Raw genomic sequence first — 72,089 nt, 5'->3', positions numbered from 1 at the left:
CCATCTTCCAACGCGCCACCTGGTGGCACCTGAAATGATTTCTGTTTTCAACACTGAAATATGATGGCCAATATGAAGTCTCCAACAAGTCAGAAATAAGATGAAATTGACTCTATTGTGCCAGACCATATTTTGTTTGTGTTACAGTATCAGTTCATCAAACAATAAATCAAAATGTACTTTGAAAATGATGTTTTGACATGTCATACACTTGTGTCCAAATGAGACTAGACTGGCGTCCCCTTCCACTCAAAGCATACAAGATGGTGGTCCAGAGCAGTGGTTCCCAAACTTTTTGGTATGGAGACCTAAAAGCCCAAATCTTTAATAAAAATGATTATTATTTTTTTAAAAAAGAAGGAACAAAGGAAGCTGCCTTATATTAACTTGGACCATTGGTCCACCTGGCTTAGTATTGTTGAAACTGACTGGCAGAAGCTCTCCCAGGTCTCAGAGAAGGCTCTAGCCCTGGCCAGGGAAGGCAAGGTTTATCTCCTTGCAGCACTCTCCTTCAGGGTCTCACAAGAATCATCCCACATGGTCTCATGAGAGGGAGAAGGCCCTGGTCAGGAGGGTTCAGGGCCATTTTGCCCCATGAGCCTCATAAGCACCCCCCATCCTCAGTGTTAGAGCTACTTGGGTCACTGGTTGACAGGAAAGGACAGGGGTTTTTTCCTCCCAACCTCAGTTGGTTGGGAGGGTGTGGCATTTGCCCATTCCTTGTGATTTCGTTTGTACAGGGGGATGGAAATGGTTAATGTAGATTGAACAATGAGAAAGCTCAGAGGTGGAGCTTACCTGGTTTTGAGGCTCAGCCCAGGGGTTTTACCATTGGGAGATAGAGGAGTCAGAGTCAGACAGAGCCAGTAAGACGAACATAGCAGTTGTGACAGCTAGAGTGAGAGACAGGGATAGAACTGAGAGAGAAGAGTGTGACAGTGTGAGATAGTGCCACATCTAGTTAAGGGTGCGCATTTGAGAAACTATTCTGAATATATTTAAAACTTGCTTGTTCTTCAATAAACTTTAATCTTCGTTGTTGACTTTACAACCTGACTGAGACTCAGTATTTCACCAGAAGAAACCTGGTTGGTGGTAGCGGAAGAATAAAGCAGTGGTGTACAGGTCAATAGTCCGTGAAATGACCGGGAGCTCTGTACGATTGCCGCAGAGGGTTTTCAGCATTCCCTCAATGAATTGCTTCATTATGTTAGGCACTTGCAAAACAAATGTTGTCATAACTTTGTGTATAAATGGCATTGGGCAGAAACAGCATACTAACGGGGGTGGGCATAAGGGGCATGAGAGAGGGACTGGCTCAAGGTAAGCCTTAGGCTCAGGTAGGGTCCCTGCCTTCTTGGATTATCTCTCCCCAGTTGCACACTGGGATTCCAGATGCTTGGCTTGCACCATGTCAAGGTTCAACACTGGCTGACTCCCATGGTGGGACTTTGGGTGCTTCCCAACCCCAATGGAGTGTCATTCCATCAGCAAGGGCTGAATGGAATGAGGAATTGATCCTCTCCCTACTGCTATGTTTAATCTGTAAAGGTGTGGTCTAGGGTGTTCCTATTTTCAGCAGAGAAATGTTGGAGGGGACAGATTCACCCAACACTAGCGTCCTACCTGAGTTATTTGTGCCACACTCACAAGCCACGAATACTAATAGGCACCTGCCTGAGCAAAAACATATTCCTATAAGCAGGAGAGACCTCCAAGTGCAGTAACTCTCAAGAAACCCACAGCTGCAGAGCATTTTATTCAGAATACTTCTGAGGAAATTATGTGCTCTTCAGAAATGGCTCGAGGGAACTACCACATGGAAATTTATACATATTTGCTTGCTCCACTTCGGTGTTGTTTTGCTTCGAGCCAGAAAAAAATATGGAAGCTTTTCAATAGTATATTTGCTTATGACAAACTGATATTATTTATTTAAAATGCAACAATAAAACTGAGTGATTCATCTTATGGGCAAAGGGGTTGAAGGTCAACAGCAGTTTGCAGAACGTGCCCCCAGTCACCACGTAGCAGTACATTAATGTTAGCAAAATTGTACTGTATGCAGACAATAGATAACCTGTCTGCCTTTCAGTATGAACCCATATATGCCATAGGTCTTAGTCTTCTGTGTTTATAGACTAAGAAGCCCACTTCTGGTTAAATCCAAATAGAATCAGTATATTTATTAGGATATCCTAAAAATAGAAGTCACAAACAGAAAGCTACCTGTATATAGAATAGTTCTTTTATACAAAACAATCACAGATTGCAGTAAGGTGTGCAGTGGTAAAGAAACTACCCCGTGAGAATAAAAAACTAGCAATTCTTGTTTTGTTTTGTTCTTCCATGTGTCAATATGAGAGATTCCATTTTTTATATAACTGGTTGTGTAACTATGCTGTGAAAAAAAATATTATTACAGACATTACTCTTAATTAATGAATTTCAGTGACAGGTTACCATACTCACTGGTCAATTCTGACAAGCGGGCCATGGCAACTTGTCACATACACTGACTGCTGCAGTTTTCTCTCATACAAAATGTGTATTGGAAAAGCTCTGAGGTCTGAGGTCATTGTCATTATTAGCATGTACAATTTTATGGCAGTTACTGTTTTTTTGTAAAATAATTTATAACCTGTTGCCATGGAAATGACCACTCATGGTCATGTCACTAGGTTCTAAGCAGGTTTCTTTGCCTGCAAATTTCTATAATAATTCATTGTAAAAATAAGATGAAAGCAGTGGAACAGATTTGGCATTATAAGTCAAGCAGTGTGAGGGTTTATTTCTATTTTTAAAAAGAACCCTTGTGGTTTTTTAAAGAAAGAATGGATAAAAATTGCAGCAATGTTTTATTTTTTTTCTTCTAACAGTATAATGAGAACAAATATAACAGATTAATGAAAATATTCATTAAAGACCAGGTGCAGTCTCTTTATTTCAATTCTCAATAGCAGTTAAACCCTTTAATTATCATTGTAATGGAAACTCAGGTTGTGACTCCAGATATTTTTCATGTAGATTGTGGAAATGTTGTGGACCTATTTTATCTTTCTTTCAGCAAAGCATGTGACAAAGTCTCCCTTGATTCTATGAGTGTCTGTCCCTGGCATTGTCAATTTTCAGGAGGAATTTAAAAGCACACTGGTAGTAATGGACTGGCTGGTTGGAGAGAAGTGGTGGGAGGCACTAACTCCCAAAGAAAGAAGTTTGGAGGCATGGGATTGGTGGTGAGATGATGATGAGCGGTCAGAGGGAGAAGAGGAGTAGACTGGGAGGAGAAGGTGGTGTCAGAAGCTGAAGAGGTAACAGGGTCTAGGGAGCAGGAAGAGGCTGTGGCAGAGAGCAGTCCAGGATTAGAGGCAGAAGCAGAGGCTGGAGAGGAAGGGAGCCAGGAGGCAGAGATGAGGCAGACTGCTGAAAAAGCCAGAGAGTCTCCCCCTCTTGCTGTGACCAGCTCCCCTCCCCCTGGTCTCCCAGAACCCACAGAGGTATGAAGAGGGTAGAGCAAAAACAGGCAAGGTGGAGAAGTCTCAGGTTGCTTGGGAAAGAACCGGAGAAGGAGTTAGGGGGCTGTGGAAAGTACCTTCAGTACTTGCAACTGCCTCATTGGGGCAAGATTCCCCCCCCCCCATCATCGTGTTCGACTACCCAAGGAGGTTAAGGCAGATCTGTGGGTTTGGATCCAGTTCCTGGATTATTTTAATGGTGTCTCTCTTTGGCAGGAAACTCTGAACCTGCATGCTGACCTTCAGGTCCACTCTGATGTGGCGGGATCTTTAGGCTTTGGCATTTATTTCAGAGGCCAATGGTGCACTCAGCCTTGGCCAAAGGAATGGTCAGGCGGGCCCATTATCCGAGATTTGACATTTTTAGAATTTTTTCCCCATTGTAGCAACCATCCATATTTAGGTTGAGGAGTTTGCCAATCGCCGGGTTTGCTTTTGATCAGATAACATAGCTGTGGTTAATATTTTGTGCAGGTTGCCCTCACATTCTCACAGGGTTTCTTGTATTCTCTGCTCCTTTGTTCTGTGGTGCTTGAAATTCAATATTGTATTTTTGGCTAAATTTATTTCGGGGGTGTCTAATAATATTTCTGATGCGCTGTCTCACTTTCAGATGGACCGCTTCAGATATCTCGCTAAACAGGCACAGCTTCTCCCAGAGCCTTTTCCGGAGTACATGTGGAGCCTTGGAAGCATTTAATTTTACAGGGAGTAATCTATTCCTTTGCCCCATCCACCCTTAGATCATATTAAAAAGCATGGCATGGTTTTTTAGCGTTCAGGGTCCGCACCTTGGCTATCACCTCGGACCAGCCCCCTTCTACTGATCAGGTCATGCAATATCTTGCTCATCTTTTCCAATTAGGACGAGCAGCAAAAACTTTACAAATTCAGTCGGCTGCGATCTCATTTTTTAGTAAATCCTTTTTCTCATTTGATCCATGCACAGATTTTCTGTTATGTAAGGCCTTGGAGGGCTGGCATAGACTTAAGCCACCCTGCTGAGTGGGTAGGAGACCTGTTACCTTTGATATCCTCTGTAAGATTCATAGGAAGTTAAAATCAGTCTGCTGGTCCCAGTATGAAGCGAGGTTGTTTTTGGCAGCATATTCAATCTCATTTTTTTGGCACACTCCGTGTAGGAGAGGTCATATTTGAAACAGTCCCAGGGGAGCCTCCTCGGGGTCTGCTCCTTGAGGACGTGGCTCTGGGCATCGAAGAATTGATGGTACTTATCCAACGTTCTAAAACTGACCAAAGGGATTTGAGGGCCCACCTTAGATTGCCAGCAACATCGCAGAGGGGTCCCTGCCCTGTAAAAGACTCAAGGAGATATATTCAGGTTAGACACCCCCCCCCCGGCACGGGTCCGTTTCTCATTTACAAAGACAGTTCCCTGTTATCCAGACAGCAAATCACGAGGGTTATGAGGAAGGCCATCCAAGCATACAGATTGCCAGTATTGGAGTATGCGGCTCATTCTTTTAGGATCAGTGTGGCTATGACTGCCATCCATTGGGGGCTGTCAGTCGACAGAATCAAGAATTTAGGTTGTCGTAGGTCAAATGCATATAAGGGTTACATCAGACAGGGCTGTTAGGCCATCATTCCCCTCACTTACCTCTTGTTGTTTATTTTCAGTGCTGCCTGAACTGCAACTATGGATTGTTGGACATAGCATCGTCCACTGGGCCAGCGTGAGGGCAGTTGAATCGGGCTTGGGCCAGCAGGCCGGCAGGCCTATTCACATAAAAGTTTCATGGCTGGCCAGACGCGGGATGCGTTGGAATGAACTGTTACCTTTATTGTGGGCTCGTGCAGCCAGTAGGGGTCCGCCTTCGGCTTTGCTCCTGCAGCTGGGCGAAAATGATCTTCCTTTCATGAAGGGTTTGGAATTGCAGGAATGTATTTTAAATGATTTACAGGAGTTGGCCATTTTATTTCCACAGGCAACGATATTTTGGTCGCGTCTTCTGGCGCTGCACATATGGCGCAACTGTATAAGCCCAGCTGCCACTAATAATGCAGAAAAGATAATAGATCATAAGGTGGTAGAAAGGGTGTTGTCTATGGGCGGCAGGTTGATTCCCCATCCAGGTATTACCTTTGGGAAAGTGGCCCTGTTTAGGGCAGATTGCGTTCATCTTTCACCAGAGGGAAATGATGTGTGGTTGGCCGATGTAATTTGAATACTGAAGATATGGCTGCAGGGTGAGGGTATTGGTGGCGAGTGCTAGGCTCTTGTGGCAGTTAGGCATTGACTTTTGGGGGATGTGGGAGGGGAGGTGTGGCCATCACCTGCCCCTCCATGAAAAAGGGTATTCCGTTAAAGGAATCTGGGGGTCTTGGGTCTCGTCCGAAGTCCACTTGAGGGGCTAGAGCCATGCCAGGACCACGGGAACATCGGAGTGAGCTTCCATCGATCTGCATTGATGTAGCTCCCTTGTTGGGTTACCCTTCTAGACTCCCTGTGAGGCGGGCAGGAGTCAGTTATAGTTCGTCAATGACTAAGCCAAGACCACTCACTTTGTATAATTCAATAAAGTTGTGGCCTAAATTTTGCCCATCAACCTTAAACTTAAATATATGTCTATGTGAATTCATTTATGGGGGGCGGTTCTGGGGCCCTCGAGACACAACTGAAGAATTTCCAGTCATATTTCTTTTTAAAAATACATTGATAAAATGCCTCTTATGTATATTAGAAGAAGTATATAGAGGCTAGATTCTGAGCCAAAGCAGAAACATGTCGTGGAGAATAATCCTTTGAGATGTATTCTACAAAGATATTATTTATCCACACCCACACTAGGAGGCAAAATGGTGGTTTTTTAAAAAGTATTCTATGAAAATTAATGAATAGGCTGCTGTTGAATTAAGTAAAAGACTGTGTGAGTTTTGCTTAATTTGATTATAAAATATTAATTCACTTTCATAAAAGATTCTTTTTAAAAAATCTACCTTTTATTCAGGAAATGGCTAACTATCTAAGAAGAAAGCAGTTCTCGGAGGGGGCAAGAAATGGGTAGAATAAACAGTATGATAACTAGATTTGGAAGATTGACTTCTAATCCTACAGGGGAAATGTAAGCATATCTATGCTTTTCTTAGCTTTTCCCATTTAGTTTAACTTCCTATTTTAAATGAATTAATATGCAAGTAATGACTGAGGGACTATAAATATGAACAACCTTGAATAAGAAGATGCTGAGGGAGGTTAGACAGTGAAAAACATTAGAAAAGAGTAGTACTGGTTTAATTATACACTTGTCTCTCAAAAGTTATGTCCATATTTTCAAGCAGGGTGGGCCAGCCCTACCATGAGGCAAAGTGAGGTGACTGCCTCAGACAGCAGTTGCTGGGGGGAGGGGGAGGCAGAAGTGGCAGCCACCTGGCTGTTTGTCCCAAGCCCCCTGGCTGTACTCTGCTGTTGGAAGACAGACCTGTGTGTGCCATATGGCCTGTCCAAAACCCTTATAACTCAGGCAGCAAAATGTCTTGGGCTGACCCTGCTCCCACAGGGAGTGTACCCAGGATTGCAATAACCTTCTAGAGAATAGAGCAACAGCAGGGACCAGGAAGCTCACTGGGTGACTTCAGAGCCATGGGCTCATCTCTCAGCTTAATTTACCTCATAGGGCTGTGAGGATGAGCAAAAGGAAGAAATTTGCAAACTACTCCAAACTTCTTCGAAGAAAGGCAGGATAAGAATGGAATCAAAAATAAATCACAGCTCAAGGCTCTGGGAAGGTCTCTAGGGCCTGACATGCACATTCCATTTCTACCATTGCTAATGCAAGGAAGAGCTTTAACAAGAGCCCTGTTTGAAAACAATATGCCTAGGCAGCCCTTCACTTTAATTAGCAGGTTATCACAAGGGGATTATGAAGAGAGCAAAGAGACAGAGCTACTGTTTAAGGAACTAATACCAGAACATCTACAGTCTGTTTGTAAATGCCCCTTCTAAGAGAGTAAAACCCAAAGCCCTCTCTCCATTAAAAATGTCCTTGTCTGCCATAGACCCTTTCTTCCATCCAGCAAAGAGAGGAAGGTGCCTTTCACCCATATTCTCCAAAGCAATACAGTGGTACCTCAGGTTACATACGCTTCAGGTTAAAGACTCCGCTAACCCAGAAATAGTGCTTCAGGTTAAGAACTTTGCTTCAGGATGAGAACAGAAATTGGGCTCCGGCAGCATGGCAGCAGCAGGAGGCCCCATTAGCTAAAGTGGTGCTTCAGGTTAAGAACAGTTTCAGGTTAAGTACGGACCTCCTGAACGAATTAAGTACTTAACCTGAGGTACCACTGTAATCCTTTTACATCAGGGATCGCCACCATGCTGCCCTTGTGTGCTATGGTGTCCTTGAGGTTTCCCCCAGCACCTCTAAACCCTTGGAGCCCTCCCAGCCACTGCCCTTTGGTCATGATATGGTGTGGGTGGTTACCTTTTTCTCCCTTGAAAAGTACATAGCCCTGAAGGAGGAAGAGATACCGTTTCCCCCCACTTCCTCTTTCAGTTTGTTATACTTTTCAATGCTCAAATTAATACTACTGATTCCAACTTTTACCCACATCCCTTGGAAAAGTGGAGTGCACATGTTCATACTTTTGCTCCTTCTCTTGTGGGTGGAAGTCTATCTTGGGGAGGGAAAGAGAAGTTTCCATGGAGGTGGTACTTATGGCACTCACTCAGAGATCCAAAGGTTGGCAACCCCTGATGTACATAGTTTGCCTGAAGCCATGTAAAAGGAAGAGAGAAATAACTCCTCATTTTCTTCCATCAGCTAAGGGATGTGTCAGTGGTTGCCATCTTGCATACGTATAGGGCTTAGTTGGTATCGGATGGGATTGGATACAGTGGTACCTCAGGTTAAGTACTTAATTCGTTCCGGAGGTCTGTACTTAACCTGAAACTGTTCTTAACCTGAAGCACCACTTTAGCTAATGGGGCCTCCTGCTGCCGCCGCGCCACCAGAGCACGATTTCTGTTCTTATCCTGAAGCAAAGTTCTTAACCTGAAGCACTATTTCTGGGTTAGCGGAGTCTGTAACCTGAAGCGTATGTAACCTGAGGTACCACTGTACTGGCATTCCTCAACCCAACCTCCTTGCCCTCTTCCTGAAACCTAACAAAAAATGTATAGTTTTGAATAGGCTTTTGTCTCCGTTTACCTGCTGCTGGAGCTTTTCTCAGAAATGGGTTCCTCCCTTATCAATAGAGGCAATGCTATGTAAGTTTTGCAGCTAGGTTAGCCTTAAGCTACACAAACCACTCCACTTGCTTGCTCATAACTCTTTTGAATAAAATGTTTTAAAGAAGAAGCCAAAGGTTGACTGATTTAGCTCATAGCTCAAATCAAGCATGTCTTACTCCAGTACAGCCTGTGCACCAGGATGTCTTGATGATACATATTTTTTTAAATGATATGCATGCCCACATATCCAACTAATTTTCGAATTCCATACACATGCACACAATGAGCTTTTACTACACTTCATTTCAGACCTTGTTCACAGTATTCAAAAGCATAATAAGTAATTCAGAAAAAATTGCAGGAGCATTTCCTCATTATTCTCAAGAGAGAACGAAAGCTTCAAGAGCAGCTAGAGCAGAGAAAAAGCAGAGCTTTGATGCTCCTTTGCTAATGGCTGAGTGATGGAGTATGCTTCATCCACTGTGGAAAGAAATATCTTTAGTACTCAGCAAGCTGTTAAGAGGGATTTTTAAAAGAAATGTTTCCTGACTGGTGAGGAAAGGGTCTAGTTTACATCAGGTCACCTCATGTAAATGCCTTGACAATGATTTAATCTGGAGTGTTATTTCTCCATAGGATAGCCTGAATATAAGAAAGCTTAGGATTATATATGGAAAGAAGGAAATGGTTTTTCTCTAAATATGAATATAGGAGAAAAAAACCTTTAAAAGTGATGGCTATGTGGTATGAAATCTCAGTAATGCTATGTAAAATGAATAAATTGCACAGCTCACATTAATGGAAATGTCAAAAGGCTTCTGGAACATGTCTGTCACATGTGGTGGCTCTGCCTTCTTGTAAAAATGAAAAATAAAATAAGGATATTCTTGGAGTGAATCTTGAGCTGCTGCTGTTAATTAAATTTTTATCCAGAGATCACAGGGTGGTTCACAACATAAAAGCACAAAATAAATAATAAAACAAAAACAAGCCAATAACCATCTCCTCCCACAAACACCTTTAAAAGGCCATATATTGTTTAATTAGCCAGAGGTCAAGGAGAAAGGGAATGACTTTGCCTGGTGCCTAAATAGATGTAATGAAAGTGCCAGGCAAACCTACAGAAAAGTCCTGATCTCATGTTGCTGGCCTCCAGGCCTCTCATGTAGAGGGTACATGAAGAAAGGCCTCAGATGATGATTGCAGAGTCTGGGTTTGTTCATATGGGGAGAGGCAGTCCTTGAGGTATTGTGGTCCTGAGCTCTTTAAGGCTTTATAGGTCAAATTACAGTATAATTTGAGACTATTGTTTTTCAGAGGTGATGAAGAATGAACATTCAGAGTTGGCGTGCTATATGACTCAGAGAAAATTTAGATCTGAAAACCGTATATTAAAATCTGGAACCAGAAACATATATATTCAAGTTTGCAAAATTGTTTTAGATTATTGTAAGAATTTGATGTTTTCATTTGCTCTTTTTATTTTTATTTTTGCAAATATATTTATTTAAGATAGAATCTGTAAACTAGATAATTTATTTTTACAGTTCCTGGCAGATGAACTCTATCCAAATTCTGCACAAAATACACTTTTGTTATGTTGTAGTTACAGATTTTTCCATGTTGTAAACTGCCCTGAGCAAGTTCTGAACTGTGGAAAGGTGGCTTACAAATAAAATTATGTCTGTATATATGTATGTACTGTATGTGTGTAAGAAAGGTGGGATCTAAATGTAAGAAAACATTTATTTTTAATTAATTCTGTGACTACGCAATGGTCCCAATCAGAATTTCACCCCCAGCATTCACACTATTTATAATGGGAGGATATAGGAAGCATAGTAGGGACAGAGGTTACAGCTCTCTCCTGCAGCATGCTATAACCCGGATCCAGCTTAGGGCGCTGTCAGCCATTTAAAAAAAACCCAGAACATCTGGTCCATGAGAACAGAGATGTGAATTCGCCCAAGCACAAGACTCACTCCTTCAAAGACTCAAAGCACAATCATTAAGAAGCAGTAACTTTATTTTATTGATTCCTAGTCTATATTCAGGCGTGACTTCAGACAAAATCCTTATGACTGACCTCTTCACACGAATAAGGGCATGACAAACTTAGAATATTATTGATTTAGAACAAAATGTTATGAAGGGTTCACCACAAGCTTGGCTCTTTAGCTACTCAGAAAATCTATTGATGGCTCATTATCATCTTGCTACGCAAGAGCTGTATTCACAGTACAGGCATACTTTGGAGATATTGCAGGTTTAGTTTCAGACCACTGGATAAATCAGGTCCTCCCTTAAAGAGGGCACGTATTGTGGTGAGACCTGGAAAACCGACACCCTGTGTTGTGGGTGGGTATGATTGGTCAGCCACAACACCCAACTGGTAGGTCCCTCAAAGCTGGGTACAATCTAGCCAATGGGACATAGTCCAAATGGTTTGAGGGACCTACCAATTGGGTGCCCATGTACGTGACCCAGAGCTTCCTCTTCCAGCGCGTGCATTCAGAATACCCGCCCACCTCTCCCTACTTTTAGAGCTTTTCGCTTGACCTTGCTGTGCCGTCATGTGTTGTCTGTCCTTGGGAAAGGGGCATGGCAGGAATTTTCCCCACTTGGCTGATTGGCTGTTGCCATTTGGATTTCGCCTGCCGCGTTGCAAATCGTCACAACTTGTAAGGTTGCGGATAGGCTCTGGTTCAGGTGATAGGGATGGGAAAACGCTCTCGCCATCCCTATGTGAAGGGTATTCCGTTAAAGAAATCCAGGGACTCAATGGTTTGGTGGACCCCTGAGAGGGGGTTGTGCCCGTGCCTGAGTCCAAGGGAACATTTGGGTGGCGGAGTTAGCCTGTTCCCGGCTTTCTGCTTATCCAGGTGTTCACCCTTGGCTGACCTATGCTGGAACCCTGGGTCAGCGCTACCTGCATGGCAGGGAGCTAGTCGAACCAGAGCCTATGCAATCAGTCACTTTCTGTAATCAATAAAGTTGTGGCCTGAATTCTGCTAAAAACCAAACCAAAATTTCAAGTCAAGTGTGAATTTATTTCAGGGGGAGGTTTCTGGGTCTGAACACGCAAAGTGAAGATCGCAATAAAAGGAGTCACTCGTTTTTTGTGTTTCCCAGTGCATATAAAAGCTATGTTTACATTATATTGTAGTCTATTAAACCAGACCCCTGCCCCCCAGCTGCAGGGGCAGGAGTGGGGAAAACTGGCACCAGCTGTAACCAGCTCCACTCCCATGCAAAGAAGAGGGGCCGTGGCAGGAAGGGAAGCTGCCTGCAGCCACACCCTTATCCTCCTAAGGAGCAATATATGTGAAGCACAATAAAGTGATAAAATGAGGTGTGCCTTACAGTATTTTTCAAAAAAAAGATTAGTAAATAAAAATAAGCATTGATTGGGTAGGACTACATTTAATTACTTTAAAAAAAAAGTCTCTGCTATGCTAAGAAATAAATCCCTGCAAAAATCTCTGCAAAGAAAATATCCTTTAGGAGCCAAGTAAACTAAATGAGGCTCTGATGACGCAAATGGAAAAAAACCACACAAATATGCTTGGCGCTTTCTAGTGCATGGCATATATTTTTCTAAATGCCAGTCTATAAAAACTGGAGATCTAGATTCACGTCTCCTGAGTGATTAGTAAAAATACTCTAAAAATGATTCAGAAGGGAGAAAACCTGCACACGCAAACCCTGTGGTTCAGAAAAATGACAATAAAGGTCCCTAGAAGGCAAAGTATAAACAGTAACAAGACCCAGAATATAAGAAAAAAAATCAATTTCAACAGCTCAGCCTTTGTAAGTTCTTCTTCTTCTTTTTTTTCAACTGTCCTTGGAAGGAGTGATAACATCCAAACTCCTTCCAAGGGCAACTGGAAAAAAAATTGACGGAACTGAAAAAGATTGAGCTGTCCAGACAGATTTTTTTCTTCCAACTGGTATTCTGTCTTCTGGCTTGTATTTTCTCACAAACATTATTTGGCTTTGTTTTCACTGTATATTTATTGATGTAGCTTATGCCTTATACACTAAGTACAATACATTTCAGGTCTTGTTACTGTTCGTGCTTTGGCTTCTAGGAACACTTGTTGTTGTTCTTTATCCTAAGGATTTGGTTCTGTGGAAACATATGTTTACTTATAATGACAATGATAAGGAGAAAAAATTACAGGGAAGGTTTTTATCTGATGCTGTTGGAAAGTGTGTGAATGACATTAATTGGGAAAATTGGGAAAAGTTAAAGAAAAAAACAGATTCATGTGGATTTACATACTTCTATTCTTTCTTAATACTCTAAATCAGATAGAATCCCTATCTATCTAAGGGTTTTTTTTTAAAGTCCAGGTTTATCTACCCAGGAAATGGAATTTAAAAACAAATGAATAAATCTTCTATGAATTTAATGTTACTAATTGAATGTTCTAATATAGAAATAGAAAATTTAGATTAAACTATACAGAACTGCAAAGCTAGTTTAGAATTTAACAGTATACAACAGTCTAATCAATGCACCACAACACCAGTGCCAGCAGATTATGTAGACATAGAGTTCACTGGGTAGTAGTATTTAATGTTCTAGCCTTTATCTGATAAGCATAGAAACAGGTCAAATAATTTCAAAAATGCCTTAGATTTAATATTTTTGCAAGCCTCAGAATCTTCTGTGGTAACTTCCACTTAATCTATTTTCTGCAGTCTCAAACAAACAGGTTTTATTTCCCGAAGAGTTAAGTATATAAACAAGAGCAGTCATGGTCTCACTAAATAGTCATCAGTGGGTTGAAGTTATTCTTCTTCAGGTCTGACCACTAGCAATATAGGTCAGCTGCATTACACATGCTTAAATGCTTCCATGAATCACATACTATAATATCTACCCATTTGTCAAGAGGAACTGCTGTGCTTTGAGTAAATGTCAGAGAAATGGCATTTTCTCAACCAATAAAACCAATAAATTAAATAATTATGCTGCTGGCTTTCCACATAATATTCTCCTCTCTCTCTCTCTCTCTCAGAACTCACTGATAGATTTCTGTAGTTGGAGCTGAATCTAAAAGTATCTTGCCAAGTACAACTACATTCTTCTGAATTATTTTACTGGACATGATCCCACTTACTGAGACTTGGACTGATATGGCATTATCTAAGTAAATCCGCTACCACTTAGAATCATAGAATTGTAAAGTTGGAAGGGAACCCAAGTGTGACCTATTATTCCAACCCCCTACAATGCAGGAATCACAACTAGATCATACATGACAAGTGGCAATCCAATCTCTGCTTAAAAACCTCTAATGAAGCAGAGTCATGGAGTCTGTTCCACTGTCAAACAGCTCATACTGTCAGAAAGTTCTCCCTGATATTTAGTTGGAACTTCCTTTCTTGTAACTAGACGCATCAGAGTAAGACCATATGGAGGTTAGAAAGTGCAGCAGGGTGTGCTCTGGCATACCTAGGGCTCACTGCAGTTGCTGAAATGTAGTGCTGCTGTCAATGAGCAGCAAGTAAGAGGATAGGAAGAAGAGGAACTGATGGCAGCCACACTGAACAGCCAGTCTCCCTGACCCACTTCCTTGCCACCAAGTGACAACAACCATTAATGTCAATGGAACATAGGAGGCAGTCTATGTTCTACCTCAGTAGGATCCACACTGTCAGGGACATGCCCAGCAGAGAGGAATCGCCAGAGGAAGAGGAATTGGCTGCATCTGAGTCTCCACCGCCAGAGGAGAAGGAATTGGCTGCACCTGAGTTGCCAAGAAGTAGGAGGCGGAGCAAGCAATTAGAGCAGAGGCGGGCCAGCAGGAGGCGGGGAAGGACGTGGCGTATATCTGGCCTTGGGAGGGGTCAGAAGCCAGTCAAGTCAACTGACTCCAATGGTGAAGGATGAGTTGTGGAAGCTTGGACCGCTGTAAGCATGTTATTGAGAAATAAACTTCAGCTACTTAAACTGCCAGCGTTCCGTGTCTTGTGTGGGAGAAGCACTAAGCCTGACACACACTGACTGGCGGCAGCTCTCCAGTTTCAGAAAGGGGTATTCCTCACCCAAACCAGGATCTTCTGCATAAGAGACAGATGCTCTACCACGGAACTACAGGCCTTCCCACAAGCAATACCTTCTGTTCATCCAGAGACCCAAGATTCAATGGTGAAGTGGCCATTTTCCTAAAATCCTAGCTGGAATCTCAGAAGAAATTTTACTACAGTGGTACTTTGGTTCTCAAACTTAATCCGTTTCGGAGGTCTGTTCCAAAACCAAGGCACGCTTTCCCATAGAAAGTAATGCAAAATGGATTAATCTGTTCCAGACTTTTAAAAACAACCCCTAAAACAGCAATTTAACATGAATTTTACTATCTTATGAGACCATTGATCCAAAAAATGAAAGCAATAAACAATGTACTGTACTAGAAAATAAATAAAACAGTATTGTAGATGATAAAAATTAAAATATTTTTTTCTTACCTGCACTGATGACAGTCATTGTTTGGATGGGGGGCTTTTATTCATTTCCGCAGTCACACAATCAATCAATCAGTAGCTGAACTGGGATCCATACAGTCACAAAAGTAAATTAAATGGAAACGCCTCAAAACAAAAAATGCAAAATAAATAGCAAAAACAAAAGCACCAAATATAAGCTCCAAATATCACCTCAGAACACTGCAATCAGAAATGGAAGACTTGAATTACAATGGGGGGTACACAAATTAGCAGTGCAACAGGAAACACAGGGGGACTCAAAACAGAGCAGGTTCAGCTTCCAAAAAAAAGTTCAAAAAGCGGAAAACCTACTTCCAGTTTTGTAGCGTTCAGGTTCCAAGTTGTTCATGAACTAAACTGTTCGAAAACTGAGGTACCACTGTATAAGGAACAGGGTCTTATGCTTACATAACAACATAGAGCCCTGCTGGATCATGCCAAAGATTCATCTAGTTCAGCAATTTTCACAGTGGCCAATCAGAGACATGGGGAAGCCGATGGGCACAGAAGTGATTACCGTATTTTTCCATGTATTAGATGACTAATTTGTTTGACTAAAAAATTGTGTCAAAAAACTGAGGTCGTCCAATACATGGGTAGTGGCATGGGGGGAGAAGCGGCGTGCCCGCCAGCCGGCCAGTTGGAGAGAATGCAACTTCCCCCGATGCTGCAGCGAGCAGGAAACGATCTAGGGTGTGTTTCTTGCCCAAAGCTTCCTGGGGGGAGAAGCTCAACAGCTTTGGGCCATCTCCCCTCATTTTCTTAAAACTGAGTCCCCAAAAATAGGGGGGTCTGATACATGGGGGCGTCTTATAGACGGAAAAGTACGGTATACTCCTGTGGCAAATATGCCATTTCAGCCTGAGGAGGCTATGAAAAGGAACTGACACCAAATAGCCTTTCAGCCTTCTGTTATGCCCACTGTGAGCAGCCTCCGAGTGGCAGCTTCATCTGTACCACAAGCCCATACTCAGTACTTAGTCAATGTGTCATGACGCTTACTCACTTCCCCAAAGTGCTTTGAGAGCCATGAATGAAAAGGTCAATATAAAGTGCTACATGCTATTAATTACTGTTATTATATCTGGCAGTACACCTCTTTATTTTTGACAGTCTGTCATTGAAAAGTTTTGTATGAATGCTCCAGATTAGATTAGAATGGCATATTGTATTGTTTTCCTTAATGTCAAAATACTTTTAACAGCCTACACATTCCTTTGCTTTCTGCTAAAATGCCCAGAAAAATTGGCATGAATATGACAGCATTCATATTCATTTTAGTATTAGCAATAATAACATTAATAATTTGATTGTTCCAGTTTTGTTTTGTATTCTATTATTTATTTATTGTATGCTGTAAAGCCACTCTGGGAATCATAGTTGAAGTGTGGAGCGTAAAGAATTTGTTTTCAATCAGGACAGTATCAAAAGAACTGGAACAGTTTTGCTGCTCTGCATTTAAGCTATTATAACACAGACTTGTGTACACTGCAAATACTTCATGGTAGTAATCAACACATTTAAACAGAGCATTAAATAGAGCATTAATACATTTTACAGGATCTCAGCATGAGTCATCCACAGAAGGCTAAAAGTCCCCTGCTAAATACTATTTTCATTATTGGAATGATTTAAAGTAATCTACAAGGTTACCATGGATCAATGTGGCCAGACTATTCTCATCCAAGGCACTCCAAACCATAAACGTCACCTGTGATTCCAGCGACAATGATGGATCAAAAAGCAGCTCCAAGCTACAAACCTGTTCTTTGAAGGAGCATGCAGATATTCTTCTGGTACACAGGGTGGACCTAAGCCCCATTTTAAGATAGTAAGAAAAAGATTGTCATGCTGTCACTCAATGATGCCATCAGGGCAGACTTTAGGGCAGGATTCCAGGGCCCCACTCAGCAGAAGGAGAAGGTTTCTTCTGGTGGGTTATATCCACCTTATTAATCATTTTTGGCCATAATAAAGGGCCAAAAAATAAAGGGCCTCAACAGCCCACTTGATCTGAATGGTATGCATCAGTATGCAGATGACACCCAGCTCTACCTCTCCTTTAAATCAGAACCAACGAAGGTGGTGAAGGTCCTGTGTGAGTGCCTGGAGGCAGTTGGAGGATGGATGGCAGCTAACAGATTGAGGTTGAACCCTGACAAGACAGAAGTACTGTTTTTGGGGGACAGGGGGCGGGCAGGTGTGGGGGACTCCCTGGTCCTGAATGGGGTAACTGTGCCCCTGAAGGACCAGGTGCGCAGCCTGGGAGTCATTTTGGACTCACAGCTGTCTATGGAGGCGCAGGTTAATTCTGTGTCCAGGGCGGCTGTCTACCAGCTCCACCTGGTACGCAGGCTAAGACCCTACCTGTCTGCAGACTGTCTCACCAGAGTGGTGCATGCTCTAGTTATCTCCCACTTGAACTACTGCAATGCGCTCTACATGGGGCTACCTTTGAAGGTGACCCAGAAACTGCAATTAATCCAGAATGCGGCAGCTAGACTGGTGACTGGGAATGGCCACCGGGACCATATAACACCGGTCCTGAGAGATCTGAATTGGCTCCCAGTTCGTTTCTGAGCACAATTCAAAGTGTTGGTGCTGACCTTTAAAGCCCTAAACGGCCTCAGTCCTGTATACCTGAAGGAGCGTCTCCACCCCCATCGTTCAGCCCGGACACTGAGATCCAGCACCGAGGGCCTTCTGGCAGTTCCCTCACTGCGAGAAGTGAGGTTACAGGGAACCAGACAGAGGGCCTTCTCGGGAGTGGCGCCCACCCTGTGGAACACCCTCCCTTCAGATGTGAAGGAAATAAGCAGCTATCCTATCTTTAAAAGACATCTGAAGGCAGCCCTGTTTAGGGAAGTTTTTAATATTTAATGCTGTACTGTTTTAAACATTTGATTGGGAGCCGCCCAGAGTGGCTGGGGAGATTCAGCCAGATGGGCAGGGTATAAATAATAAATTATTAGTAGTAGTAGTATCTTGTGTCCTCAATTTTACTCTGGGTAATAAGAAAGCAGGAGAATATTAACAGCCAAATAGAATGAGATCTCGGTGGAAAAATCTAAATTGGAAACAGAATTGTTAGAACCCAAAACTAAGACTTTGTCAAAAATGTATAACTTGCTGCTGAAATGGAACACTCAGGATGAGACGGTTAAATCTGTAATGATTAAATGGGCACAAGACGTTGGACATAATATTATGTTTGCTGATTGGGAACAGTTGTGGACCACCGGGATTAAATTTACGGCATGTAATGCCTTAAGAGAGAATATTATGAAAATGATGTATAGGTGGTACATGACCCCAGTCAAGCTTGCAAAAATCTATCATTTGGCCGATAACAAATGTTGGAAATGTAAAGAAAATGAAGGTACATTCTTTCACCTTTGGTGGACGTGCCCTAGGATTAAGACTTTCTGGGAAATGATATACAATGAGTTGAAAAAGGTATTTAAATATACCTTCTTGAAGAAACCAGAGGCCTTTCTCCTGGGCATGGTCGGCCAATTGGTGTCAAAGAAGGATAGAACGTTTTTTATGTATGCCACAACAGCAGCAAGAATACTCATCGCAAAGTATTGGAAGACGCAAGATTTACCCACTCTGGAAGAATGGCAGATGAAACTGATTGACTGTATGGGATTGGCAGAAATGACTGGCAGAATCCGTGACCAGGGAGAAGAGTCGGCAGAAGAAGATTGGAAAAAATTTAAGGACTACTTACAGAAATATTGTAAAATTAAGGAATGCTGAATGATGCTGGATTGAAATTGAGTGGTTTCTAGCTGCAATGGTATAAAGGAATATGAAAAAAATTATTGGATAGAAAACAAGGTGTTATTATAAGCTGTAATGCTTTAAGTTAAGGATTTGCTGAACTAATAATTTGAAATGGAATACAAGAAGGGGAGGTATGAGGAGGTCAGAGAAATATGTTATTGAAAATTATGTATTATGAACTATATGGTTTTTTAATTTTTTTGTTTGTCTTTTGTTTGCATAAAAAATTGAAAACTTTAATAAATGTCTTTTTTTTAAAAAAAATAGAATGAGATCTCTTGTTGGCAATGACTCTGGGTGATAATGACCAGCTCAAGAACCTTAAAAAAGGAGAACGTTTCCCTAGCAGTGACAGAAGCTTCTTTGGCTGACAAATCATAAGCCTTGGAAAGTAATATCTCTCTAATAAAAAGGGGAGTTGGCTACCAATTTAGAATAGAATTGCTATACAACTGATATGGCAGAGTCAAGAAAATGCTTTGAACTTTTCCGTGATAGTCCTCAGTGGGACGAGGGGGAACCAATATTGACTTTTAAACTAAGAATTAATGCTCATTTGATCAAAGGCTCGTTGTTACCATGACAGCAGGCTAGAATCAAAGTTGATTCCTTTGGCTATTTCTGCTAAGAGTCAGAAGATGCCTTTCCAAAAGGGGACCACAGAAAATGTTTCTGATCAAACCAGAGCAAACCTCCACATGACCTGTTTACTCAGGTTTCATCCTGATTTGCTGGTATAAAGCATATTCAGAGGTTAAACTATGTCCATTCTTTATTGAGCATTCATCCTGATTCGTTTGCGGGGAGTTTTCATGACAATATAAGCATATATCCTGATTTCCTTGTGCTGGGGTTATACATCTTCCCATTAGTCAGTTGTGTATTCCCATTAGTCAGTTGTTTATCACTTTCCTATCCGAATCAAGCCTGTGGAGTGTTTAAGTGGCTATGTTGTGCCAGAAAATCAAAGCATATTTATCCACTTTAATTGCACAGCTCTAAATTTCCAGTGTGTAATTGAATCCCTTCCACAAAATGCTGATAGTCTGGAGGTGGGGCTGGTGTTCCAAAAGTGGGAGAAAGGTCTATTTGCTTCCAGGCAAGTTACTATTGGCATTTTATAGCTATCGGGATAATAATGTTCTTTTATTAATTTTATACCTATCAGGATAATAATGTTCTTCTATTATTTTTTCTCATTCGTTTCTGAGTATCTTTCAGAAAACATTTCAGCTGAATGGCTTCTGAAAGTTAGATCTACTAAATCCCATACTTAATTTACTTCTGGTACTAATGGCAAAAGCTATTAAAATACTGTATTCTCATATTATTTTTAATTTATTTATGTAGGGTATTTGTAGGCTGTTTTTTCCATTAAAAAGCACTCTCCCAACCAGAGAACAAGAAATTAAAAAGTATTTACAAACACAGCTAAAAACAATGAAATAAAAATAGAACTGAACAAACAGCAGCACAATAAAACACCCACAGACCAAGACACACAATAAAAACAGCAAAATCATTTCAGACATCAGTCTCATTGAGTTCAATGGAGTTTACTCCCAGATAAATCAAAATCAATAAAACTAATAATCATATTTGGATTAATAAAAAAAAAGAATCTTGACTTGGTGCAGAAAACGCATAGGGGCAATCATAAAGCAATAAATTATGTTCTGTTGTACAAAGAATGTGAAAACATAAAATGCTATATATCCAGAAATAACTTGAGATGCAAGAGAACAAAAATATGTACATGCTTGCATACAAACAGTTGCAAAAATAGCACATCTCCTCCTGTGCTTGAATCTGCTTGCAACCAGTTACTACACAGAGATTAGCACATGCTGTTTCACAAAGCAATTCTGCAAGTATTACCTGTGACAGCCTGCCCAAATGTCTCACACTTCTTACAGCTGATAGATTTGTTTATTTTATTTATTTTAAAATGCCTACCCCTCTTTTTGAGGAACTTCTTCCAGAAAATGGCCTACAATCTTCAGTAAAATTCATCCCATCTAAACAATAAAATATAAAATAATATATTCAGAATCTCGTTTTAAAAAAAACCTTGCAGAATTACAGATGGTGGAAAATATTACCTGGGCCAATTGACATACTAGACAATAGTTGCTTGTGAACCTAAATGTTGCCCTATCTAAGCACATAGGAAACTGTCTCATGCCAGGTCAGACAAGTTATCAATCTAGCCCAGGATGGGTAACATTTTTTTGACTAAGACCTGCAGAAAGTCCTAGGTTCTCTCACTGGCATCTCTAAGTAGGGCTGGGAAAGTCCTGTCTGAAATAATGGAGAGCCAGGTGGTGTACATAATATCAAGCTAGGTGGACCAGTGTTCAGACTTCCTATGTTCCTAAACTGGATTTGGCCTGAACAGCCCTACAAATAGAGTACTATCCTCTGACAGCCTAGCCACTGTGAGTTAGAACACATGACCACTCTAATCCTAGCACTTGCAGCATTCCACAATGGGGATTCATATATTTTTGAAATCAGCTTCTTTCCCTGAAGAGGGCTCTGAGTTTGCCATATTCAACTTGAAATGTACCAACAATCTGCAAAACTAGCATAGCCAAGATATCAAAAAGTGCATCTTATTGTAAGCGTCAATGGTGGGGACCCATTGCGTTAGGCATTTTTTGGACTTGCTTTGAATTAGAGGTCTCCATTGGGGCGTGAGATTCCTTGAAACCTCACCAGTGCTGAGTTCCACTCAACAACAGAAGCAGGAAGATTCTGCTTTTAACCAATCTCCCTGTGTAGTTATTAGCTAGATGTTCTTTAAAGGTAAAGGGACCCCTGAGAGTTAGGTCCAGTTGCGGACGACTCTAGGGTTGTGGCGCTCATCTCGCTTTAGTGGCCAAGGGAGCCGGCATACAGCTTCCGGGTCATGTGGCCAGCATGACTAAGCCACTTCTGGCAAACCAGAGCAGTTCACGGAAACATTGTTTACCTTCCCGCTGGAGTGGTACCTATTTATCTACTTGTACTGCATACTTTTGAACTGCTAAGTTGGCAGGAGCAGGGACCGAGCAATGGGAGTTCACCCCGTTGCGGGGATTCGAACCGCCGACCTTCTGATCGGCAAGCCTTAGGTTCTGTGGTTTAACCCACAGTGCCACCCGCATCCCTAGATGTTCTTTAGGTGATCCTTATTTTACAATTATGTTATGCATTAAATTAAATTTTAAAAAATTATTTTTGCAAGAAGACCTTAATAATGTGCCTGGAAGAAAGCACATAACAATTAAATTAATGAACACAGAGAACACGTTAATTTTTTCACATTTGCATTGCATTGTCTTGCATTTGTAATGACAACAGTTCAACCAGGACTCCACTCAAAAAATACTTAGTTGCTACTAGAATCCAATTCACTGGTATGAAAAGATTTAGCGAGGCTGGGGCAAATGGAAAATAATGTTCTATCTCCCAGTTGTTTGCTACATTCAGCTTCTGGAGATTATTACCCTGTGGTCACAACAGTACAAAGCCCAAAGTTGTTTAAAATGCTTTCAAAATAAAGTATTCTAAAATATAGATGGAAAACCTGTGGCCCTTCAGGAGTTGCTGGACTCCCATCAGACCAAGTGAGCATGGCCATCGTGATGGAAATTTCCAAAATATGTAGCTCCAAATGCAAGTACTTGGCTCTTTTGAAACTCTGGTTTGCTGTTTTCAGTTTGACATTAGTTTAAGCACTGTGAGAGTGAAATACTCACTTGTTATTGACAATGCATACTATTCTCTAGGATATTGTGAAATAAGCAGTAAAGTTGAGATGAATCCAAACTCTAAAAAGCTCATGGTATGCCCTCAAATGCCAATTACAAGCGGCTATGCCGGTCTCTCGCCAATATGAAATGTCCCTCAGGGATGCCAATTAGTGGTGGTTCTGATGTGGACATTTACAAACTCCTTATTAAGGCATGCTGTTTCTCAATAGGTTGACAAGAAATTGAGATTTAGACTCCACTGGGAACACACAAAAACACCCACTGAATGAGAAGTATGTGGTTTCCAAAATTCTACTTCAATATCCACATGTTAGAAGAAGCTCAAGAGTGAACATTGTTTTCAGTACTGAGATCAATATTGTAAATGTACAAAACATATTTACAATTATTTAAATCTTGACACGTTACCATCCATGAGCAGAGCTAAATGTATTGACTGAATCGAAGTGCAGAATTTAAATGATGCAGTGTTCATGACATCAAACAAAGTTTAGAGGCAACTGACATGACCCTGGCAGCCCCAAGCAGTAACAGTTTGGAATGAGTCCATTGTCTTTCAGTATTCAGTTGGAACTTCCATTTTCTGAGTAGCTGAAACTGAGCATTCATTTCACTGTCTTATATGCATTACCACTGAACATGGCCTTAATGCAAAGAAGACTGGTAGTATTAATACTGTGGTATGAACCTAAACATTGTTTTATCCCAGAATCTAGCTGGATTTTACCTCTGGCAATGGGGTAGCACCCTTTACTACATACAAGGACAACAGGGTACCTTGAGTGGCCCAGGGCAGGCCATACGGCCATGGAAAATAGTCACTCTAGTTTCAAAGAGGAAGCATTTCAGAATGCACTTCCTTACTTTTTTCTACAGACCGCACAGTACCATTCACTTCTGAGGAATAAATTAAAGAGGAACATCTAGGCATATCATATGGGTGAAAAGTTAGTACTGTCCTCAGCACTTGACACTGGCTAGCCTGGCCTCTGTTGACACTGATCCCTGTCTGCGTTTGGGCATACAAAATATATTTTTGTCCATGGAGAACACAAAAACATTACACTTTCATCTTCAGAGATCTGCACATTTTTATTTTTTAAAAAAGTTTGCTATGTCCCCAATTCCTTTTTCTGATGCAGTTGGCTCCTCTCCAGCTTCCACCCCCTTCTGTAGATCCTCCTCGTGGTCGTTCAAAAATTTGTCTTTATCATCCACTGTCCTTATTCTTATTTTCCTTCCTTTAAATTTGAAAGATAGGCCTTGGGGGAATTCCCATCTAAAGAGAATTCTATTTCTTTTCAATAGGCCCGCAAGATCTCTGTAGTGGGCCCTAACATCCAGTATAAGTTTAGGTATGTCCTTGAAAATCTCCACAAAAGAATCTTCAATTTCCAGGGTTCTTTGATACTGTAGATTCAAAATTTTGTCTCTTACTTCTTTTGTTCTTAAGGTAATCAGACAGTCCCTTTCTCTGTTCTTTCTTTGTCTTCTGCCAATCCTAAATGCACTCACTATTTTGAATTCTTCCTTCCCCAGGTCTTTTTGCCAGAAGTCTGTAAATTCCTTTGTAAGGTAGTCCTCCAAATTGTCCTTCTCCTTTTCCGGTACTGCCCTGAGTCTTAAATTCCTCTCTTTCCCTTGCAATTCGATCATAGACAATGTCAAATCATGGTCCTCAAGTTTCTTGTATACCGGTGGTATCTTCTCCTGGGCAGCAGTTGCAATCTCCTTCGCTTCCTCAGCTAACTTCCGAGTCGAGGCCGATTCCTCCAATAATTTATCAATAGACTGTGTATTAGAATTCACCTTCTTTCCCAGTTCAATTATACTTGTAGTGTTCAAATCAATTTTTGCTGAGGCCTCAGCTACTTGTTTATTTGTCTCTGCAACCTGTTTAGCTAGATTTTCCAGAGATGCATTAATTTTACTAAGTGCCTGAGCCAATAGATCTTGTGATGACATAGCCTTTGGCTTACTGCTCCGGATGTTGAGGCCCTTCTCTGCTGAGCGATATCTGTTTTGTATTGTCTACCAGACCTGAGAGTCTTTTCCTGCGTCTGTTCTATCTTGCCCTTCTCATCTGCCATAGCACTTCCATAAACAGTCCAAGGTCAGTCTCACGCCTAGTCACTTTGTTTTGGAAAGGAATTTTCCAGGCTCAGTTGTTTAGTAGCTTGGTACTTGCTACAACATAATCTCCTCTAGGGGGACACACTTCCAATTTCAATTGCAACAAATAAAGTCCTAGTAGATCCCCTTTGTTCTCTAGATATACACAGTTTCAATCAAAAGTTACTTTTAAGTCCAAATCCGTTCTGAAAGCAGTTGTATCCTTTCACAGAGTATCAATATTATTTACCCTTAACACTTTGACAGCTGTCAAACGCAGTCCGTTCCCAGATTTTAGAGGCAGCAGATAAAACTTTACTTCTCACCATCCTTGCAGGAAATTAATGCTCAAAACTCTCCCCTCCACCCCTGCTAAGAGGAGGGGGATACTTCTTTTTTGGTGGTGGATTTAAGATCTTTAAAAAAAAACGTCTTTCAAAGTTACTGCTTTGCAATCTCTTTGCTTTGCTCTATCTACAAGCCGGGAGAAGCAGACTTCCTGTTTATACTTCTCCCGTTTCGGTACCAAATTTAAATCATTTTTTTTTAAAATTTTAGCTTCTTGCTCCTACTCACAGGTAGTTGCTTTCAGTCCCAATTGTCCAGAAAGGAATCGGCGCTCTCCGACAATGGCTTGCGGCTTCACCCCGCGAAGAGGGTAGACGACTCTCAGCTCCGCGCTGCTCACCCCCGCTCCGTTCAGAAGCCTTTAAAAAGGCTCCTTTGCAGTCGGGGGGGCGCAAATGGAGCCCGCCGAGTCTCCAAGCTCACAGGCTTCACCGCCTGTGATTTCTTTGGGTCTCCGCTTCGCCGCAGCGGCCAGACCCAAGCTTCGCGGAGCCGGTTCCCTCCGGAGCTCAGAGGGAACCCGCCATTAGTCGCTGGCGCCGACCGGAAGTCCTAGAGATCTGCACATTCTTAAATAGCCTTTTTTTCCTTTTAAAAAATAGACAGTTGAGCATAATAACTCTTGAAACTTTTGTACATTTTACAATGGTAGAGAAAACTTCTTTGAAATGAACAACCCTGACTTTATCCTGCAGAGAGAAGGGAAGTATGACAGTGGTGACATTTTAAAGCCCAGCAGTCTTTTTTTTCCACCAAAAGAAGCCCCCCAAGGATTCTCCCATGTGTTCCATAATGACTGAACTTCTTAGCCAATTTGTTTTATTTTCTTGCTTCATACTGGCTTCCTTTAAGATTGTGTGAGTGCATAAAAAAGATTAGCAGTGCTGGCACTGAATCAGTGTCTTGAACTGATAAAAGCTAATCTACATCCTATGCTCATCAAAGAGGCTCCATCACATTGTGGCTTGGGTAACTGCCCAATGATGATTAGGACCAAATTTTCAGCTTTATGGAATTTATCCAGAACATTGGACTCGTGTTCAAAACTAGTATTTCAAATACTATTTACTCTTATACTTGTTCTGCCAGTATTGTCTACTCTGGCAGGCAGTGGCTTTCTAAAGCCTCAGACAGAGGTCTTTCTCAGCACTGTTTTCAGTGAAGCTTTTTGACTATGCCAGGGATTGAACCTTGGACCTTCTGCATGCAAACTTTGCTGTGCCCTAGCAATAAGCTATGGGCATTACACATTTCTGTGATTACATTACCATCACCATTACTCTGTGGCTCAAACTTCTGCCTCCTCAGTGAAGGCAGGGGGCTGTTCAGGAATCAAGGTGCTCCGGACAGCAGAGGAGCTGTCCAGCAAATGATTCACCAGGATAAATCTGAAGTAGTGCTTCATCAACAGCTAGCCCCAAACTCAGGAACTTTCTAGCCATCTCTGCTGTCTCATCCCTTACTGATAGGGGCCCTGAGGCAGAGTACAAGGGAAATATGGCTTTCTCATCATGGCCAGAGCTTGGGGACATTCAGTCCACTGGTGTCATGGTCTGGCTGGACGCAGAGGAGTGGTGGGAGGCACCAGCAAGGGACGAAGGACTGGTGGTGGGATGACAATGAGTGGTCCAATTTACACTCTCCCATAATAATCTCCACCTGACATTCTATTTTCATGATCTTAGGCTTCTTGATTATCGCTTCAAATGGGCATTAGGAAAAGAAAAAATTGTCTTTATAAGGGAGGTAACTTTTGCATTGGTCAAACACCTCAGACAGGTGATTTCCAGCACGAAGGAAAGAGTGATAATTACTTGGAGATCCACTTTGCGTAATTATTCCAAATGCTTGCTGTGTGTTGTATTATTCTATCAGTTTGTCCTTGTGGCATCAGGTAGGCCTTTTTTTTATCAGCAGCTATGCATCAAAAAGGTAGTTTTGTCACAACCATGTATGCTGCATGAAGTCATTGCCCTCAAACTATGCAAAATCAGTACTGCCATTCCAAATTCTAATTAACAGATCAACACATGCTATACGACATACAACACTTCCTTCGGGACATCTTCATCACATTTAGATATGCAGCAGAAGGCAGTTGTTACTTTCTCAGTTGGAAAACAACCACATACTGACAAATAGGAGGTGCAACTTATTAACAGAAAATGCTTAGCACAATAGCCTTTGCATGGAGCAGAATTAAACTGAAATGAGCTTATCGGTCAAGTGGATAATTATATGTAATTATTGTAAAACGTGTCTGGTGCTGGCTAATTTCCTCTTCTGGATAGATTTCCTCCAGTAGATTTGTAGGAGTATATTGTGCACTGGCCCACAAAATAAAACCTGCCTGCACATGCTTTAGACAACTGAACTTCATATTTATGAACGTATTGTGATGAATGATCACAACAGTAGTTTCTTTATATACACATAAATACTCCTTTACAGACACAAGCTAAAATCTTTTTACTTTAGCCTAAATTCCAAAAACTTCAGTAGAACACATATGCACGTATATGTGCTTTGCAATCCATACTCATCAAATGTAAGGGGGGTTGAAGCATATACTTGAATTTATGCATTTATCTTAGCAATCACAGATTAATTGAAAGTGCTCTGGTTGGGAGAATCCTTGAGATTTATTGTAATCATCACCATTATTATTCATTAATGTATACAAGCATGGCTAGATGGGAAATAATAGTGCTTCCTGCTGGTAAAACTAATACTAAAGAGATGACAAGATACATGTGATGAGCTAAGGCAGAGAAAATGAGGTGAGTGAAAGATGAAAATAATGGTATTCAACAGAGAGGAATGGTTGTTTTGCCATAAGAAACAGCCAGATAAATAACACAGAAGGGTAATATTGTAAAATGTTGGAAAGAAGGGATCAAGAGTTTGTTTTGGTGCAAAAGTACAAAGAAAATAATGAAAGCAACCGACCTACCAGGCAGCTCAAATGTGTCTGCATGGTAGTAAGTCCTATTTAGATCAATGGGATTTACATTTGACTAGACATCACTTCTCACAGTGAGGGAACCGCCAGAAGGCCCTCAGTGCTGGATGCCAGTGTTTGGGCTCAAGCATATGAGGAGACAACCTCCCTACAGTCGCACCATGAAACTACATACGACTGTTCACTCTTCCTCCATTCAAGGCATCCATCCAAAAAAAGATATCTGCCAGCTTACTCCCTTAATTAAAGGAACACTGGTCCTCCTGCATGCACAAGTCCATAAGGATCTAAACTGCACACCTAGAAACAAAGAAAGCAGAACTTAGCTGCAGTTTAAATCCACTATTATAAAACTGCAAAACTTCATAAGCCTCTGAAGCATCAACAGGTAGAGAGAGAATGAACCACTGAATGAATGCAATATTTATAGAACAGGCTGTAATAAAAGCAGCTGTTAAGTGCTGTATATTTACAACTCATGTATGTCACCACACAAGAAACATTTCTATGGGCAAACAGAACAGTTGCTCTGTTGGTAAATGGAACTGTGTGGAACAATTAAAGCTCTGGCTTTTCAAAATGTGTTTTCATATGCATTGCCTTAGAAAGTGTCAAATTATTTTAGTAATCCTGAAATAAAACATGACACAGTTTTGACACTGTTTATTCCATAGTATGTACAGTAACTTCTTTTGCAGACGAGAATTCATTTTATATAACCCTGCTGCTGGAATGAACTGGAAACTGAAAGTCATGAGAGGAATAAATTTGACGTTTTTTAAAAAAGAAATAAGAAATGGGGATGGATCTTGGCACTGAGATAGGAACATTGAATGCTGCCTTATCCTGAGTCAGACCCCCAGTCAATACAATAGCTCAATACTTTATACAATCACCAGCAATTACTTTCCAGAATTGGAGAAAGGTTCTTGCAGCCTACCTGGAAATGCCTGGGATTGAACCTAGAACCTTCTACGTGCAAAGCAGATGCTCTATTACTAAAGCAGATACTCTGGTCCTTCTCTGTATTATGAACACAATAAGCGCCCTTCTGGATGAAGCTAAGGACCTATCTAATCCAGCAACTTGTATTCACAGCGACTACCAGATGCCTATGAGAAACCTGCAAATAGGATCTGAATACAACAGCAGTCTCTCACCTATGATTCCCATCAACTGGTATTCAAAGGTGTTAAATGAGAGACTGGGCTTTCCTGTTCATGGCCTCCAAATTATGGAATCCCCCCCCAAGCCCACTCCAAGGATTATTCCTTTTCTTAGAGCATATGAGAAAATAGCCTCATTTACAGTAGCCATAAACTGACCAGGCCATGTCCTAGGAGCCGAGTAAAAATGCCCAAAGGGTGAATGTATTTCATTCTCCACAGGGCAAAAAGTACCAAATTAGTGTGTTTTTCTAAATAAGTAAGAAGTTTGCATGAAATATAAAAAGGACACAATGCTCCCAAAGTGAGCGTTACTCACAACTTGCTACAGCTACTTTGATCACATCAAAAAATCTGAAAAATAGTCATATTCTTCACTCTAGCATGGCCTTCTTGTCTACCTTAGTTACAACTCCTACAACCTCCTACAACAGTTGGTTACTACTCAGATATTGGAAGCAGGAGAAAAAATACAAAAGCACATTATTCCAATGTGTTTTGGACCCTGCTGGTCCTTCTTTAGGGAAATTCAGGTAAATAATGATTTAACATTTATGTTTGCTGTTGCCTTTTTCTTACTAAGAAAGCTACACAGTGTGGTTGCTTGACTATTCAACTCTGGGCAGTGAAATGTGAAGAATACTCATGGGGAAAGAGATAAGCATCATATGCATGTGCATACACATATTAGGAAAGACTGAGCATGACATAGAGTCAAACCGTATTCAAAAGACAGTCAAACAGCAGTATTTTGCATCTGCCACCAACTTAGCCTAATACAGAGCAACATCTTTCATTATTATCCAAGCCTAAACAGAATTTTCTTAAATCTGAGATTTGGGTGCAATTTGGAAAGCCAGAAAGCTAAAAGGATGGAGCACAATGCCTATTTGATTCACCTACCACCCAGTATTTTACAGAAGAACCATTATTATCCTGATGTGATTCCGTAAATATTGGGACTAATATACTGCTAGGGCAACACAGTACACTTACAAAGAGTGCTGAAGACAGACTCTCACAAAAGCTCAGTAATCAACATGCATTATTTTAGTTCCCTGGTTTATTTTGCCCATTTTATTTTGCTCTCAATGTACTAAATGTGACATTCCAAAGTATCAACTTGACTGGCACATCATCAGGACACTGCAGAAGCATATTTATTTTCTGCAGGATTCACTCTTGTTATTCTTTCGCTTAATACCAACGTTGTTCATGCTGTCATCAAAATGACTGCTTTTACTAAGAATTAAGGCACATAAAGAAGCCAGTCAATAAATGCTGCAGTGGAAATAATGAATGTGGCTATGGACCAATGGAAAAATGTGGAAATGCAAAAAAAAAAAAACAACCCACAAAAACTAGATGGCATTCAATGAAGTTCAAAAGAAATACATTTCTACAAAATGGTGTGCACAATTAACCGCCAATGTTCCAGGATAATGAAAGCATCATTACATTTCGAAGGAAGAATTTATTCACCTTATCCAGAATCCTTTGAAGCTGGACAAATAAATCCTCCTTCACTGCATCACAGCAATATGCCTGACACTTCTAAGCAATAAAAATTAAAGAAAAGCTTAACACAGTTTCTTTTATATAATAAAAACAATAACAACTTGTATCCTGCTTTTGTTAGGACCAAAATGAGCTCAGCAAGGTAAACATAAAGGTTGCAACCCTATACACATCTACCCAGAAGGAAGTCTAATTGAATTTAGCCAAGTTTACTTCCAAATAAGTGGGTGCAGATATTCACTTTAAGACATAATTCTGTTATTTTGGATTTAGACAAAAGTGTTCTTTAAATGCAACCCATATTAAATGCTTATTTTATAACCAATGCAAAATGATATAATAAAAGTCAATAACCCCTTCATGGATCACTGCCTTGCCGTGGCGAAGGGGCTTGAATAACTCAGAGAAGCTATGAGCTATGATGTGCAGGGCCACCCAAGATGGACAGGTCATAGTGGAGAGTTTTGACCAAACGTGATCCACCTGGAGCAGGAACCGGCAAGCCACTCCAGTATCCCTGCCAAGAAAACTCCATGGACAAAGACAACAGGCATATAAAAGTTATGACGCTGGAAGATGAGCCCCTCAGGTCGAAAGGCGTCCAACATGCTACTGAGGAAGAGCGGAGGACAAGTACTTCAGAGCTGATGAAGTGGCTGGGCCAAAGCCGAAAGGACGCTCAGTTGCGGATATGCCTGGAAGCGAAAGGAAAGTCCAATGCTGTAAAGATAAATATTGCATAGGAACCTGGAATGTAAGAACCATGAACCTGGGTAAGTTGGATGTGGTCAAAAGTGAGATGGCAAGAATAAATATTGACATCCTGGGCATCAGTGAACTAAAATGGACAGGAATGGGCGAATTCAGTTCGGTTGACCATCATATCTACTACTGTGGTCAAGAAACCCGTAAAAGAAATGGAGTGGCCCTCATAGTCAACAAAAGAGTGGCGAAAGCTGTACTGGGATGTAATCTCAAAAATGATAGAATGATCTCGATATGAATCCAAGGCAAATCCCTTATGAATACACAGTGGAAGTGAGGAACAGGTTTAAGGATTTAGATTTGGTGGACAGAGTGCCTGAAGAACTATGGATGGAGGCTCGTAACATTATACAAGAGGCAGCAACTAAAACCATCCCAATGAAAAGGAAATGCAAGAAAGCAAAGTGGCTGTCCAACGAGGCCTTACAAGTAGCGGGGGAGAGAAGGCAAGCAAAATGTGAGGGAGATAGTGAAAGATACAGGAAATTGAATGCAGATTTCCAAAAAATAGCAAGGAGAGACAAGAAGGCCTTCTTAAACGAGCAGTGCAAAGAAATAGAGGAAAACAATAGAATGGGAAAAACCAGAGATCTGTTCAAGAAAATTGGAGATATGAAAGGAACATTTCGTACAAAGATTTCCATAATAAAAGACAAAAGTGGAAAGGACCTAACAGAAGCAGAAGACATCAAGAAGAGGTGGCAAGAATACACAGAGGAATTATACCAGAAATATATGGATGTCTCGTATACCCCAGGTAGTGTGGTTGCTGACCTTGAGCCAGACATCCTGGAGAGTGAAGTCAAATGGGCCTTAGAAAGCATTGCTAATAAGAAGGCCAGTGGAAGTGATGATATTCCAGATGAACTATTTAAAATTTTAAAAGATGATGCTGTTAAGATGCTACACTCAATATGCCAGCAGATTTGGAAAACTCAGCAGTGGCCAGAGGATTGGAGAAGATCAGTCTACATCCCAATCCCAAAGAAGGGCAGTGCCAAAGAATGCTCCAACTACCGCACAATTGCACTCATTTCACACGCTAGCAAGGTTATGCTTAAAATTCTACAAGGCAGGCTTAAGCAGTATGTGGACCGAGAACTCCCAGAAGTGCAAGCTGGATTTAGAAGAGGCAGAGGAACCAGAGACCAAATTGCAAACATGTGCTGGATTATGGAGAAAGCTAGAGAGTTCCAGAAAGACATCTACTTCTGCTTCATTGACTATGCAAAAGCCTTTGACTGTGTCGACCACAGTAAACTATGGGACAGGCAACAGTCTAGAAAGCAAGCCGCATTGGGAAGCAAGTTGTGGCTTTCAATCAGCCAGCGCTTTCCCTTCAGCAAGATATAAAGTGCCCCTGCCCTCCTGTAGCTTTGCCAAAACAGCTCATTAATTGGTTTCCAAGAGACTGCCCCCTCCCTATCTCTTCCTGGGGCAGAGACTGAACTGCAGGTGTTACAGGAGGTTGTTTAAAGTCCAAATGCCTCTGAAAAGTGTGAGAAGAGAGAATGTTCTTCTTGATTTTGCTTATTTTCTATAAAACTCTGATGTCCTTTGGAGAAGGGAAGAGGTGGCAGGCAATTAATGCCTTTTGGGTCTGTTTAGAAGAGAGATGTGGAAAGAAACATCTTCTTTGATCTGAGAACAAAAGATGGGAATGGCCATTTCTCTCCACATTTATTCTGCTTGCATATTTCTTTATTTTATTTTAATTTTATTTATTCTTTAAACAAAGAACCTGGAGCAATGCATTTGTCTTCAGACCATTCCCATCCAAAGGAAGGTAAACCGTGGGGCCTCACCCTTACAATTTTTCACGAGAATAATATAACTACCATATTTATGGCACTAACTTTCTGGTGTCAGCTAGTAAGCACTGTAACACAGCAACATCTGGTAAGGAATGAACTCAAATTGTATGATTAGTGAAAAATGTTTCCCAATGAATGTATATTTATTAGTGTATTTATTAACCAACTTTTAATAAATATTTATTTATTAATCATCCTATGAAACTAGGGTGCCCAAGCCATTTTCACTCAATAGCTGCTGCTCATTCAATGAAAGTGCATGGAAATCTGCAGTCCTCTAGCAATGGGCTGTTAGACCAGAGTGTGCCTCACAGCAAATGTAAATGAATATTATGGTACAATTGTCACATAGGAGATAAGGCACTTGGGATAAATTGCATATTTAGAGGTTCAAGAGGTTCTAGGAGAAATTTAAAAAATAACAACAACCCAGAAATGATGTGTTCCCTTTATCCATTGCCGTTACTCATTCAGAAGGAGAAATTGCCAGAGTAAAGAACAAAAAATGCAATGTCCATGTTGGATAAAATTGTTAGCTACTCAGGGACAATTTTCAGTTCCTCCCTCCCAATTAAAGTTAAGTTGTTCTGACCAATTTAAAAATGGCTTCGGGGGGGGGGGGTTTGGTGACAGCAGTCCTCTCTCAAGCAAGGATCTCCCTTCCATTTGGGTCAAGTGTCAGTTCCAATGACTCAACCATTTGTCTGCCTCAAGAAAATCTGTTGCAGCTGTTGAGTAATAATGGAAAGAGAACTTTAAATTGATCCCATATTAAACACAAAGGCATTTGGCTCTGAAAGCAGCAATGGTAACAATTACACATTTAGAAAGTTAACTCAGTTTTTCTTTGAAATATATATTGCAAACATTTAAATGGGGACATTAGTTTCAATATATCTTGGGAAGCATTAGTATGCATGGTTTTTAAAAAAGTGGTATATAGTGAAAGTTATTCAACTTCCGGGTTGGCGCCATTGTTTAATGGCGGATTCCCTCCGAGCTCCGGAGGGAATCGGCTCCGTAGCGTCTGGGTCTGGCCGCTGCGGCGAAGCGGGGACCCTTAAAATCACAGGCGCGGATGCCTGTGAACACAGAGACTCGGCGGGCACCATTTGCGCCCCCCCAATCCGCGACGGAGCCTTTTTAAAGGCTTCGGAACGGAGGCAGGGTGAGGCGTGGTGCTGAGAGTACTCCCTCGCCTACGGAGTGAAGCCGCAAGCCATTGACAGAGAGCGCCAACTTCTTCCAAGACCGATTGGACTCTAAAATATAAACCCGTGAGTAATACGGAGATTGGAACTTTAAAAATTTTTAATTTTGGATTTGGAACGAGCGGGAAGGGGCTAAAAAGGAAGTTCACCCCCCCCTTTGTAAACAACCTAAAGCAAAGGACTGGGCAGCTAAGGTCGAGAGAATCTGTTTTTTGTTTTTTAATGAAAGATCCTGACTTCACGGTTTTGATACTATAAGAAGATTTACTGGAGGATAAAAAGAATTTTGGGAGCTGAAATTTCACACACACACCCCCGAGACCCGGGAACGTCCTATGAGAAAGCCTGTTGCATTGAAGATTTTGACAGCTGTCAAGTGAGCTGCTAGTCAGCTAGTTGCCAGCTGGAAAAAGAGAACATTGTTTCTGCTGTTTTTGCTGGTTTACTTGGTATAACTTGTTGAAAATAAGGAGGGCTGATACAAAATAACTGGACTTTTGGTTTTGAGCTGAAAGGAACAACAAGGAACTAAAATCCCCCTAGAGGGGTAATAGGGACATTACATCACAAAAATGGCTGGAGTATGTAAAATCCAAGCAGAATTGGACAGAGCACTCGTTCTCTTGGGAAACTTGCAAGATGAGTACAATGCTTTGTCTACAAAGGTATCACTACTACACTGGACAGTAAACAACAGTTTTGAGCCTGATAAGGACTTGAAACAGGAAGCCCATTTAACTGAACAAATAAATGAAACTGAAAGTGTAGAAACGATGGAGCAATATGTTGTTTTTGAAGAAAATGAAGGAGGAGCAGGAGATGTGCAGGAGTCAAAGGAGAGTTACAATATGAGGCCTGACATGATGATAAAAAAGGATAATAAAAAGTGGATGTGGAAAGCCTGGTCTGAATGGGAGTCTGGAAAATGGAGAGATCCCTTTTGGAGGAGATCTGAAGACCTGAGGATTACAAATTTGTTGGTGAAAGTTGGAGCTTTGGGGACATCTGGATTTGAAAGAAATTTGAAACAAGAGTTGGAGCACCCCATAGGCTTTGCCTTTAAGTATGGAGGACTGGCTGGAAGCATCATGGATTCTGTTGGGCCGGAGCCCCTCCGAGACTTGGGGTTCAACATTAAGGACTATCAAAGAGACCGGCAGAAAGGAACTGAGAGAGATATAAGGGCCTCGGATGTGAGATCTCCAGGCTAAATAAATAATATAAAGACTGATGGATATTGGTTGGGGACTGGAACCGGGAAAAGGGTGGGTGGAGGTTGGGAATCCAAAGGGTACATAAGGATAATTTGCTTTTTATATTTTTTTGTTAGTGGTAAGGAAATTGGGTAAATCGTGGAAGTGAAATTTTGGTCGACTTTAGGAAAAAGGTTTAAGAATAATTAATGAGGTATAAGTATTGATGTGTAATTTTAATAAGGTAAAATTGGTTTCTTTTCTTTTTAAATTAATTGAAAATAAGGCTGTTAAAAATAAATTGAAGAAATGGAAAAAAGAAGTAAAGTAAAGCAATAGTATGTTAGAACAAATGTTTAAGCTAAGGTAAAGAAATAAGTTAAGGACTTGCTGAACTGACAATTTAAATTGGAATACAAGAAGGGGAGGTGTGAGGAAGTCTGAGAAATAAGGTTAAGAATAATAAGTATTAGAAATTTTAGGTGTTTTTTCTATTTTTTTTTTGTTTGTTTAGTTTTGAATGTTATGTATTTTTGTGTTTTTTGTTTTGTTTATTTTTTGTTTTTGTTTGTTGTGTGTTATTTGAAAATGCTAATAAATATTTAATTAAAAAAAAAATATATAGTGAAAGTTATTCATCAATGACCTAGAACTTTTGTCACCAAGAATCCTTCCCACTTATGCAAAGGTTTATAGAACAATATTTTTTTTTGTCCTTGAAATCCTGTGCCAACTTTGTTTCTGTCACTGTACTTGGTACATAAACATATAAGCAGTAAAAAGAGTTTTCAGCTCATCAAAGGCATCCTTTAAGAACATGCAAAGAAATGGCCTTGGAACCAAGAGTGGAACTATTAGCGCATGTGTTATCAGCATTCTGTTAAGAATTAGGGAGAACAATATACGGCCTTCTTCAGTCATTTTATAATAGCTACAGAATGATTCATTTGTCACTGAAAGGCAGGATTGATATACCTGCCAGTTTTGTCAATCTTTCAAATTCAAGACATCAAAGCATCTGGATGAGCATTGACTCCCTACAGAGATAGAACGATTTACGTTGAAAGAAACACAAGAGCAAAATAGAATGAACATGAATAAAATAAAGAAGTGAAAAGAAGAGAGGCCCAAGGATGCCAAACTTTCCCAACACTCCAAAGAGGAAGGGAAGTCTATCCTAAGACACAATTCAAGATGCTGGCATTGGAATGCACACTGTCCTACATTACATGGGTCTTGTGTACCTAAGAATACCATCTACTAAGAATACCCATTTTGATCTCTGAAATCAAAGGACTGGAAAATACCAGAAGGTCATTCTGGCCTATCATCTGACAAAGAATTGTGACATTTGCACAGGGACGTGTGCAAAAGTAAGTAAATTCACACTCTACACGTTAAATACGGAGACAGATCTGTGTAGCAGCTTGATTTTACACTTCTAAAACATTTGTATTTTCTGCCTCACGATAGACCTTCATACACCTGAACCCTGCAAAGCACCTGACAGAGCCTCGTTTGAACATATCCTACTTCCTCGCACATTCTTTCTTAAGACTGTGGCTAAATGCAGACTCTATCCATGGGTCCAACCGTGGCTAATTGCTCCTCCCAGTTCCCCAGCTGGCTTGACAAAGACTTCTAGAGAACTAAAACGACAGCACACTATGTGGTAAACATTTCGGCTGGCCAAATAAAATGTATTCCCTTAATGCAGATTTTGGAATGTTTTTCAGTGTCTGAATCAAGGCCTTTAAAATGATATTGAATTGTGTAGAACACTGTCCAAGCAACTGCAGCTCCTCTCCAGAAGCAATTCGCATCACAAATCGATTGCAGCTTCCCATCCCTCATATGGCTAATCAAATAGCTGTGAACATAGCTTCTTCCACCAACAAGTGAATCCACTGCATCACAGTTGCAATGAGCAGAGTGCTTTGAATCACTCCACCCAGAAATAGTAGCATGCAGGGCAGTGACTCACCATGCAGATAGGACAATTTTCTCCACAGAGAGCTGCTTCAGTCATAATGAATGCTCTAGCCACCTACAACTGGTCACTTACAAATGTAGAAAAGATAAAGACTAATGACTAAATCTTGTCTCAGTTATGCATCTAACCTACACAAGTCTGCTGCAAGAAGTCAAATGGAGCAGCAGGCAAAAGCTATTTAGATGTTCTTGGATTTACAATTGAATGTGCAAAGATTTACAAAAGTGTACAAAATATACACTAGTAATGGCCATTACCTTTCCCATATTAGTTCCTCTGTGAGCAGATCATGCACAGCCATGAAAATATTATTTCTTCCATAAGAGTGGAAAATCAAACATGGGTATAAAATCAGCATCAAATCTTTTATTGGCATCACATACAAACATCCAAAACAAATCAATACAGGATTACCACTTCCCCAGTGGCACAAAACATTTGCTAAAAGAAAGGAGACAGAGCAGTCTATTGTCACATCTCTAGGTCTCCAGGGAGATCAGACGTCCGCAGTGTATTTCGACGACAAAAAACCAAATAGAGATATAAAATGGGTATAAAATGGAAGTCATGTGGATAAGAAGAAAAGGTAAGGATAATAACTATTCGGAATCAAGCTGATATTTTGTGGGAAGATGATTCTGGCTTTACAGTATCAGCTTCCTCATTTATTTCTTCTCAACTCTCGTGGAGTTTTTAACATCTTAGTGAATAGCATGCTTTCCCAGAGGTTTTTCAGCTCTTTGATATTGAGAAATTAAATATTAGCCTCCACATTCAAAAGGGTTGCCCTTTATTCTGTAACAAGCACAGAAAATCATTTGTGTCATACCAATCTGAATCAAAATAAAGACTTGGAAGAGCCTAAAAAGGCAGGAGTCAGTGCATATGCAAGGCAATAATTAGGTTGTATTCTAGAAGATGGGATTCGTGTTACTGTGTCTTACTTCAATGGAAATACTGGTAGGAAGCCAGCACTAGAATGGCGGCTGATCTTCAGGCCTTCAGCTTGAATTTACAAACGGGCAACTGAGAACACATTGTGGAGCCCTGGCCCCTCAATACTACTGCATGCTTTAGGTACATTCTCCTGTCAATGTGTGAATGGCATTAGTCTGCCTTACTCATGCATGGAAATCCGGACATGAGGATGGGAACTTTCGCTGATACTATACATGAGTAAGACTGCCTCCTTCAGACTACTGCTGATGACCCCTCTGGCTGGCTAATGTGTACTGCGTTGTGTATAAACAACCTCGCATACCTCCAGGCAGCAGAGAGCAGGGTTGTGACTAATAGATAGTCAGGGAAGATATACTTTGAACAATGGGACAGAGAGGCAGCTAGAAGCAATTCAGAAGTATGAATTTTAGAGGCAGATCATGCTCTGAGTTGCTGAAGCATCACTGGGGTACAGTTCATGATGGGGGAGAAATTTGATTCATTTTGCACTTAAATGGAAACCTACAAAATTCACAATTTCCAAAACAATATTTTTTTTAAAAATCTGATGTCGAAATCTGATGTCGAAAATCTTATGTGGATAACTGAACTTAAGATTGGAAAGATGATAAATTAAGAGAAAGTGAAACTGACAGATTCTCCTGTTCCCAGGTGCGGCTGCTAATAAGTGAATCCCTATGTATGTGATGGGTTACAGGTGTTGGCCCAGGCAGGATATAGGGACACGGGTGGTGCTGTGGTCTAAACCACTGAGCCTCTTAGGCTTGCTGATCAGAAGGTTGGCAGTTCGAATTCCCATGATGGGGTGAGCTCCCGTTGCTCTGTCCCAGCTCCTGCCAACCTAGCAGTTCGAAAGCACACCAGTAGATAAATAGGTACCGTTGTGGCAGGTAGTTAAACAGCACTTTCATGCGCTCTGGTTTCTGTCACGGTGTTCCATTGCATCAGAAGCAGTTTAGCCATGCTGGCCACATGACCCGGAAAGCTGTCTGTGGACAAACGTCGACTCCTTTGGACTGAAAGTGAGATGGGCGCCGCCAGCTCCGGCACTGGGAGCGGTGTACATCCAGGGGCATGGCTGGCATGCGTCCCAGAGGCCGTGGCATGCATCAAGGGTGCGCAGCAAGCGGTGAGCTTCCCAGGGCATGCGCAGCGAGCAGCGAGCATCCTGGGGGTGCGTGGCAAGCACTGAGCGTCCTGGGGTGGGGCCAGCCATGATGTCACACAGACACCCAGATGGCACCTGGGGCGGACCTCTCACCCCACGCTCATCTTCGTCCACCAGTGAGCGCCGCAATCCCATAGTCACCTTTGACTGGACTTAACCGTCCAGGTGTCCTTTATCTTTACCTTTTCACCAGGCAGAAATCACACACCTAGTTAGCTGGATATTGTCACTCTTTCTCCAAATTCCACATCCTGGCACACAAGCTGGGGGGTGCACATGGCAGAGAGTTAACTCTTTATTGTCAAAGAGTTGCTTCTACAGCTCTGCATTCCTATGCACACCAGTCTTGTGTCTGGGCAGCTATTCCCAGATCCATGCTCTATGGAGCAGTTGCAGCAACTGGGGACAACCACCACCCCTCCAGCTTATGTACCTTCCTCTGATGGCTGCACACTCATAGCCAAAGACTACGCCTGGGGGGGGACCCAAAGCCATTAAATAATTTTTAATAAACCCCAAAATCTGGACATTCCCTTTAAAATGTAAAATCCCCCTGGATGGGCATATTGGGACCCCAAAAGAGGACATGTCCTGGATTTCCTGGACATATGGCATCCCTACTTATTGGCATAGCTGTGAACTTTTCCCTTTTCTTGCGAGGAATCCTATTCGGAATAAGAGAATTTCCCTTTAAAAAGGGGGAAAGTTGACAGCTATGCTTATTGGCAGTGTCATACATTCTGAAAAGATGGTTGCTAACATATTTGTTGAGCGGTATGGACCTGACCTGCATAGATTTCAAAGGCTGAATATATTTTAAATGCATTTGAAGAGGAAGAAAGAATTTACACTGAATTTGTGGAACACCTGAAGCAGTGGGAAGTTGATAGAGGGAAAGTGGCAAAGCAAATTGGTTAACAGAAGCTTTATCAAATATATGAGCTGTGGTTGCCCTCTCAAAACATGAGGCTTTAGAAATATACAGAGTAGAAGAAAATTGTGAAATACCCAGAAACAATGGAAGCAAACAAGATAAATATATTTCTTTTCCATCCCGCCCTTTCTTCAAGGAGCTACACTGCCAAATCCTGCGTAACTACAAAAAAAATCCTAAATTCAGGTACAGCCTTGGTTACCCAGGATAGCATAGTTTAAGGCTGCATACACACAATACATTTCACTCTCTCACACACAAAGAATCCTAGGAACTGTCAAGTGTTAAGAGTGCTGGGCATTGCAATTCTGTGAGGAGTAAACAACAGTTCCCAGGATTCGAGGGGGGATTGCTTTAAATTATTTTAATGTATGTATGCAGTTTAAAGGTAAAGGTAAAGGGACCCCTGACCATTAGGTCCAGTCGTGACCGACTCTGGGGTTGCGGCGCTCATCTTGCTTTATTGGCCGAGGGAGCTTCCGGGTCATGTGGCCAGCATGACTAAGCTGCTTCTGGCGAACCAGAGCAGCGCACAGAAACGCCGTTTACCTTCCCGCCGGAGCAGTACCTATTTATCTACTTGCACTTTTATGTGCTTTCGAACTGCTAGGTTGGCAGGAGCTGGGACCGAGCAACGGGAGCTCACACCGTCGCAGGGATTCGAACCGCCAACCTTCTGATCCGCAAGTCCTAAGCTCTGTGGTTTAACCCACAGCACCACCCGTGTCCCTAAGCTTAGGCAAATTTAGCTAGAATAGTGAGCCAGCATCTTGGCATATTCTCCTCCTCTGTCTATTTAGGGGACATGCTTAAAGTCCCTTGAATGTATAGCTACAATGCATGTCAGTAATGAGATTCACACTTTGGTGCCTCAGACTGTGGTGTGAGATATGCCCATATGTAACATGTTCCTGCGGGAATGTTGGCATCCTAGCATAACAACTGCCCAGTAAAAGAAAGCAACCACGACCTCGTACTTTGAAGTGAAGACACTTCACAGCATTTCTTCTCTGGTGATCACATGGGAGCGTTTAGGTTAGAATATCAAAGACTTGTGGGTTCTTTTTCATTCCATATACCGTTACCCCAAGTAAAACGCCTCTCATTTCAACGATGCTTACCACCGAGTCAGGATTTATTGAAGAAAGCAACTTGGGGAGAGGTCTGTGCTTGACATCAGCTTTGTATATACGGTTGTATAATCCTTCCCCACGTCAAATATGACTCACAGAAAGAGATTAACTAATCAGTCACAAAGCAAGGCTATAATTTTGCAGAGCTTTAGAAGAGTAATACACAGTAACACCCTGACAATTAATAATGATGAGCTCTAAAATATTACATTGCACTTTAATATCACGTTGCTTATTAAAATTTTCTCTTTCCAAGTAAACTTTCTAAAGTACTTCGGTTTCAGATAGCAGCATTAAATGGAGAGACAGGTCTAGTGCAAAGAGCTGTTTGATCCTTCCAACCACATAAGTCATGGGTGGTCCACGAACAAGGAGGGAAACTGGAATAATTATTGAATATTATCCCTGTTGGGAGTCAGGAGTGCACATTATTACTGCTATTATGCAAAAGAGTTCATGATTTATATAAAACTATTCTTTAATTTCCAACACACAACTCAGCCACATCCTACAACAGCACTTTCTACAAGTACTTCTAACAGAGGGACACAGATTGTTTGGGAAAATGACAGCCTTCAGTCTTTCCATATTTGTATTAGGTCAAAAGGTACTTGCAGTGTGAGTTGATTTAAAACAAGACAATTTAAATCACTGACTTAATCATTAAAGTCACACGGAAAAAGACCAATTTAAATAATTGATTTAAATCATGCTCTTTTTGAAATTCATCTTTTTTATTACCATTTTTTAGAGCAAACATGAATCATAATTGGTTATTATAATTGTGTCTGTTGAGCGATGATTACTGAATTCAGGCTCCGTATATGTGTTGATAAATCAGCTTATTAACAAGGTTCTTTGCAGGTCCCTGCAGGTCACTAACAAAAGCAATTAAAATTGGTTTGCAACTAAATAGAGCCTTTATACAACCCAGGATCATAAATAATCCAAAATCTTTAATTATGCAGCCCACATGCCTTTTGAGCTGCATGAATATTATCTGCTTAGGAGATGTGGCAGTTTTCTGTTTGGTTTTTCTGTAACCAATTTAAGTATACTAAGTGTACCACAGAGGCTAAATGTCCAGAATTTTCCAAGAGGTTGGCAGTTGTGAAACCAAAAAACCCTCTTTCTCTCAAAGATAGGAAGCAAACATCCCTGCTGTTTGATTGGGAAACCCAGGCCAGTGAGTTTACAAAGTCCATTTGTATTTTAACCAATCAGCCTTGTTTAGCTGTTGCAGCTCTGTTTACTAAATTAACTTTAGGCAGTGGTGGGCAACCTCAGACCCTTAAGCCAAATGCAGTCCTCCAGGCCTCTGCCAGTCATTTGGGACTCTCCCCAAGTCATACAGCTTCTTCAGTCACACTTTCTTCCTCCAGGCCACACCCCTCACGTCTTCCTTCAAAAAGTATCCTCAAGTTTTTAAAATGGCCTGTTGAGCAGAGAAAGTGACTTTTTAAATAGGACCTCAGAAATCCCATTGTGCATGCACAGCTGTCCATATAAACCTTTTGATCCCAGCTCCAAAAGTTTTAACAAAATTCCACTTTTAGGTTGCCTGATTAATCAAACATCAATGTTTCCTTCATCCAATGATACCCAAGAACAGACAGTTAAGGCTACAGTTCTGTACACAATGTAGCTGGAAGCGCATTCCATTGAACTCAATGGGGCCTATTTCTTAATAGCCATGTGCAATTGCTCTGCTAATTGCTAGAAGAAATCATACGCCAAAACAGTGACCAGAGAAGAAATGACTGCTGGGAGAAGTGCAGAAAAAAAGAAATGTGTGGAGCATCTGCAGTAGCACAAACAGACGCCTTCATCTGCCCCAGCTGCCACAAAACATGTCTCTCCTGTATTGGTCTGTACAGCCACAACAGGCACTGTAACTCTCCAATGGTTTGATTTCACCCACAAAGGCACACTCTTCCATTGTGTCTTGAGACAGGTGGATACCAACAACAAAGGCCCACACTAAAATCTACAAAGAGGCACTTTTATACTGTTACTGTTCAACTTGTAAGACCTTGTTAGCACTATCTCACTGCTCTTGGATTTTATTATATTATTTGTGGCACCAAATGGTGAACAATAAAACTTGTTATCTGTGTTCAGCACACTCCCCTAAAGACCACTTTCTCATCGCTTCACCAGGACAATAGCAAGTATGCGTTTCTTGCATATTCCTTTCTAAATTGGCTTGACTCCTGTAAACAGGAATAAAAGTGGAACTTCATATCCAAATAAAACCCATTGATGCTGTACATATCTGTGCCTGAGGCATCATTTTTAAAAACAAAAATGATCAAACTTTTTTTTAAAAAAATGGTGATAAATTTCTCTTCACATTTCATGTGTAAATGAGAAAACATTGGTTCAAATCTCTGCTCACTTATGAAGGTCACAGGGTTGTCAGTCCACTATCAGTCTTGGTTTAACATCTCTCTCAAGCTGTTGTTAATGGAGCTAAAATGACACTCTCTGAACTGTGTATTTTCCTAGTGGTAATTCACACTCAACGTGATCTGTAGATATGTCATGGTTGCTCTTATTTTACTAAACAGTGCCAAAAAGAAGGGAGGGGAAGAAAGAGAGGTAGTGATCCCAACTGCTAAAGACTGGTTTCTTTGAAGCACACCCCATTTGGTACATTTCAAGCAATTGCTCTTCATCAGAGGCAATGATCTTTTCTAAGTTTGATCTGAGCAATTCTTTCATCCTCAAAGCAACTACAGTGCTCTAATATAATAATTTTAAAAAAGGTATCTTTGCATCTGATAGAGAGCAGTTACTCAAATCACACCAGGCACTGCAAACATTTACTGGAAAACTTTCCCCCCCAAATAAACCAATCTTCAGCACTTTGATATTTGCCACTGTGGGGGACTTATTCATCTTGGTAAGGTTTCTTTCCCCCTCCCTATTTGCCACCCTTTCTCCTTTCATATGAGTATGTATCTGCTTTGACTTACCCCCTGGTTGCAGTAAATCAGCTAAGATCCCCAAGTGTCATGGCACATCAAACATCATACACAACCTAACTTTGCATGCCTTTCTTTCATCTGAGCATCAAAAAGTCCAAACCCTCAAATATAGTCTTCTCTTCTTCCAAGAGTGCGATCTAAATGTGGTCTGTGTGGTAGGGAATTACTGCTCGATATCTGTGGTCAACTCGTGACCAGGGGGGTCAAGTAAACTCTGCAAATGAAGGCCACAGAATGAGAGAAAGAGATTGGTAGAGGTAGCCCATAGAGAGGACAACAACCAACCTGTGCCCAGCATCCAGGCCTAGCTCTACCATTAGGCAAAGTGAGCTATCTGCCTCTGATGACAACCACTGGTGGGGTGGAGAGCAGCAGCAAGATGCTAGGGGGATAGAGCTGTCTATATTCCACCTGGCCTGCCCTAAGCCAGCCTGCTGACCTTAGGTGTAGTTGAAGTAAGAATCAGTTGCTGGGATGTCCAAACTATATAAGGCACAGCTGACTAAATTAACAAGTAAATAGGAAAACAATAACTGAAAGATTGAGGGATACATAAGAAGATGGTGGTAATGGTGCACATAATTCCTACCTCACCCACCAATATTGAAAAATAAATTATGGACCACTTTTTTAAATGTGGAGGAGATGTTCATGAAAAATATCTTTCGATCAAACTACATTAAATAATTTTTCTTCTTGTGTGTTTATCACAAAGCATGTTCTTTTTTAACCCAGATCAACCATGCTGCAGGGAGGGGGATATTCAACCTTTTCCCAGAAGATGCTGTTTGCTGCAGGTAAAAATAAAAAAAAAGCTATAGTTGGATAGATCTAGGAAAGACATTCATTATGGGAAAAGGTTAAACACCCTCTCAGACTTCCAACACTTCCTTACCATGCCTGGTTTAACATTGTTTTAACTCTTGTGTCAAGAGATGAGTCTGAAGCAGGGATGAAGAAGAAAATTTATTCAATTCTCATTCAAAGCCGAAGCAATCAAATCCACATTTTTCAAAATATGAAAACCAAAATACAGACATCTTTCAAAATTCACACTTCTCTGAATTTTGTGATTCAGTTCTATAATCAAGCAGTGTTTACCATTATGCTGAAATAGGCATAAAAATGACCATACTGGTGAAAATATCATACAAAACTGCACATTATAAGAAAATAATTGCAAAAATGTGCTTTTTTAAAAAAATGATTTTTAAGGCAATTTGCAAACTGTTGCAGAAATGAGGAGAACTGAATTTAAAAAATGAAAAACAGACATTTACATATCCCTCCATTCCTGGTCTGAAGGTACGTATGCTACAGTTCTATTGCCAAAGCCAATTTGGCCCTGTTAGTGGCTGGATAAGAAACTCCTGGAAGTTGAACAGAGGCTCCTTGGGAATGGAGTGAGCTGTGAATAAAATAAATAAGAAGCTGAAAATAATGTTGCTATCAGAGGAGAAAGCTATCTTTGGAAGCTTTTTAACAGAAGCATGATTATTGAAGAGCTGAACAGAAATGAATTAAAATATTTGCTGGGTGAACAAAAACGTGGGAGGCTTTGTGCAAAAGCATTAGAGCAAAGCACTTTAATCTGTAAGATGAAATCACTTTTCAAATGGAGAGATAACAACGGTGGGCCTTTTTAGCCCACCACCACCCCAATCCACTCCAGCAAGCTTCACAACAAGTATGTGAGCCTCCACATAAGGACTGGCTTAGTACATCACATGAACCAGCTAAAAGGATTTTTCTTTGTAGTTGGATTAAACTTTGAGTTGTTACCTTTTCTGCTTGCATGCCCAGGCCCAGGGAGCCTGCCGCCCATGAAGCTGGGGGTGTGGAAGCAAAATAGCTACTGTACAATGTTCTTGGAACCTAACAGGCCGCAATTTTTATTGATTACAGATATAAGTGGGCTTAGGCATTGAGTTTATCCTGGAATGACCAGCTCATCTGCTGGCTGATTAGCATTGGGGTCGATCTTCAGTTAGGATTGCCCTATGACATACATCAAATAGGAACAACCATCAGGATTGCCAGCTTGGGGAGTGCTGTGGCCCTCAGCCCCTGTCTGTGCATCTGGGACTCAGCTACATTCGTCACAATAATACATTTTGAATGTGTTATAAACATCCAGCACCAGATCGTGCCAGAGAGCAAAAATGAGTTTACGGTATATGGATTTTTACATAGGGTTTTTTTCCCTTTTGTTGTAATGATTTAATTTCTGACTTATAGTGTTTTTAACCTGTGTCTAGAATCATAGAATCATAGAGTTGGAAGAGACCACAAGGGCCATCGAGTCCAACCCCCTGCCAAGCAGGAAACACCATCAGAGCACTCCTGACATATGGTTGTCAAGCCTCTGCTTGATCCACTCTCTAGATCCACTCTCAGACAGAAGCACCTCCCCTAGGACCCCTTAAATGGGATATCCCATTTCCTTGGAGGTGGAAAAGCAGTGGCTTACAAAACCACCCCCTCCACCCATGACTAAGTCTCATACCCAATTCCTTGTCTGCCAAAAGTTGTTACAATTGCTATGAAGTAGCAAACAAAAAAACACCCCCCCCCCAAAAAAAAAAACAGACAAGCTCAATTTGTGTGGAGGAAAAATTCCTTCCTGGCCCTGAATACAGCAACTGATACTTCCACACCGCAGACCCACACAATTTCCTCTGGGTGGGTCTAAACATGCAAACGAGGGAGGCTGGGTGATCCGAAACCAACTGCACTGCCAGTTGAGGGGGCAACAGGAGTCTCTAGTCAGCTCCACCCCCCAGGGGCCCCCACAATTGGTCAAATTTGCAGGTGGGCCTGATTCAAATCCCATGGCTGGTGGGAGAGAACATGATGTCTCCCACTGGCCATTGGGATACTGGACAAGAAGAGCCCCAGCAATGGCAGCGAGCCGTGTGGAGCCGCAGCTGCTGTGTCACATTGAAAGGCGCCTGGGACTTGTCTTCCTCATGGGCTTTTAACAACAGGCATACACACTGACACAAAGCAAGTGAAACTCTGCCCCTTCTTTATCTCCATGCCAGGTTGGTGTTAATTAGATTTCTATTTTCTTTGACTCCATAGAGTTGTTTGGCACAAAGCAGATGAATTATTTTTAAATGACGTTTCTTCAAGGCTGCAATAACACAACCATTGCCTTTCTCTCTGATTTAGATGTTCTCATCTATTTCTTACGCAAGGGAACTGTTCACTTTTTACAAACAATTTCCCTCCTAGCAGTTGCCATCATGCTGACCTATGTGTTGCTTCTTTTGCTTGGGAGAAAAAGTACTGAATTGTAGAAGAAGAGTTTGAGAAAAGAACTCTTCACCTCTGTGAACGTTTCACAAATTCCTTTTTCCAGCAAGACTTGTTACAGACATTTCCCCATCCTTTGTGAAATCTGTGCTGCGATCACTGGAAGGTATGTATAAATCTCAATTGAAATATTTATTGCGTTTCTCCCCACGCTTCTCTTTGAAATGATTGTTTCATCTCTCCATTTACTTTCTTGGCCTTTCTGCAATTGGGTCCACATGGAGTGGGCATCTGAATCTTTTTGCAGACCTTCTGGCTAGCCAGCTCACTTCCTCTATGTGAAACTGGTATCACATGAAGTGTACAATTGGCATTGCTCTACATGTAGGAGCTAAGCCTGCCTTCATTTACAAAATGATTCCTAAGAATTCTGGAGAATTATACTACGGAATTATTTCTGCAGTGCAACAGAGACAGTACTGAACCATCGACCCAACTCTACTGAGTTGCTTCCAGATAACCTGTTTACAGAGCATTCATTCTAATCTCCCTGCAGGGAGATTAGACAACAGCTTTAACAGCTATTTGTGGAGTATTCATTCTGTTTGCGATGAGGTTAGCTGATGCTACATCAAACAACATTATCGCACATTTTCCCCATCACTTTCCTTATCACAGAAAGTCCAATTTGGGGAGGACAGGGTAGTGGGATTACGGCACAAGAACTGCAAACCAATTTTCATTGCACAACCTTAACTTTACAGTACGTGATTGAACTCCACCAGAAAATGGCAACATTATTGAAACTCTTTTACATTTATTTCCTTGAGCTGCTCATTGCTGCAACCAATCTCCCTACTCCCTAACCCCACAACTCTGCTCCCCTTGTTCCTTGTGGATCTCCTAAATGCCAATGATTTATGTGTGGGCAGAAGGCAGGCTGGAAACGAGGTGGCATAATACCTTGGAAGCTACAATCCCCTTGGGAATGTGCAGAGAGTTCTTCACATCACCTTCAAGTACTTAAAAGTTGCAGATCAAACAATTTTGAAAGAGAGGGGAGGCAGACTGGAATGTGTGGCCACTATTCTATGAAGTTATATGATTCCCTCATGATCTGAAGTCAGAAACTTTGTTCTCTGGTGAGCAGAGATACTCACTGCTTTGACTTCTTGTTCAGTAGTAGGTTTTGAAGAGAGAGAGAAAAATCTGTATCATAACAGTGAAATCCTCTTTTAGATGAAAATGAGAATGACTTGTACCAGCCTTCTAATAAGGCACCTGATATTACACGGTGAGGTAGAAAACCAACTCCAGTAGCCTCACTACTGAGTATTTTATTTTTCTCTTTTATACTACTTTGTGACTGTGAACTTAGAGGCAGTTAGTTAATGCATTCAATAAATCAAAAGATATAATTTACCCCCTGGATTCTACCATTTAAGGCTGCGGTTTCAGGGTTGAATATTTGATTGCTTCCTCATAAATAGCCTCCACAGAGGTAGCTCAGTTAGCCTGTTGAGTCCAAATGATAAATAGCCTTGTGGCAACTTAACATCTAATAGATTTATTATAGCATACATAAGCTTTTGTGAACCAGAGTCCACTTGGTTTCACAAGATATAAGAAAATTACACATATAAAAATAACGCCTCCCGTAGACTATAGGTTCAGCTTGTAAACATGTGTGACATGGTGCACATTGGAACACAAAAAAAAATTTAATTTCACTAACAAGACTAACAAGACCTTGGGGTCACAACAGATAACTTGAAGAAGATTTTGACCCATTGTGTGACAGCTACCCAAAAAAAAGGCAAATTCCATGTGAGGAATCATTAGGAAAGGAATGGAAAATAAAACTGCTGATATCACAGCAGCATTATACAAATCTATATTGCAACCACATTTGGAATACTGTATGCAGTTCTGGTTGGCTCACCTCAGAAAGAATATTGTAGATTTGGAAAAGGTTTGGGAAAGGCAGCCAAAATGATCAAGGGGATGGAATGACTTCCCTTTGAGGAAAAGTTGCAACAATTAGGACCTTTTAATTTAAAGTCAAGTAAAAGATGACATGATAGAAGTTTATAAAATTATGCACAGCATGGAGAAACAGAGAATAATAGAACATGTGGACATCCAACAAAGCGGAATGTTGGAAGACTCGAGACAGATAAAAGAAAGCACTTATTCATACAGTGCATAGTGAAACTATAGAAGTCGTTCCCACGGGAGACAAGGATGGCCGTCAATCTGGATGGCTTTAAAAGAGGATTGGAGAAATTCATGGAAGATAAAGCTTTTAGTGGCTGCTAGCTATGCTCTGCTCTGTTTTACAAGTCAGAGGATGCAAAATGCTTCTGAATACCAACTGCTGGAAACCACAGGAAAGGAGAATGCCCTTCTACTCATGTCCTGCTTGCAGGTTTCTCGCTGGCATCTGGTTGACCACTGTGAGAACAGGATACTGGACCAGATGGGCCATTAGTCTCAACCAGCTGTCTCGTCTTAGGTTCTTATGTAACTTTCTTCTCCTCTTTCTTTGGACTAGGAGACATTGCTAAAGGCCTGCATTAACAGGCCTTTATCAAGGAGTTGGTCATAACCTAGTTGCAGTTCAGCAATGTACAGCGAGCCAAAGGTCCTCACATCATCTACAGCCTATTTAGTCATTCATTCTCCCTCTCCCTCTCTCTATCACACACATACACAATTGCCATCATGCAAAGCAGAATGTAGGGATGAATTTGTTGGTTGGCAGAATACCTATTGCTCGTTCCTGCCCCCATTCCTGCAGCCCCTCAAGTGTTGGGGGTTGAATGTCTGCAGGGAGGAGTCCGTTTTGCTCAAGCAGGCTCCCCATGTGGCGTAAAACCCCTTAGTGGAGACAGCAACTAAACAGGATGTGTGTTTCCTGGTGCAGAGCTCTGACAGCTGCTCTTCACAATGTCCTCTCTGCTTTCCAGATTTAAGAGATAGCTGCTGTGGGAATTCTAACGTTGCCAGTTGCCAATGTCCTGGTGAACTTTGGGGAGGTGGGAAGAAGGCTGCAGAGGACCAAGATAGTGAAGCAAGACATGTTACTACCCTCCCTCATATATTAATGATTTACATGGTTGTTGTATGCATATTATTACCCGGTTAACTATTTCCAGAAATATTAGACGTCCCCACTTCATGCTCATTCCTCTTCTGTGCTACTTATAATACAAACTATTAACAAGTCCTGCTTCTTAAGCTATTTACTGTCAGATTCAAATAAGTGGCAATCATGCTAACTATGAATGCAAGAAAGTAGTATACACTTGTTGTGCTTGCATAATTTATTCTTTACTAAGAATTTGGGTTTCCTCAGCTCTGGAACTGCAATTTTTGATGTTACATTTATATTCTATTTCCACCAGTAAACATCTCTCTCATATATATATATATATATATATATATATATATATCTCACAGCTTGGCATTTTAAAATACTCAACTCTAAGCATTCTTATTGCTCTCTGTAGGAAAAGGTTAAAGATGTGATTCCAATAATTCCACTTGGGCCGGCTATGCTCACACAGACAACATTAAGTGACATTTAAAAAGCCAAAATTCAGTCTTCTTGCAACTTCCAAGGCGGAAATGCTTTCTCACTGATGATATATTTGTGATGGGAAGATTTTGTTAAACACTGCAAAGATGTCTGTGGTTTTTCATGGAGACTTAATAGCTACCATGGCTGCATAACACACTATTTGAAGGCATATTACTTCCTTCAAAAAAAATCCTGGGAACTGTAGCTTGTTAGGGTGCTAAGAATTGTAGCTGTGTGTGAATAGCAATGAAAGTTCTACACTTCTAATTTGCCTTTTTGAAATGCTTAGCAGTCTGGTTTTTAAAAAAGAAAAGATTTGATTACATATTTTAAGGGGAATGGTTGTATGAATGGCTGACTAGCATGTGGCATTTTAGGAAGGCATTCCACGTTATTTTAACAGGGGGTGGCAAGCAGAGTACATTCAAAGCAGCCTTAAGAATAGATAACTTGATTTTTAAAAAAATGATTAAGAATACATTTTCAGCATATTCTTTCCTTGAAAGAGCAGCAAGCTAACTAAACAAAGCATTTGTGATAGCTGTCGAACCACAGCATGAAACTAATCAGCAATAAGAACCCTTCAAATACCTCCCAGCAACTTAGATTCACTGAATGAATTCTCTCTCAAACAGCAAATCTGTGTGGTGTTCAAACAATGAGCTAATTTACTATACTGATTTCCCTGTGATTATTATTTATGTACAGCAGAGAATGTTCCACATGAACTCATGGCTCAACATCAAGGACACACTGTTCTAATTTATTACAACCAGAGGGTTGAAGGATATTCCTAAAATGAAATGATGAAAGTTTAGCAGGCATGTGGATCCTGCTGCCTCCAGTTTCTAGGCACTGTGCTGATCTGAGATAAAGCTCAATGCAGTGAGGGGACATGACAGACACAGATGTTTCTGGAAGTCCTGGCTAAGATGGGAAGTAGTTAACTCCTCCCCTTTCCTGAAACACTATTTGCATTCCTTTCAGGGCTGGCTCCAAAGAGTAGTGACGTTGAGTAGTTGCTGACTTGAGCTTTACAAAGGCCCCACTATCCAAACAGCAGCATCATTTCTCACTTCATATGAATCACCCATATAGATCAAATGCACTTCATAGGACTTTCAGTTTGCACAACCCACCATTTTGTTGCTAATGGTCTGTGCCCCAGGGCCCCCAAAATCCTTTGCTGGCAAATATATGTCCTTGGAATAAACATTGTCAGGTAGTATATCACCATCAAAAATGAGCCTCCCTCCCTTTCATGCAAGGCTAGTGTCCCATACTGTTCACAAACTGTTCTTCATGAGAATCTGTGTGAAACCCACTTGATATTTCCACACATAAGTAACAGGCTTGCCAGCTATTCCTTTTTTCCCCAGCAATCCCTCTTGTTTTCACATCATGCCCCTTATTCATGAATACAGCTGTTTGTGGAACATAATGGATGGCTCTGGAGTGTTTCAATATGCTACTGCTTCAACTTCCATAGCACAATGTAATGCATATACCAGGGGTTCATCTTGACTCCATTTGAAATGATAGTAGCATTGAATTCAATTCATTATTTTGACAAAGGATCTTTCTTGATTACCTGGGGCAAATTACTGCCACTTTGTCACAGTTCCCAGACTTTTTCTGGCTCCTATTAGAATAACTGGGTCCTGCCAGGATAATGTCTCTGCCATTCGAATAATGTGATGCTAGCAAGTTCAGATATGCCAGATACTAGGCCCAAGGCTGAAATGGTAATTAGTGACTCAGATTTGCTTTCTATTATATGTTTCTGAATCAGCTACTAATCCATGGGTAGTGGGATGGACTCATGAGATTAAGTATGCATTAAAGTATAACTCATTTGGGCTAGGGAATGAGATTTTTGAGGAGCGTTGTGTCATCAATGAGCACATCAGTACAAAAGCTACTTTATTATGAACACTGGAAAATTGGTGTGGGGTGTTCAAATAAGGCTTTTAAGATGCATGTCTCAAATTCTACATGGGAAATATTGGGGAAATTAAATTAAAGCAATGCAGGTATCTATTGCTGCTATTAACTCTGCAATCTAGGACAAAGGAAGTTCAGCTGCCATTTTCAAAAGCCTGACTTGTGCTTTAAGCAGCACTGCATGGGAGCAATCAGAAGCAACTTCTGCAAGTCACCTCCAAGCTGAGTTATTATTCCAGCCCTGTTATATTCATAACAGAATAGGAAGTGATCAAAATTCCACTGAAATCTAATGACAAAAGTCCTGAACCTTCTCAGATGCAGGCATCCAGCTGTTTTGGTGATGATTCAAGTGTGAGAAGAAGGTTCATGTCTGAAATTTTCAAGCTGAGCAATTTACTCCAGTGTCAATGGGGACAAGTGTTTCTGGTGATGTTCTGAATGATACAGTACTAATGGAGGAAGAAGCAATTCTTAAATGCAGCATAATTATAACTATATTACTAGATTAAGATGGAATATGATCTTTGTGAAATGTTTCGCAATGTAAATCTATCCCCTTGGCATTGTAGAGTACTTTACTGTAGTTATTTTGCAATACCTAGAAAAGGCAGAGAAAGTAATCAATAGGTAGTCATTTTGCAATATATCATTCACACCTAACTGTGCAGATCATAATTATAGCCGTACATTATCTAGCCTGTGCCTAGAGGCCTAAAGAACAAAAACTGACAACAGGCACCACCAACCATGAGAAGAGACTAAAAGATCAATGAAATGACACATTATCTAGAAGTAAATTGCAAGGACTTAGGAAAATTAAAACATGAAGCTGGTGGGGGGAATAAACTGTTTAAAATGTTCTCAGAGTTTTCCGTAAGTTCTACTTTCTGAATACATTTTTGGGATAGAACTATATGAGCGAAGCATGGCATTAATTATGTGAAAGCAATGAATGTGCTCATTTAAAAAATGTAAATAGGGAGTGAACCAAGCCAGATCAAGGCCATAAGATCCTACCACCGTCCCAGAATCCTACCCCAGTTCCGATGTTTGTGGTGGGTAATGTATCAGTAGTAAGGTGTTATTCACTCAAGTATGTAGATCAGGGATGGGGAAATATCTGGTCCTCCAGGTGTTGTTGGACTATATATCTCCCCCGACATCTCTGACCATTGGCTATGCTGATTCTGACTGACAGAGCCCCAGTAGTGTTGGAGGGGAAGAGAGCAATGCTTTATTAGAATCATAGAATCATAGAAGAGTTGGAAGAGACCACAAGGGCCATCGAGTCCAACCCCCTGCCAAGCAGGAAACACCATCAGAGCACTCCTGACATATGGTTGTCAAGCCTCTGCTTAAAGACCTCCAAAGAAGGAGACTCCACCACACTCCTTGGCAGCAAATTCCACTGTCAAACAGCTCTAACTGTCAGGAAGTTCTTCCTAATGTTTAGGTGGAATCTTCTTTCTTGTAGTTTGGATCCATTGCTCCGTGTCCGCTTCTCTGGAGCAGCAGAAAATAACCTTTCTCCCTCCTCTATGTGACATCCTTTTATATATTTGAACATGGCTATCATATCACCCCTTAACCTCCTTTTCTCCAGGCTAAACATGCCCAGCTCCCTTAGCCGTTCCTCATAAGGCATTGTTTCCAGGCCTTTGACCATTTTGGTTGCCCTCCTCTGGACACGTTCCAGTTTGTCAGTGTCCTTCTTGAACTGTGGTGCCCAGAACTGGACACAGTACTCCAGGTAAGGTCTGACCAGAGCAGAATACAGTGGCACTATTACTTCCCTTGATCTAGATGCTATACTCCTATTGATGCAGCCCAGAATTGCATTGGCTTTTTTAGCTGCCGCATCACACTGTTGGCTCATGTCAAGTTTGTGGTCAACCAAGACTCCTAGATCCTTTTCACATGTACTGCTCTCAAGCCAGGTGTCACCCATCTTGTATTTGTGCCTCTCATTTTTTTTGCCCAAGTGCAATACTTTACATTTCTTCCTGTTAAAATTCATCTTGTTTGTTTTGGCCCAGTTCTCTAATCTGTCAAGGTCGTTTTGAAGTGTGATCCTGTCCTCTGGGGTGTTAGCCACCCCTCCCAGTTTGGTGTCATCTGCAAATTTGATCAGGATGCCCTTGAGTCCATCATCCAAGTCGTTGATAAAGATATTAATTTGTTTGCTTGTGGGTATGCTTTTTTAACCTTGTTGAACAGCAGCTTTAGCTGGTTTCATTCAAATAAACAGCTTTCAGAGTAATGTGATTTAAAGTACATTGCTGCCTTTATAGTCCTAAACCTTTTCTGAGTCACTTGAACTGACATAGCCTCAAGGGACAAGTGCCTTTCCATTTTCACACATAGCCCAGTGTCTTATTTTCAGGATTTTTTGACCTCTTAACTTATTGAACCTCATTTCTAGTCTGTATTAAAACCGAGCGATAGATAGGAAATCTCATGGGATACTTATATTAAGTGTCTCAAAAGTGGCAGCTCTGCCTCTTGTATTTCTTTGCCTGTTAGCTTTTTAAATTCATGAGATCATGGAGCCCAATAAACTAGTACATGAGCAGTACGTGTCTCCATGTGCCCTAAGGCAAAATAGCCTATTAAAGAGGAGTGAGGTGCCATTTTCAGATTATCTTATGAACAATCTTCTGGGGACTGTATTCCAGTAGTGGTTGATGCTGGAGGCAAAATTCAGAGTTGAACAGAGGAAAAGTGGGCAGAGCAACAAATGCGGCTCTTATGTACCTTCATATAAGGGCACATTCCAGACATGCAAGACCCAGGGATTTCTACACAAACACACATCTCTCTGTCTTCCATCCTGGCAAGTAAGAGGCATCGTTTCTAGTGTTGTACAAACCACCACCCCCTTCCCACAATCTGATTTGGGCCTGATTCAGTGATCTGTTTCCCCCTTGTCTGCCTGCCAACATTTGCCTGCTTGTCTGGGGCTGGTTTCTGCAGTAGCAGAGAAAGTGCCCCAAGTTTTTGATATGATACATTTGCCCCACATGACTTACTGGCATACGCAAGACAAACTGCTGGTAAAGAGAGACACAGAAAACAGCACACAGCTGTCTACTCCTCTCTCCACCAGCACATCCTTCAAGCAATGTGATTGCACAGTGCTGGGTGAGATTCTAGCCCTGGAGTGGAAGCTGGAGCTCCCAGCGAACAAAGTTCTGCTCCTCCTTCCTAGCTCCCCACCTTGGCATTCTTCTTATATGGTGGAGAGCAGAGCAGTGGCAGAGGAAGGGGGCCTGCCCTGGGTGTCATCCCGGGGGGGTGACATTCAGCGCACTGCCCACCTGCAACTCCCAAGCCTACTGTCCTCGAGCCATCGGGGAAGGGGGGGGCTGCACCACTTTGCCGGCAGTCTTCCCCCTTCGTTTTGACAGCTCAGGATGGGATTCCCAAGCCTCCCCCGACTCCCAAGTCGGGAGTCAGGGGAGGCTCGGGAGTCATGGGCAAGTGGTGTGCCATTGCCCTGTGCTCCCGGCTGGAGGAGGCAGGTGACAAAATGCCGGGTGGCACTCACCACGGGGCCTGCACCTCGCCCAAGCCACACGTCTCTTCTGGGAGTGACGTGGTGGCTTTGGTGCCCGAAGGCTCCACACTGTCCCAAACGGTCCAGCCACCACCTCCCCCTCAGCTGTAGGGCAGCTGACTGGGAGGAGGCAGGCAGACTCCTCAGAGGCCCTGCGAAGCATCCTGCCCCAGCTGGCTCCACCCCCGGCTGCAGGGCGCATGCACTGCTCTGTGCACCCGAGCAGCTATCCTGCACCTGGGAGGGCACCCTTCCTGAGCAATGCAGGCATATGCTCCGCTGCTGCCAAAGAGGCTTCTTTCATGTGATTTTGCCGCAAGGTGAAGTCCCTTTATTCTTAAAAGGTAAAGGTAAAGGGACCCCTGACCATTAGGTCCAGTCGTGGCCGACTCTGGGGTTGTGGCGCTCATCTCGCTTTATTGGCCGAGGGAGCCGGTGTACAGCTTACGGGTCATGTGGCCAGCATGATTAAGCCGCTTCTGGCGAACCAGAGCAGCGCATGGAAACGCTGTTTACCTTCCTGCTGAAGTGGTACCTATTTATCTACTTGCACTTTGAAGTGCTTTCAAACTGTTAAATTGGCGGGAGCTGGGACCGAGCAATGAGAGCTCACCCCGTTGTGGAGATTCGAACCGCTGACCTTCTAATTGAGAAGTCCTAGGCTCTGTGGTTTAACCTGTGTCCCTTTAAATCTCATCTTTTTTACCCCTGTTTTATTCCTGTGATTATTTGCTGCTGACATGGTTTCTGTTTTCTCTGTTTTATATTGATTTGTTTTCCTACCGCTTTTTAAAATTGCATTTTAAATGTTATGGTTTTCCTGCTGTTTTCGTTACTGTATGCTGTGCATTAGCCAGAGAACAGTAGTTGTTGTGGAACTAAGAAATACTATACGTAAATCAATTATTCTATTACCTAAGGGAGGGACACTTTTCGCAGGTGGAAGCAGCAGGGAGAACGATACATTATCTTTTCCCTGGCTGCTGTTTTCCACCTTAATCCCGTCTCCATTGTCTCCTTGCCCCCTAGGATTCCAGTATTGAACAATTCGAGTTTTGCCCAGACAAATGGTGGCAGGAAATGGGTTCAACACCTTCTCCCCTGCCATTTCTCCATGGAAAGGGGAAAGCACCTTTTCTCTCAAAGTTGCTTTTGAAACAAACAACAAAATCCCTAAAATTGGCCATAGACTTTGTTACACAAGTTTGCATGTAATGTGCAATTTGCTCCTAATGAAGGTTTTGCAAGTGATCAGCCAGATGGCATCGTTAAATCGCAGACATCAATATTTACAGATTTGATATCCAGCAAATGTAAACAAGGAACACTGGAGGTTTGTGTAGCAATAAATATTGTATTAATTTCTGTAGCAGCTCCAATGTTTGTTCATATAATTTGCTTCTAATAATATCATCAGCCATGTAAGAAGTGCCAGGATTATAAAAAGATGCTGAAGCTTGCCAGGAAGGGAAAGGGAAAACATTTTCATCCAACCTTTTTGAGCCTCAGACTGCAGACATATGATCATATAAACTTGCCCTAGAGTTTCATTGTAGGTAGCACCGTCAAGATCATTAAAACTTATTTCTGACTGAACATGAACATAATCAGGCTCTGCATGGGTTTAAAATCTGCTTCCACCTACGTGCAGAATTGGCCATTTCTTCCTGTGCAGTTTACTTATGCCTAATGCAAATATTTTCTTCTTTTCATTAAATTAATATCATAAGTCTCAGGATATGAAGTTTTAACACATTTGCATAAGGATTTTTTTTATCCCTGAAATTAGGTTAGTAAGATCATGTGAGAAATGACATTTGCCTGTCAATCTTCCATGGTGTTTCTTGTAACTGCTCTGTGATGGGGTGAGGTTTATATTAGCAGGCTAATTTCTGGCGTTTTTTCAAATTGCAGCATCTGATCAAGCTGAGAAAGCTTCATTATTAAAGAAAGAAAATAATAAATTTGCTTTATGGTAACTTTCTCCAGTAAACGATCACTATAATAGTGAGGTGATAGATATTCACACATATGCAATTTACTAATAATGTATACATACACATGTGTACATAGAGACTAAGAGAGAGAGAGAGATTCGCACACAATCAACTAACAGCATGAGGGCAGAGTAGGGCCATGGTCCCCGGTCCTGTCCTCCTAACATTGCATCCCTACTAGCCCATTGTCTACATGTTGGGAGAGCCAATGGCCATGCCATGTCCTAGAGGGGAACCTGCTTAGGCTTCTCCTAGGATTTATCAGGTTCAACACAGATAGCAGGTTCTTCTCTATGAATGTTTCTTCACAATGTGTAGACAGTGGAAAGTGAAGATATGATCTCCAGCTTATTGGATCATCTCCAAACAATTCGTCCCCAGGTATGGGAAACCTCTGGCCCACCAAATGTTGCTGGACTTCAACTCTTATCATCCCTAACCATTAGGCATGCTTGCTGATGGGAGTTAGAGTCTCACAACATCTGGAAGAAAACAAGTTCACCATCCCTTACCTAAAGAGACATTGACTGGCTATTCTGAATTATTAACCATCTCCCTAACAAAGGAAGAGTTGGCTGGTTGTAACAATATATTATGTACGTATGTACGGTGCCTTCCAGAAGTTGCTGGACTACAACTCCCACAATCCCTGAACAATGGCCATGGGCTGATGGGAATTGGACTCCAGCAACATTTGGAATGCACACTTTGGCTACGCCTGGTGTAGCCAGATAGTTTGCTCTGAATCCACTGTGCTCCCCCCTGCTAGTTTAGGAAGCAATGAACACATGACGTTAGCCACAATCCACATATATCCTGTATCAATCTTATCATATCTTATTAAATGCTGTGTTTTGATGCAGTTTCCCCCAGACCAGCTTTCATCCGAATTGAGAAAAGGATAACCTTGCTGTGGTTTAAGACAATAATGCATGCACAGCCTTTGTGGCTTTTTCCATCTAACTGACATGGGCTAGAGCACAATGCCTCAATTACTTGGAAAATATTTTTACTCCTCTATATTTATTCCTTTACACAGTTTTGCTCTCACACGTCCCAGATGAATATCTGATCAGGGCACTGTACACCTCACAGCAACAGCTAGCATTTCAGCAGAGTGAGCCAAACCAACCATATTGCTCTGAGCTATGTGGGTTCTGTTGCTTCTTCTCAAGCTTGAGTCATACATGGATTAGGGAGCAGGCAACTCCCAGTAGCAGCCAAGAACAATACTTGCAGAATGCTTACATTTTCTAGTCAATATATGTGAACTCAGTCTAAGTTTTCTGTATATTTCAATTTGGTGTTTCTCATTCCTTATTGGTTAACCATTTTTCCAGGTTTACTTCGAATGATATCGCCATAACAAGATGCTCAGCTGGACACATTGGCTGTTGCAGAAGGTCAAGTCACAGTGAGTACTGAAATCTATGTGGGTTCAACCTCATGCATCTTCCCTCACCAAAGGTTGCAACCATGAAGATCGACCGAGGTTCTGAAACAACAAGGCTTCTGGGACAGACAAATGCTCCTCCATCGGAAAACAACAGTGAGCTCTCAATGAACACCTCCGACTGTGCACAAGTCATTGTGCCAGAAGAAATCTTCTTCACCATTGCCGCTCTAGGAGTACTGGAAAACCTGCTGGTGCTCATAGCAGTGGGGAGGAATAAGAATCTGCATTCACCCATGTATATTTTCATTTGCAGCTTAGCTGTTTCAGACATGCTGGGAAGTTTGTACAAGACTCTGGAGAATATCCTCTTCATCATCTTCTGCAAGATGAGATACCTAACATGCCAGGGAGCCTTGGAAAAAACGATGGATGATATTTTAGATTTCATGTTTATTCTATCTTTACTGGGATCCATTTTCAGTCTGTCGGCCATTGCAGCTGATAGATATATAACCATCTTCTATGCACTGCGGTACCATAACATCATGACAATGAAGCGTACTTTAGTGATCTTGGTGGTCATTTGGGCATTCTGTGCTGGGAGTGGCATCGCAGTGGTCATTTTCTCCCATGAAACAGCTACTGTTGTGTCCTTCTCTGTCTTCCTGTGTTTCATGCTCATTTTTATCCTCAGCCTCTATATTCATATGTTCCTGCTTGCACGCTCTCATGCCAAGAAGATTGCTTTGCAGCCTACCAGCTCGGTTCACCAGAGAGCTAACATGAAAGGAGTCATTACTTTAACTGTCTTACTTGGGGTTTTTCTCTGCTGCTGGGCCCCTTTTGTCCTTCATATGCTTCTGATGGCATTTTGCCCACAAAACCCTTATTGCATTTGCTATGGGTCCATTTTTCACGTGAATGGTATACTGATCATGTGCAATGCTGTGATTGACCCCATGATTTATGCATTTCGAAGTCCAGAGCTGAGAAGTACATTTAAGAGATTGTTCTGCTGCCGGAAGCCAAGCTGGACTTAGCCACTGGAACTTCAAAAACAGCATGCAGAGCAACCAAAGCTGCACTGCCATAGAACCATTTGCTTTGTCTTGTAGTACAGTGGTACCTTGGTATTCAAACAGCTTGACTCCGAAACAAATCTGCTCCTGAACGCCACAAACCCGGAAGTGAGTGCTCCAGTTTGCAAACGTTTTTTGGAAGCCGAACATCCGACGCAGCTTCCACGACTTCTGATTGAAGGCAGGAAGCTCCTGCAGCCAATCAGAAGCCGCAACTTGGTTTTCACACCATTTCGGGAATGAAAAGGATTCCCGGAATGGATTAAGTTTGAGAACCAAGGTATCACTGTATCTCAAAAATAATGTGATGTTGACATCTGAGGGCTACTTTGCCACACAGTGGGATACAGCAGTGAACCTTGGGCTTATGCATTCTCTCTCACATAGACACTGGTTTTTATTAGAGGCTATATGCACAGCATGTGAACCGCAGGTTCTCTTCAGTTCCCTGCCAGGTGGCTGAATTATGCTTCTATACCACATGTGAATCAGCCTTGCTGGAATACACTGCTGCCTACAGAATCTCAGGTCATAATGAATCCATTAGTCTCCAAAGCACCACCATTATCTTTTTGCTGCTAGGCTAACACAGCAACTTTGGGGGGGGGGGAATATCTTCATAGGAGATTCAGTTTAGGAAGAGGGTGAATAAAGTGGTGACAGACATGACTTAGATCATGTTTTCCTAACCTCGTTGCCTCCAGATGTTTTGAACTACAGCTCCCACCATCTCTGACCCTTAGTCGTACTGGATGGGGCTGCATTTCAAGATGTTCAGAGGGCACCATGTTCAGGAGAGGCTAGCTTGGATACAGTTTGTGGGGGATCAGAAATTAGTCATGTGTGAGCACGATTGGATTCTGATTTGCAAACTTGATTTGGAGGGATTGTTCAAACCACAGTATGCCAGTTTATTCATCACGGCAAAGTATGGCTTGACAAACCAGGAAGTGTTAAGTCACGTGTGTGGACTGAGGGAAGGAGAGGAGGAGGGAATGTGTGCATCTATACATGGCTGAGTCCTTAGTCCAGACCATAGATTTCACATATACACACATACACTGCATACTCTAATGTTAGATAGATCTGTATTGTTTCAATTTTAGTGTGTGTGCTACTGAAGTGAGCACATAGATAAAAAGATATTTTAGTTAAGTTTTAAACTAAAATAGGCAACAATGAGAAAATGGTGGAAGTTCATTGATTGAAAAGCTTTAATAGAAAAGATAGAAATGAATTTAGACTTAATCATCCAGGGAACAAATGTTTTTTAGTTGAAGACAGCTGTTAGGCATCAAAAGCTCTGTCTTGTTATAAAACACATTAATGTGATTTCTATTAATTACAATTAGTTACACTACTTCAACAGCAGGATCTAAAAACATGGTTAATTTTAGACATTTCTGAAATCATCTGTAAAGTCAGACATTTGAATATTGAACTCCGTATTCTAAACTTGTATGAAAGTTCTACTTCTAAGAGTGTACGCAGGAACATCCAATGTGAACTTAGCATTTTGTCTAGCAACATTCAACTTAGGGAAATAGGCACAGTACTTGCCACCAACTACTACTGTTGTGAATGGTCGCTGTGCTTTTTTTTTTAACCCCACTGTTTGTATAATTTCCCTCAATATCCGTATAGTTATAGATAGCTACCAACTGAGGACAACATTTCGTACATCAGATAATGTGGGCTCTGCTCCAAGAAAGAGTTTATGCCAATATACATTGACTAGTCTTTAAGGTGCCGCGTGACTCTTGCTGCAACAGACTAACATGGGTACCTATCCTAAGGTGTACTGTATGTGATGTCAAATCTCCTGTGTTGTTCTTCTGGCGTATCACCACATATCTAGAGTGTCACTCCTGAAAGATTACTTCTAATCTGACACGTTTAGCTTAGTCAGGTCCTTGTTGATGTTTTCAGACCTGATGCCCTGGTAACCACATATCCCAGTAGCTGATCCCAGCAAAGGTGCCTGGGAAGAGAAGTCAGTGCCAACCACTGAACTCATATCCCATGTTTGCAGCTGAGGTATTCTCCTGCTATGGATGTGAATAGTGCATACTGTGATTTTCTGTTCCAGAATGTTCTGTGCTTACCTCTTGCAAGGCTTCTCTCACCTCATACACTTTAATGGAGGTGTAGCCTCCAGATGTTGTTGGAGTCCATCAGCCCAGTCAGCATGGTCAAGAGTCAAGGAGGATGAGAGTTAGAGTCCAACAGCATCTGAAAGCAACCATGTTGACTGCCCTTGCTTTAATGTATGCCCAGGTTTATTTGGATCTTTGTAATTATCTTTCTTTTTAATGCCTACTTGGAATACGTGTAATTATTGTTTCAATTAAAAACATAAAACAGCTTTGCTGGATCAATCCATTTCAGAACCCTCTTTCCCAGAGTGGCCAACCACATGCATCTGAGAAGCCCACAAGCAGGAATTCACCTAATAAACCTTTACAATAATCTAAGCCAGTAATTGTTCCTCACATCTTCTGGCAATGAATCCCATACATTTGTTAAGCCTTGTGGAAATAAGTGCTTCTTTTGTCAGCCCTCAATCTGCTACTGCTAATCTGTTTTGTTGACTGACCCCAAATTCTGCTTTTATGAGAATCAGTGAAGAACTTCTCCAGGCACCTTCTTCCACACACAATGCATAATAAAACCTCTGTGCGGCCTGATAGTCATCTCATTTCTAAAAATAAAAGACTTCTAGTGTTGTTTTCAAAGAACTTTTGCTCAGAGCAGACCCATTGAAATTAATGCCCATTGCTTACATCCATTAATTTCTGGGTTAAAATTAGTTAAATGCAACCTTTAGTACCTTTGCCATTCTCAGTATGGAAGGTGCTTCCACACCATTCCCACTGATCATGTTGACTGCTTTGGAACAATTCGTCATAAGTCATTACAGAGGATGATTTACAAAACAAGTAATTAAAAAGCACACCATAGTTCAATGAATCCACAAATGGCTGCAGTAAATACTTTCTGCACAGAGTAGGAGGATTACATGACACTGAAAGGATGAAAGAGACAATGTTTGTTCAAAATAAGCCAGCTCCTATTATCTTTCCATGTCATGCTGCTCCTATTATACAGAAAGAGATGTGAACTAGTTAAGGTTTTGTTAGAAATCAGAAAAGAAGAACGAAAGAAAGAAAAGAGTGTAGAAATCTGAAATGGCTCATGAGGAGAGGTCAATATAATTGACTTGGAAAATTAGAAGTCACTGATGAGTCAGAGCAAAAAGAGAGAGAAAGAATTTGCTGTAGATCGTAAAGTAAAAGCAAGTTCAGGCATTTCGTTCACTTTAGCAATCTGCATACTTTAAGCAAATTTCTCACCTCTGTCTATAACTAACCTTGCGAAATCAGGACCATCACATAGTGACATCAAGCTATGTGAGAGTGAACACTCTCAGATGATTCCTAATAGACAAGACTCTGGGTAGGGGTTGGAATAACTTGCCCATAGATATGCTGGTCCTCATGCCAAATGTAAAAACTCAGGCAGCTATGGGTTCCCCAATTCATTCCTTGCTGTGATGAAGAGAATCTTTTAATATCTAAATGAAAACTTCTGTTGCATTCTAAGGGTGGAAATGAAAAAGGTGAACAAGCTGCTGCTTGATGACTTTGACAGCAACCTTTACTGAAGGTTATGAATGATGGCCTTATTTACCAAATATCAAATCCTCCACTTTATTCTAGTGCACCACAGAAACCACTTCTCAGCTCCTTAAAGGAGGAATTTTGCACCGAATGTTGATAGCAATTAATTATGAAAGCATCCAGGTTGTACCTGAAGGTTCAGGCCGTGTGAGTTTTATGTACCATGACCATAATTTTGTGAGTCTTTCAGTAATTATTGACTGTGCCTCATGGATTGCATAATTAAATTGTCTTTACACTCAGTTCTGGAAATTCATTATGGACGACTCAAAGTAATTAACCTCTGCCTGGCTTCAAGCAGGAGTACACCAATCAAAGTAATTAACTAAGTGACAGACAAAGAATTGCAATTAGATAAAATGAAACTATAGACTTGTGGACCTGTTCACGTAGGCGCTGTGCATCCAAATTGTGCGACCAAGTGTGGCTATCAGCACTCCATTAATTTCTGTGGCTGGTACACTTAGATTCCTCCGACTAGTCTTGCCATCCTCTTGTGTAAAGACATAAGAAAAGCCCTGCTAAATTAGCCAAAGTTCCATCTAGCCTAGCATCCCATTCTCCTAGTGGCCAACCAGATGTCAATGGAAAGCCCACAAGTAGGACATGATGCAATAGTACTCTCCCCACTTGTGTTCCTCAGCAACTGGCATTCAGAGGCCACTGGCAGTGAAGGCTGAACATAGCCATCTTGACTAGTAACCACTGACAGCCTTATCTTCCATGAACTTGTCCTATCCTAAGGTCTTCCAAGTCAGTGGCCATCACTACATCCTGTGGCCATCATGACATCCATAGAGCATCCAGGCGACAGAACTCTGTTGGCTGAGCCTAAAGGAACTTTGTCTATTTAGTCCTTGCTAATAAAGTCTATCACCTTCCATAACTCCATAGAGCCTGCTCTATAAACTGACTGCTTTAAGTTCATCCTTGGATAGGTTACCATCTAAGAATGAAGACTGGAAATAATAGTATAAATAAATCATGCCAGTTCTCTCTTACATCTGAATGGAGGCAGTATGTCCCTAAACACCCAACAGACTTCCAATAATTCCTTATAGCAAAATGTTGTAATTGTTTACATCCAAAGGAAGACTTCTGAGCATCAGGGTCCTCCTAACAGTTCTCAGAACTCTTAAACTACAGCTCCCAGATTTCTTTGAGGGGGGAGGGAGACCATGCCAGATTAAAGTGATATCATAGTGCTTTAAAAGTATAGTGTGAATGTGGTCAGATTTTCCACATTTATTTTTTTACTTTCATACATGGGTTAATATATGCATTTTGTAACATCTGAGCAATGGCATGAAGGCTTAAACTGGTGAGGGACACAGCCCTCCCCTCTGAGTCCACACATACACACACTGGTTCCACTTTGGATCTCTGCACTGAGAGAATGAAGGTCTGAAGTGGTGCCAGGCCATGTACGTAGGGGATGTTGGGGCCTGGGCCTGGGCCTGGGCCTGGACCAGGACCTGCACACACACGCCTCCATCCCCTTCATCTGTTTGTATAACTCCCTGAGCAACACTGAAACATGGGGGGGAAAGCTGTTCAAAAATGATGGCACAAAATTGCTTTCTTTTTCTTTCTTTTCTTTGTTGGTTTTATAAGAAGCGGTGGTTCCTAATGGAGAACTTACGCCTCCACAAATAAGATTGAAGCCCTCACTGCCATTTGAGGCTTTTGTTTGCGATCCTACCTGTAGAATACAAATGCCTGTATTTATCTCCTTAGCTTTAGCATTCACCGTGCTGTAGGATTTTCAGCTATTCTCAACATACGTTCAGCCCTAAACACGCCCTCAGCCACAGACAAAAGCCCTCAGTCCTGCATCCTTGGCAACAGTGGCTTACTTGTGAATTGTTGGGACCGACTGAGCTGTCACTTGAGCTTTGTGTGCTTTTGTAAGCTATTTTCTCGACGCTGAAGCAAAGTTTGCCATTTCTGTTCGATAACAAAAATTGTATGCTACATACAATAAAAGTGGTGGTGGTCAGGCTAGGTGAAAGTTGTGAGGTTGCTGGTATCATCCAGCACCCTTTTTAAAATTCGAACAGCTCAGTGCTACAAATCTAAACAGTCTTCATTCTTAGCTGAGTGGATCTCTAAGGTGACATGTTCCATTCGAAATTGCAGGACTACCATGGTTACTGTGAAGGATTCCATCTCACATCACTCCAGGATACCACATAATGGCACTAACAATGTGGTTAATTATCATGCCAACTTTGCCAGGCTCTCCCACACTAACCCAAAGCAGCTATTAAGCATGCTATTACCTTAAGCTCTTAAACCTGTGCATTTTCAAAGCAAGCCACAACAAGGCACCATCACAGGAAACGCTTCACTCACTGAGCTGACTTCTCTGACCGCATACACACCACAAATTTAAAGCACACAACACCCCCAAAAGATTCCTTGAAGCTGTAGTTTGTTATGGGTGCTGAGAATAGTAGTTCTGTGGGGGATAAACTGCAGTTTCCAGGAATAAAAGTATGGTGTGTATGCAGCCAAAGTAATATGGACTCTTGAACTAGAGTGGCCATGTGTCCTGCTGTACAGAGGACAGCTCTCCATTTGCAAGGCTATCAGAGGGCAGCCCTCCATTTGAAGGAGTCTTTGGTTAATTTAAAGGGTGGTCCAAGTCCAGTTTAGTAAAGAACCATAAGACAGGAGAACAGCATGGACAGCAGACTGAGCAAGAACATTGAGCATTGGGTCACAGTCCTCCCCAGCATGGAAAGTTATAGTTTCATTCCAATTATAGTATTTATTCCTAAATTTCCATGTATAATACATATACATTTTAAAGGTGTCCTGAACCCCTGGCCTACATGGCAGCAAGTCAGTATGTCAAGTCCAAAGTTTGAAGTCCAGGGGTCAATTCATACAGCCAAAGTCCAGGAAACACAGTCCAGGGTTACTCCAAGTAGCCAACACTGAAATACAGCTGTCAGGATACAGTCCAGAGTTAACCTGAAGCACAGTCCCCTAGAGATCCAGGAGCATCCAAGCCAAGGGCCACCAACATGGGCAGCTGAGCAGACACAGCCCCTCAGTTCTGCTTCCCTTTTGTACTTTGCTGGTTTCAGCATCTGGGCTTGAAGAGGCATGAGACTCTCATTTGTTCCAAGCCTACTCCAGCTGAGGAATAATACCCCTCCACCCAGAGCTAGCGAGCCCCACCTGGCAAGCTAGGGAGCTGGGCTGTGGGGCCTTGCCTGTCTCAGTCTCCTAGAGTGTGTCTCCTACTAGTCTCTAAACCTCAGAGCCCACCATGTTCATGGGGACAGGGGCCCTCCAGGCTCTGGTGATGGGTCCTGCTGTTCTGGTTCCTGTGCACTGAACCCCATCCCCTTGCCATCCTCCGTCACCCTGTGAGTACTTCCTTTCCCATCCCATGCTTGCCCCGGTGTGTCCCAGTCCCAGCTAAACCCCTCGCTGGGATCTTCTTTCTCCTTCCCATTGTCCTACCAGTTCATGACAAAAGGTAACAAGCAGCCCTAGAGATGGAAACCAGTGCTGTCGCTTCAAAACAGGGACAACTTTGGGATGAGAGGCAGCTCTTTGTTACATACATTACAGTGGTACCTCAGGTTAAGTACTTAATTCGTTAAACTGTTCTTAACCTGAAGCACCACTTTAGCTAATGGGGCCTCCCGCTGCTGCCGCGCCGCGGGAGCCCGATTTCTGTTCTCATCCTGAAGCAAAGTTCTTAACCTGAAGCACTATTTCTGGGTTAGCGGTGTCTGTAACCTGAAGCATATGTAACCTGAGGTACCACTGTAACAGTGATCCAACTGGGGAAGTTTCCAAGCCATGGATGATGGTAGCAAGATCCAGGTCAGATTTCTGCACTTTCCAGATTTCATCATAACTTTTATCATATACTTAATTATTTCAACACTTTTTACACTGCTTATGTGAAACAAGCTTATGTGTGCAATAAGCTTAGCAAATACAATAAAAATAAAATCAATTAGAAACTAACTTTTAAATCAGATTCTAGCCAAATCAGTTTTCTTCCATTCTCCCCACGTTGTCATTTAGATGAACCAGACTTAATTAACTCTTTTCATCTTTCAGTTTAAGCCAATCCCTCTGCTTCTTCTCCTCTTGTTTGCTTGCAGCTAGCTGTTGTCTCCCGAGATCCATCTGCTAATTAGGTTCTCAGAGGAAAAAAGAAACTAGAATAATTATCCAATCAATAAGCAACCCAACGTGTCTTCAGATGCTCTGTGAAATTATTCATTAGGATACCAAGCTTCTAAAAAAAAAGACCGTTGTACCAACATGTACATAAAGAGATGTGAAGTTCAGTATTTTGCTGTTTTCTAGCAGTATGCTTCATTTATTTATTATGAGGGTATTTACATACCGCTCTTCATTAAAAAAAATCAGAGCAGTTTGCAACAATCATACGTAAAACTAGACAATAAAAAACATCTAACCTTTATTCTAAAAAATAAATTTTGAAAAAAATGAAATCAGAGATCAGCTATTACAGAAAGATGCCAGAAAATGTTTGGAGGCAGAACACCAAACATAAGTACAGCGTTGAAGTATGCCTTTGACTAAGGAGTAGCCAAAATCCTACAGACATTTAAGTCTCTAACATAATTTTCACAAGTTTTCACCTAGTACTAATGAATCACCAGGAACAGTAGAATGGGAGCATTGAGAAGGGCAAGATAGGGGGCTGCTCCAAGTGCTGCCCCATTTATTATCTCTGATGGGCTCCTGAGCCTCATGTGCACATCCATTGTTTCTTTCCTATTGGTATCTGCTTTGTTAGTGTCTATTGGTGTTTTGCTTTTTTTTTTAACTGTGCATGGATAAGCTGTCCAATTATGGCTGCTGAATGACAGTATTAAACTTTACCTCTAGAGTCAAACTAGACATGCCATAGGAGTTCCTGTGTTTGGAGTTCCCGGCATCTTTTCATTTCTCAAAAAGGCAGCAATGGGATCAGGGCTATAGCCTGGGAAGAAAGGGGCCTGATCCTTTACCTCCACCACCCCATCATCTCCTGCAACCTGACAAGAAAAACCTGATCTGGGACACAATATCCCATACTGCAATAATTTGCAGTAGTGTGGTGAATCAGCATTTGAGATTAGCGTTGGTGGTTCTCCAAACCTCTGGACCAAATTTAGAAGGTGAAAGGGGCACTGCAGGGGAAGTTCCACTGTGCAAGTGAAAAACTTACATGAGTGGAACAGCAGCACTGGATTCAACCATCTATAAATAAGCCTTTTTTGTGGGAAAATGGGGGGCTTGTGTGCTTTGCCCCACCATAACCTTGAGATCTGTTTACTTTTTAATCAGTTACCCATGGAAACATCTGCTTCTGAAAATACCTAGGAGGGATAAACAAAGTAAAGCAAGTACAAAGTGTTCCTATTCTGTGCACTGACTTTTACATGCTCTTTCATGATCAAATACAGCACTTTGAAGCCCATATGGTCCATTGTAAGGCCAGGTCTCTTTGCAATTTACCACACCACTGGTATTTTTAGACTAATGTCAGTGCATACATTGAGGGGAGGGGACTAGGTTATTTGATTCCCCCACCCTGCACAGCAATGTGTCTTATTTTATGATTGAAGGTGTAGTCTATATCAGCCCAGCTTCTATGCCTTGCAGTATCAAATTCTCTCTTCAGTTCTGCTTCCTTTCTTACTCCATTGCCTTTCGTTGCTCTCTCTGGTTGCTTCTTGTTGTTGTTGTTATCCTCATTATGCATTCAGCCCTCTTTTCTGACTGACATTTTCAGATAAAGGTCACTGAAGAGGCGTTGCACATCTTTCATCAAAGGTTTGTGGTGCAAAAACTCCGGGGGATGAGAATGGCATGAACCATGTCATAAGGAAATCATTATATAAAACATGGACAAAATATAAGGATCTCCTAGAAGCAAAAACACCATGGTGGGCATCACCTCTAGAAGCAATTACAATAAAAAAGAAAATTATGGAATTAGAATGGGCCACATATAAAGATCTGATTAAGGAAAAAGACAATATATTGGTAGTTAAAAATAATGAGGAAATTAAACACCTTATGGGTTGGATCCAATGCCATCAGTTGCATGAAGTGTTCAGGACAGATAAGAAAAAAGATTTCTCAAACGAACCTTCATTATTAGAAAAGGTGTTATTACAAAACAAATCCAAGGTAATATCAAAAATGCATGATACATTATTGGAGTGGGAGGTCAAAGATGAACAGGTCAAGGAGGTAATGATCAAGTGGGCTTTAGATATTGGGAAAACCATTCACTTAACAGCATGGGAAGAACTATGGCGAAAGAACTGGAAATTTACAGCCTGTGAAGTATTGAGGGAAAACCTAATCAAGATGTTTTATAGATGGTACTTAACACCCACCAAAATAGCTAAAATGTATAAGACAAAAACAAATCTGTGCTGGAGGTGTGGTAAAACAGAGGGGACACTTATACATGTTTGGTGGACCTGTGAAAAAATCAAAAGCTTCTGGAACACAGTATATGACGAGCTTAAAAAAATGTTTAAGTATAACTTTATGAAAAACACAGATGCTTTTCTACT

General features: G+C 41.4%; 1 protein-coding gene across 1 annotated transcript; it reads left to right on the top strand.

The window, feature by feature from the left end:
- The first annotated feature begins 60,703 nt into the window (after positions 1–60,703).
- Positions 60,704–63,835, top strand: MC2R (melanocortin 2 receptor). The gene has a single exon (XM_053394947.1). The coding sequence runs from the start codon at positions 60,806–60,808 to the stop codon at positions 61,793–61,795; it is 990 nt and encodes a 329-aa protein (XP_053250922.1). The 5' UTR covers positions 60,704–60,805; the 3' UTR covers positions 61,796–63,835.
- The last annotated feature ends 8,254 nt before the right edge of the window (positions 63,836–72,089 follow it).

This window comes from Podarcis raffonei, chromosome 7, assembly GCF_027172205.1.
Source record: "Podarcis raffonei isolate rPodRaf1 chromosome 7, rPodRaf1.pri, whole genome shotgun sequence".
NCBI lineage: Eukaryota > Metazoa > Chordata > Lepidosauria > Squamata > Lacertidae > Podarcis > Podarcis raffonei.
The sequence above is the reverse complement of the archived record's forward strand: the minus strand, read 5'-3'. Positions and strand labels throughout refer to the sequence as shown.

What these genes read in the sequence shown, in the direction of transcription:
- MC2R (XM_053394947.1), top strand. Translation starts at nt 60,806, where the DNA reads ATGCATCTTCCCTCACCAAAGGTTGCAACCATGAAGATCGACCGAGGT.